General features: G+C 45.5%; 1 protein-coding gene across 1 annotated transcript; it reads left to right on the top strand.

The window, feature by feature from the left end:
- The first annotated feature begins 5,415 nt into the window (after window positions 1–5,415).
- LOC115901579 (calpain-13-like) lies at window positions 5,416–52,759 on the top strand. The gene is made up of 20 exons (XM_030944289.1): window positions 5,416–5,652; window positions 17,447–17,516; window positions 18,816–18,934; window positions 22,626–22,759; window positions 24,622–24,796; window positions 25,917–25,988; window positions 27,670–27,755; window positions 29,050–29,124; window positions 30,889–31,058; window positions 32,981–33,129; window positions 37,032–37,192; window positions 38,711–38,747; window positions 40,291–40,353; window positions 41,298–41,355; window positions 42,571–42,638; window positions 44,092–44,160; window positions 45,177–45,251; window positions 48,092–48,248; window positions 51,275–51,330; window positions 52,733–52,759. Exons 1-20 carry the CDS (start codon window positions 5,416–5,418, stop codon window positions 52,757–52,759), a joined length of 2,058 nt encoding a protein of 685 aa, XP_030800149.1.
- The last annotated feature ends 8,189 nt before the right edge of the window (window positions 52,760–60,948 follow it).

The raw sequence follows: 60,948 nt of genomic DNA, 5'->3' as shown, positions 1-60,948 counted from the left end.
AAGTTTTACTTCCTCAGGCAGTCCTGGAGGAAATGAGCTGCCCAAGTGAACTGAAGTGGAATTTAAGTAAGAGCCCAGCATAAATGCTAACAGGCATTGGCCTAAAAATATCTGCTGATCTTCCTGCTGCAGAAAGAATGACATGCACCTCTGATAACTCGTCCTGCGCTGAGTCCTGCCAGGTCCAGGCTGTGCCTGGATCCTGAATGATTACTGCATTTCCTGGTGCTTTGAGGAGGAGAAAAACAAGGTGAGAGGTGCAAATGAACCTCTTTTCCTCTGAGAATAACTGCAGCTGAAGCCCCACTCGGCCAGAGGATGCTGTCCACAAACGTAGGTCGACAGAAAATTCCTTGTGCATGGCCAACAGAAGTGTGTGTGTGCATATCTCCATATATTTGTGTGTCTTCCTGCTGTGATATCTGTATGAAACTATTACACCCAGGCCAGATTGGCTGCTGAGCTTCAGCTTGGTCACGTTTGCTCAAGGTGTGGCCAAAGCTTCCCTATAAAGGAGAGCAGGGATTGGGCCAGCCCCTGTCCCTGTGTTGGTGTTGGCTGGAGCTACGCCGGAGGCTCTGCAGGTAAGAACCATCCCTTTGCTCTTTGGTTTAGCACCAGATGAAGCAGGTGAAACACAAGTAATGGGGCTGGAAAGGCACCACAGACACATTGAGAGGGATTTGCCTTGGAGAGACAGAATAAATTAGAGTCCCTATCCTTAATGTTACCTGGAGGGAAAGGAAAGATGAATTTGCCATCCTGGAAAGAGGCTCCTTTGTAAAACGGTAAGTTGTCAGAAGTAATTGGATCAAGTGGGAGTAGAGATTCTAAGATGAGGAGGATGCTATAGTTACTGTGGGCTGATGTTAAATGAGGTAGAAAAAAGGTATCTGGAGCTGTCCTATGCTGTGTATGCAAAACGAGAAGAAAGTTGACTTAATAAATAGCCAGAAGGGAGTGCTTCACAGGCTGTTTGGAGCAGAAGGTCGTGCAAGATGCCACTGGGAAAGAAATCTCCTCGAGGGCTGCCAGAGTGCCTGGCTTTGGTTTGGATTTTCTGTGGTGCCCAAGGCTTTTGCACATGGTGTGCACAAGGAGCTGCTGTCCATCTGGGGTTTGGGACGCCCACGTTCTGCTCCCTGCACTGCGCCCTCAGCTTGCTGTCTCTGCTTCTCCCTCTGAATGCTGGGAGGGATAATAAACTCACACTTTCCTTCATTATAAGATAATTCTGGAACTGAGTCCCTGACATCTTTACAATGCTTCAAGTGTGTGAATGACAGGATCTTAGAGGAAAGAGAGCTGGCATTACTGTGGCATGTATTGAATATTATGGGGTGATGAAATGCAGCTTGATAGTTTGGAGTGTTTGAGAGGAAACAGGGGAAGAAGGGCTGCTGGCTTTTCAGCTCTTCTGGTACTCTTTGTTGTGTTTGAGAAAATTAGTTGCTCTTTCTAAAGTACAGAAATTCAGCTAAGCCAACATATAATGGAAATGTTTTGAAAAAAATCAGTGGAGAGGAGAAGGTTCAGCCATGAAGTACACATGGTTTCTAATTGCCTTTTTCTACTTTCTCCTCTGTGAAAAATACCAAAGCCATTGAAGGAAATGATGTCTGTACTGTGACATAAATCTTTATGCAAAGACTAATTAGCTGTCAGTAGCTTTTGCTGCCATTGAGTACCTGATTATGGTTGTGGCTTGACATCTTTGCTGAATGAGAGATGGAGGGAGACAGGACACACCTTCCCTGCTGCCTTTTAGGCTGTTCAGTGCAGAGAATGGTGGCTGCTTGGGCTTTCCCCATGGATTTCTGCAGGAGTCACCAACCTTTTTGCCCTGCTACGTTCAGACACTCCTCTTTCCTTCCCATCCCTTCCAGCTGCATCACTTGATCTCTTTATATCCTTCTCTCTGTAGATTGTCCTCTGCTTACTTCCTCTCCCTGTTTCTTTGCTGTTTGTCCCTTTCTCAAGGACAGACAACACGGATGTCCCTGTGCTGAGAAGGAAGAGAAACCAAAGTTGGGTGTGATTCCCTTCTCCATTTCAGATAAGTAAGCGTGTTGAAGGAGATCCCAGGACTATGCAAATGTTTGTTTAGTCCCTCCTGAATGTTTAGCCCCTTCTGAATAATAATTTCTTCCCTTAGTCGAGTGGCAGTCTCTTGGTTTTCTTTGGAGTTTGACAGTATGTCTGAAGCAGATTTTGTGAGTGTTTGAAATCCCTCCCTCTCTCCTTGCAACCTCTCCAATACCCATTCCATTATAACTCTGCCCCGTTAAAGCCCTTCTGCCTCTCAAGGTCAGTAACAGTAAGAAGCTCCCCAGCCAAGCAGGAAACATTCAGCTTCAGCAACTTTTGTGACCTTTGCTGTTGCTGATGGACCTGTGAGAGCCACGTGGGAGAGCTGTGGCCAGGATTCAGGGTGCTGCTCCAAAAGTGACCCATCAGAGCGTGTTGGAGCAGCCAGGGCACTGCTAGCCAGGTCCTGACCCCATGGGCTGCCTGCAGAGGGGCATGGGTGTGTGAAAAACGCCAGCCACTTGTTTTTAAAATTTTAAAAGTTTAATAGTAATAGAATGGTTATAAAAATAGTAATACAATTAGAGTAATAATAATTTGGACAAATTGAATTAGGACCATATGAGACAATAGAAACAAAGAGTTAAGGACAGTCCAGGTACCTTTTTCTGGGCAGCACAAGCCTGAAAAAGAACCCATGTTAGCAGAGGATTAACCCTTAAAAGCAACAGCCTGTTGCATATTCATACATTTCATACATAATGATAAATTCCATTCAAACACAGGATTCTGTCTGGTCATCGTCAGCTTCTTCCTCTGAATCCTGACAGCACCTTCAAGGCAGGAAGAAGTTGGTTTCTTCTAATAATGGAGCAATAAATTCTTTTTCTCTGAAAGATTTAGGTGTCCTGTGGCTGCTATCTCACTGCGAATCCTCTCTTTAAAAAAAGTATCCTACATAGCATAGTTTCTATTTTAACAATTTTTATAACCTAAAACTATATTTAACACACTACTTAAGAGAATTAACACAGCATTACTTTCTAACACAACACATGTAATATTCATTTTAATATTTGCGAAAAGCCAATCATAAAATACATGCATTTTTCACAGGTGGGTGTAGAACTCCTGTGTCTGTGCTGATGAAGATATTCCTGCAAGGGAGTAGTAGTTAAGTGTGTTATTTTCCTCAGTCTGGTTGCTAATTTAATCCCAATATGTTAAACAACGTAATTAAACACACACACACACATGCTAAAAACTCTTGTTCTCTGTCAGAAGAGAGGGAACGTGTGTCAGACCCAGCCTTCAAGCTCTGTTAATTTTAATTTGAGCTTTGGAATTAGTAATCAGTTTTGCTGGAACACTGTTTCAAGAAATAGATCTTAGCATGCACGGAGCCTGGGCACAGTTTCAAATGAGTATTTGTTAAGAAGCCATTCCCTTGTCGTGTTATGGTACATTACAGAAGATTTATTTCCATTGTATTAAAAAATGCAAACCCCAGGGGAATGCTCTCTCCTCTTGTTGGCCGAGGGTGGTTTTGGATTTTTTTTGGGGGGGGGAAGGGGCTTTTAATTAAAACGATGAGATGCAAAACCACTTATTTGTTTAGGCTGTTGTTACCATGCCAGGAGGCTAAGTGACTTGAAGCACTGAGAAAGGTGATGAGACAAAGTAAAAAGGGTGTAGGGAGGGGAGTGGGGGGCTCTGTCACACCTTCATTGCAGCTGAGCTGTGTTTCTGACATGTGGGAAGAATTCACAATACAAACCTGAGGCTTTGCTCTTACAGGAGCCATCTGCTCTATTTGTGCAGCACCAGGGACATCTCAGATCTACAGATAAGTTTGTTTGGTAGAAAAGAGCCCTTTCATCTACCAAAAAAAAAAATTAACAACAAAAAAAAATCAAACAAGCAAACAAAACCAACCAACCAAAAGAGCTATGGCATCCCATTGCTGGAAAGTGAGACTAGGTGACTTCAGGCTAGAAATTAGCACAGCAAAGTTAATTAACTGGACGTGAGGCTTGCCCCGGGCATGTGGTGGATTTTCCAGTGCTAATTTATGGAAGCCAGGAGCAGAAATCCCTGGATCGAGTGTGGTGGCATCCATAAAGCAAGATGCCAGAGGAGGATCACTGGGATCCTGCCTTTGAAATCTGCTGATAAGGGGCTTCTCTTCATAGGGAAAGAGGCAAAAGGGGAAATATAGCTCAGGATAGTTAATATTTGGGTTTTGTGAGGGCAAATGGGAATGAAAGATGAAAACTGGGGTGGACCCTGAGTCCTATGTTTATCCAGCAACATGTAATTCTGTTTTACCAGAGGAGCTGAAGGAACCAGGAGGCAAGGCAGGCTGCATGACCTTCCTGCTGCTTCTCTGAGCCCTGAAACCGCAGCAGAACCTTTCAGAAGGGACATCCCCAGGAGCTGGTACCCAGCTGTGTGTCTGTGCATCCATGGGGCTCTGGGGAGCACACCTCCAAACCTGTGCTCTGCTTGATAGAATAAATTGCTTTCTTTAAGCCCCAGTGCCAGTGGCCCCTCCAAATGAGTGGTTTTTCCTCTTTCCTGTGTCCTTCTCCCGCTCCTGTACTAAAATCTCTCCCATCCCACAGTGTCTCTGTGGAAGATGAGCTACCTCCCCTTGGAACAAAAGTAGATCTTTGCTGGCAGGACTCCTGCTGTGCCTTTTGATGCCTGTAAAGGGACAAAGCCCTCAGCAGGAGATTTTGGCTCCTGCATCCATCCCTAGCTGTGCCAGCAGGTGTATTAGCAGGTCTGTTCGGTCCAGGGTTTCACTGTGTGTATGTAATGTTCAATTTCCTAATTAAAGTGCCCCTTTCTGTTAGAAAGAAAGGGAGAGGGGTTCCACCCTGCTTCAGACTGGAATACCTGGTGATGCCATGCAGGGACTGCTCAGTTTAAACAACAGTTTTTGCTCTGGGCACAGCTGTGATTCCTGACCCAAAGAGTCCTGGGTACCTGTGGGCATCATCCCTGCTCACAATGACATTCCTCTGAGTGTGCAGCTCCTGTTCCATCCCCTGTGCTGGCTTATATTGCAGCTGTACCTCAGTGCTCACACAGCAGCTCACTAACAGCTTTGCTCTCTGTCCTCGGGGAAGACTCCAAATTGAATTTGTAGCACTGACAGCCCTGGTTTAAGATAAACCAGTGGGGATTTGACGACTGCTCTTTGCCCATGCATTTCCAGCTAATAAGGGTTTTGTCACTGTGGCTGCCCTCAGCTTTGCAAGCTGCAGCTCCACAGTTCTCCTGGTGGGAGGGGGAGGTGTTATCCCACACGCTCCTGATGCACCACTTGGAATTGGGAAACTAATGGCAGTCCCTGTATTCCCCGCACAGGAAAAGGGCAGGATGCTGGCCCCCAGCTCCTCTGTGACCCCAGAGCGGGGCTGGCAAACCTCAGGAGCCACAGGAAGCCCCCAGAACCTGAGGAAATTCAACGGCCAGGACTTCAGAGAGCTGAGAGCCTCGTGCCTGAGCCAAGGGCTGCTCTTTGAGGATACCACCTTCCCTGCCCACGTCAGCTCCATCGGTGCCAGCCTGCTCCCGGAGGAGAAGCTCTGGCAGATCCAATGGAAGAGGCCCACGGTGAGTTCCAGAGCTGGGGAGCTTGGTGGCACTGCTGCTCCATGGGACCACTGGTGGCCAGTGGATAAAGGCCGGCACGCTGGGGTGAACAATTTTAAAATTTTAAAAGTTTAATAGTAACAAAATGGCTATAAAAATAGTAATACAAATTAGAGCGATAAGAATTTGGACAATCAGAGTTAGGACAATAAAAAAGGAAAGAATTACAAACGTTTGGATGCTTTCCTCTTGAAAGCATGGGTCACTAACAAAGGATTAACCCTTAAAAGCAATAGCCTGTTGCATATTCAAATATCTCATATATGATTCAAAAGTTCTTTCAAACAAAGGGTGTTTTCTGGTTATTGTCAGCTTGCCCCCCTCATCTTGTAAATCAGTCATCTCAGTCCCCACCACGTTTGGTTCTTGCTGATAAGGAGGCAATAATTCTTCTCTTGAAAATTTTGTATCTTGTTGCTGTTATCTCTGTACAAAGAATTTCTTGAACTAGTTAGAAAAAGTATCTTACATAGCACAGTTTCTATTTTAATATTATGTTATAGCCTAAAACTATATTTAACACCCTACAGAAAAGGATTAATACATTATAACTTTCTAACATAACACATATAATATTCATTTCAATATTTGTGAAAAGCCAATCACATAATAGGCATTTTTCACACTGGGGTGGGAGGTCTGTGTTGAGCAGGAAAGTAAACCTCAAGGAGAACACTGGAAGCAGAGTTGTAAGGAGGGATCCTTGCTGTGGGATGTGTGGAGGAAAGATAACCTGTGAGAAACGATTGCTCACTTTAGAAAGTTTTAAAAGTTTCTTGAACGTTAACAAAAATTACAACAAAAGGAATAAATAAGGAAAGAGTACAGCGCTGGGAGCCCCCATGACTATCAGCCACAAAATGGATGCTTTGCCTTTTATATCTTTAGCCCCTCCCAAATTTTTGTCAATTCCTTCTCTGCTGTCCATTGGTGGAGATTACTTTCTTATATCTTGGTTGGAGGTCAGATTTTGGTAATAAGCTGGTCCTCTCTACTGAGGCTATTAAAAGGGGGAGGGGAAAGAGCACTATGGAGGGACATATCGCAGTAGCATCACTCTGCATTTTAACATCTGCATAATATCCATCTCCTGACTGAGAGCCAACTGTTGCATTACTCACCTATAACACAGCCTCTGCAACATTAGTGATTCCATTAGGTACATTCTTGTAGGAAGGTTGCTTCCACCTGTGAGCCTGACCAGAACTGCTGTTCCCACTTTGATCTGCTTCTAGAGGACTTTGTGCAAGCCTGAAAAGTTGTTAAATTCTGTTGAAGATCTCTGATCTCTGTAATCCAGGCGGCTGACTCAGCAATGCCTATTTTAAAGTAACTGGGGCAAGGCAGGAGATGAAGTTTGTGTGCTGATTCCCAGTTGCCATTTAGTAGGCAGTTATCATCTGGCATATGGAAGTTTAGAACGGGAGGTAGGAATCACATGCTCAGCTCTTTTATCCTAGGACCTAATTTAGGAGATCTTCCCGTGGTCCAACTGCTCTGTAGAGCACTGACTGCTGTGTGCCATTTGCTGCTGGTGCAGCTCCTGGATGAGCCACGTGCTGCCCCTTTTTCTGGGTTTTGCCAATAGTATCTGAGGCCTTTGGCTTCCCTGGGCTGGGACAATGCCTCAGGGTATAGGGACAGTGACTGAGACTGTAAAGAGGCAGCATGGAACAACAGGAAAATATTTATTTGCATGGCAGATGGGTTAGGGCAGTGAGGGTGTGCTGCTGGAGCTTGGCAGCGCGGTGGCCTTGGCACAGCAGCAGCAGAGGATGCAGCCAGCGTGGATGTTGGAACTCATGCATCCCAGAAGGGAAGCAGAGCAGCCAGGACAGCCTGCAGAGCTGCTAAATGTGGATGCCCACATGGAAAGGCGGGAAACACAGCCCATGGTAGGTGTGGAGGTGCTGGGTGCAGATATTTGGATATTTGGGTGTCTTCTGTGGAGGTGCCATGAAGAGATTATTGTCTTCTGCAGAAGCTGCTCCCACCACAGGCTGAATTTCTGGGCTTCTCCTTGGGCAGTTTTCCTTCAAAGTCTGTGTCTGGTGAGAGTGCAGCTGGTGCTGAGTTTTTTACACCAGCACTCTGCCTATGGGCTCACAGCAGGTGGGAATGTTGGTTGTATTAGGAAAGTAACTAAAAATGCAAAGGAGAAGAGTTAGTTGCCTCTGTTTCCAGTCTGAGAGAGAAAAACCAGGATAACTAAGCATTAGACTCACAAAAGACAAACACAGATATTAGAAAGGTCTCTCCAGGGGCATTTTAAAGATGAATAAACTGGAATAAAATGTTATGATACAGTTCTCTTAAGTCTAACACCCCGGTGCTTTTGCAGCAGAGAAGTGTAGGACTACAAAAGCATACAAAGTGACTTAGAAACCCAAATACCACTGATTTTGAGGCACTGTGCTGTGGGATGAACATCTATCCCACTCTAATATCCTGAGAGTTATTTCATGTGCAAAGGGACTGACGTTCCTTGCCAAAAGCAGAATCTGCTGCTGCTAGTGCTTGAAGTTTGTCAGGTGAGGCAGGTATTGGAGAATTCCCTTCTATTTTGCTGAATCCATGAATACTAAGGTTGTGAATAAAAGTTTTTGTGCAATTGGTTTCAAAAATTTACATATGTCCTCTCCATCCCCGCACTTCCCTTCTGAAGAATTTTTTTACAGCAGCCAACAATTTTCCAGGGTGTTTTTTTTTCAGGAAGGAGCAGGATCAAAATCCTTGGCTTTGCCAGAGCTCTCCTTCAAAAAATTAAACCATATGGCCCAGGGTTTGTGACATGGACATTGAAAAGCCTTTTGTTCTTTTATAGAGGCTAAAGCAGCATCACCAGCTGCCCTTCTATGCCAAGGGACAAAAATTGAGACTGCCGACTCAATTGGGTCATCTGGAACAGACAGTCAGGATTCCAGGGCTGAAGAAGACCCCCCTTTTTTTTTTCCCCTCAAAAATTTTGGCCAAAATTTTCACCTGCAGATGTCTCCCAACCATGCAGGCTTCACCTTGCCAGACAAGATGCAAGATAAAGGGCTGAGGAGAGCAACCAGAAATTCTCAAATGTCACCACAGCAGCCATGCTGTGTCATGGTGACATCAGAGTGTGGCCTCCCTTTCCTGACAGAATGAAGCAGGGGTAGAAGATGTTGCTGGATTGCAGTGTTTCCTTTCCATTTGTAGAGCTGCAGATGTTTTGAGTGAGGGGTCAGGAGGCAAATGAAGCTGTGCTTGCATTTCATAAGTCCTGAAATGTTACCAGCTGGGGGCTGTGTACAAATCATGGATGGGACAGGACTGCTGGGAACGTGCTTTGAGCTGTTTTGTTTTCCAGCATCAGTCTCATTACATGGTTATGACAATGGGAAGATGCCAGCAGCCCACATCCCAGGCAGCAGACACAGAACTTAATGTTCCAACTTACTTTATAAGTTTTTTGACCAATCACACAAAGCAAAAGCAAATTGACAGTAGTTCTATCTAATCCCTATAAGCACATGTACCTTTGGTTAAAACATTGCTTGCTTATTTTGAATACAATACCTGCTTGTAAGCCTTAAAATACAATGCACAGAGCTCCATTATTAAGCTTCAAACTTCCTAATATGTTGCTAGATAAACTTTTCTGTAGCTTAGAGAGTTATTCTAGACAAGCGTTAATACACAGATCATTGTTCTATTTGTCCTTACTTTTCTGTAGTTTAAATAATTTTTCTGCTGACCTATCTCATGGCTGCTGCTTAGCTCTAATCACAGTTCTCCTGCCTCTAGAGCCTGCCTTTAGCAGCTTTCCCAAAAACCTCTAATTTTGTAGATTCCCACACTGAAAGGCCGATGCTGTGTCCAGCTGGCTCTGGGAGTTGGTCCCCCAGGAGGAGTAGGGAGGTATCAGGAAATATCAGGTTGGGCACCTTTCACCCATGCAGAAATGTTTGTACAATCTTTGTTCCTAGGCCATTGCAGTGCCAACTCTAAGGATATGTGATCCCAGGTGTTTAAGCTACCTAAACAACTCAGCCAAGAGATACCTGTAATTTCCCCAAGAGAGACTGTTTCCCACCTGAATACATCTCCCAGAGACTCAGTGCAGTTGTATCCTGCTGACAAATCATGGCCAATTTAACCTAAATCTGTATTTTTCTCAGCCTCCACCATTAGCTCCCTCTGACATTAAAATAAATTTGTCTGGAATTTTACCTGTGACTGGCATCTCGGTCCTAATAATCTCTTAGCCTCCATTTACTGTCGTGCAGTATCTGGTTATTTAAGTGGTAGATAGCAATTATAACTGCTGTCTTTGTTCCAGATCCAACTGAGCAGTTGAGCAACATGCTGCTTCTATTTTACCTTGTACATTGTCAAGAGAATTGCCAATTATGCTCAGAGTTTGGAGTCTTCATATCTGGGGGTAATGTATAAAGTGGAGAGAAAACAGCTTGGTTTCAGATAGTGACAGTCAGAAACAACTTTTTGACTTGTAAACTCCTCTTGTTTAATATGTGCCTGAAAAGGGAGGGAAGGTGGATCAGGAGCACCAAGATGACCTTTGAAATGTCACTTTTCCCAGCTCTGCAATAGTTACAGTTTCCCATCAGATGGGGACTGCTTCAGGCTGTGTTTGCATCCCCAGGCCCACAACCTATGCCCATTGAAATGTGAAATCTGTAAAAGAGGCTTTGCATGTGGTATTTCAAGCATTACTGGAGGTCAGGCTGAAGGGAGCAAATACAGCAGGACCTCACAATTAACTATTCCTTTGGCTCACCAACAGTTTTGAGAAATGGAAAAGAAGTTCTGTTTTGGACTGAATATAGTATTTTCTACAGCTAGGCTTTTCTAAAGATCAATCAAAGGGAAATTTTCCGTGAAGAATTATGTCAGATTTTAAAAACTGACATGCTCCTTTTAAAATGTTCAGAACAATTCTTTTTCATTGTTTGCTGCTTTTCCTTCACACAAGCTATTGATTGGAACCGAGGAAGCCATGGAATGATTAACTGTTGCAGAATATGCATTTTTATTCAATTAATGTTCAGGCTAAAGACTTCTCTCTGTCCTGATCATAGTGCATCATACTGAGCAGATGCAAAAAGATGGAGGATGGTCCAGATGATGTGAATTGTGGTGGTGCTAAATGTGGAATGCTTTGCTTCTGCTGACATTGGTTATATTTTCAGGTATGATACGTGTGAGGGGAGAGAGATAACCACCTGTGCAGCAGTGCCTTGGCCCTGCACCAGGGCTCAGTATGGTGCCCATTGCAAAATGTGAAGGATAGTCCATGATCTCAGTGCTTATTTGCTTTAAAAGAAGGCTGAAATGGGCACAGGGTGAAGTGGCTGAAGGCTTTTCTGAAGGGTCTTCAAGGTTGCAGACTACTGCTCCTGCCCTGCTCGCCCTTGGTCTCTTGGGGACCCTGTAGCTCCCTCGTGGAATGAGGGGATGCTGGGCAGGAGCTGGCATGAGAAGATCTGTCCTCTGATTAGCACAGACTGTTGTGTGTGGGGGCAGCTGGGAGAAAAGCTGCAAGGTGGCCAGTGGGAGTTTGAGGATCAGCATGGGAGGAATCCCTGAGTGCCTCTGGTGTGACTTGTGGGGATGTGCCTGGTGAAAGGACTGTCTGAAAGAGCATCAGGGCATGGACTCCTTGGGTGCTGGTCTCAGGTATCTGGGGTCAGGTTGATGCCTCAGGTCTAGCTTTTATATTTTTCAGGTTCTTTACTGCTTCAGTGTGTAATTCTGAACTCCATATTAGGGGATGGTGAAGCTCTCTTCACAGAGTAGGGAGGCAAAACAATTCCTTCTCTAGCTGGGGACCAGGGACAAATGATCCAGATCTCAGGCCCAAGAGCAGAAACAATGGCAGGATGAAGAGAGAAAAACAAGAAGGATGGGATTTCATAAGTTAAAGCTATAATTGGACAATTAACTTGAATGTGCAAATGGACCAGAACTTATAAAAGTGTGAGACCTCGTGACCGTCGTCCATTTTGTGCCATTTTGGGTTCGTCTTGGCTGGGCTCTTGTGCTGCCCAAGGTGGATCCATTGAGGCCTTTCAAGAAATCCCTGCTTTATTCTTTAACTCTGTCTAGCCTTTGTTCTGGGTCAGCTTTCACAAGGCATCAAGGTGATGAGAAAGGCAGTGTCCAAAAGATTCCTTGGATGGAAGGTGCAGAAAGAGGCAGTGTGAACTCAGGCTAGGGATTCACCTTGTTCTCATAGCAGAGCCCTGTGCTACTGCACTCAGCACCTAAAAAACATTGGAGAAAATTATACTCATTGAGCCAATGCTTGTTAGCTGGGAAAATGATCCATGGTTTGAATCAACCCCTTTGTAAAAGGGCTTGCTCATGTTTTTAATTCCCTTCCTCTGTCCCTTCCCAAAGAAAACATAACCAACTTTCAGGAGCAGACTATCTATTGTTATCCTGCATAGCTTTTGGTGATTATTTGTTCCCTGGCCTGTTCTTTATTTCCCAGAAATTTCCAAGAATTAGCATCAGCACTAAGGAATTTTGAATCCAGTAAGTGACTTTTAAAAATGGAGCCTTTAAAAATTTTTTTTGAAGTTAGCATCTTTCTGGATGGATAAACTGAGCTGGATTTCCTACTGGATCAGTCTGTAGCTGGAGGGGACTAAAAAACAGATTTTCATTCAGGCAAGAATTTAGACAACAATTTGAAGTTAACCCAAAAACTAGTCTCTAATAGAAGAGGGGGGAAATGAAGAAAAACTTGCCAAAAACAAAAAGAAGAGGAAAAAGAAATGAAAGTTGTTACACGAGAGGATTTAATGAGGGAAGTCAGGAATGCGTGGCAGCGAGGGACAGTGGTGTCCTGCAGGTCTGTCCCTTTGGGGCCAGCAGTCCCTGGCAGGAGCCAAAGCTGCTCACCAGCTGTTTGTGCTGGAGCTCACAGCTCCAGCCCTTCCCAGGGGCCTGGAGGCTCTTGGATGCTGTTCAGTGTTTCTCCGTGATGGAAATCAAAATCAATCCGCCCTGTTCCTCTGAGTGTGCGTGTGCAATCAGGGTGATTGCACAGGAGCAGCATCCCCAGGCTGCCGCTGCCTCAGCCCCTGCCTACTCAGCTGATTGCACCTGACCTCCACTTGGAGTTCACCCCCGAGGGCTGGGGAAGTTGCAGGGCATCACCAGCCGTGACATCTGTCCTTCTGCAAGGTGGGAAATGTTTATTTGCGTAGTATATCCCAACTCCACTGATCTTTGGGGAGAGCTGGTTGTGATGGGGAGTTTGTGCATCCTGGGTGGGTTGGAAAGCAGCGCTGCTGTGATGGTTGCTCACTGCCCTGCCTCCCTTCCCAGGCTGGGGAGTCTCAGGCAGGACCGTGTGCCTGTGTTGGCTGGAGGGTAGTTGGTAACACCTTTTACTGTACGATCCCAGGGGGAGGTTCCAAGACCTCCAAGGAAACTCAAAGGCTCCAGGCACACAGGACTACTTCCCTTGTTCGCCTCCTTTGTCTTTGCCTCCTTTGTTCCAGCAGCGAGCCACACAAAGCAAACAGGTTTCAGGGTAAAACCCGAGCTGGTTTCTCTTTTTGTCTGGGTGTTGACACCAGTCCATCCTCCAGCAGGACTTAGCTGTGACGTTTTTGGGCTCCATGCCTGTGTGGAGTGTGGTGAGCTCATTCTTCCGATGCAAAAGAGAACTGGAGCAGAGCACGGCTGCTTTTATAAGCAACAAATGCATTTGTATTGAAATCAGGCAATTAAGAATTGAGCTATTCTGCTGTAAAGCAGGGAATTGAGTTCTGTCAGTGCAAGCAGACCCCTTGAGAGCAGTCTGGTTTTTCCTATTAATTTTGGCTTGCTCAGTTATCCTCTCCCTCTCCGATCTGCCGGAGACAAGTCATTGCATGTCAGATCTCTGGTGTGGCCCAGCACAGCTTCTATTGTGTGGGTTGGAAAAGGCCTTTAAATCATGGAGTTCAACCATTATCCAGCACTGCCAAGCCATCACGTCCCCCAGTACCACATCTACACGTCTTTTAAATACCTCCAGGGAGGTGGGTGTACCACCTCTGTGAGCAGCCTGTTCCAATGCCTGGCCACCCTTTGAGTAAATGAATTTTTCCTAATATCCAACAGAAACCTGCCCTAGCTATCTCCTCTTGTTCTGTCACTTGTCACCTGGGAGAAGAGACTCTGTAGCCTGGCCACCCCCTCCTTTCAGGCAGATGTGGAGCCTCCTTTTCTTCAGGCTAAAAAAACCCAGCTCCCTCATCTGCTTCCCATAAGCCTTGTGCTCCAGACCCTCCACTAACTTTGTCCTTTGTTCTGCCCTCCCTCCTTTTCCCCAGTGTCTTATTTCTGTGGAGGTTTCCTGTGGTTATGGGATGTATGGCAGTGGTGTGACTGACCCCTCCTCAGCCCAGGGAACTGTGGTGCACTGTTTATTTCTTAATCCACAGCAGCACTATTACAGGCACAGCAGTGCTGCTGAATTAACATTTGTGCAGCTGAGAACAGTTTGGCTTTCAATAAATAGCAGCCTTTTTATTTGTCATAATTTGTGTGTGTTGAACGGGGAGCACCATTACTCAGGATGGCAGGGATGTGCAAGGATGGTGGAGCTGCAGCAGGGGGGAGCAACACGAGTGTGGCTGAAGGGAAAGATCTGTGGCAGGAGCAGAAACAGGGCTGGGATTTTATTTTAGGGTTAAGGTGAACTGACCAGGATGTGGCTCTGCAAACAGCTCCAGCCTCTTAACCCTCAGTGGCCTCGTGCCTGCACTCAGGATCATGCTGGGCCAGTGGAGAAATGTGGGGGAAAGCGGCCAGCACCCAGCCAGAGCAGCCTGCAGCCAGGCTGGCTTGCACTGCCCAGGAAATCCCACCTCAGGCTTCCAGTTATTCACAGAGCTGTTTGACCATGTCCTTTGCATGTCTGCGTGTGGTCTACATCTACACTACTCACCTCCAGCTCCTTCTGGGGACTTGTTCTTCCTGAAAATTTTCAAGCAATTATAAAAAGAGATTTAGAACTAAATGCATGTACAGGACACTTTCTTCCCACCTCTCAGATTAATTCTCTATCTTGCCCTTTAGATGAACAGTACTTCTGTGGTAAGACCATGCTCTAGAGGATGAACTGGCTTGAACTTGAATTTCTCTTTCTTTTTGAATACATAATGAAGTCTTCAGTGGTCCAGGGAAAGGCAGTGATGAGAGCTTTGTCCTGGGGGGATGAGTTCAGGCAGAGTGCTTGACTTGCAGCCCATATGGTTGCCTTCACTGCTGGGCTCATGGATACTCTGAGAAGAGACCACGTGCCTCCCTGAGCTCCCTCTTCTTCCCCCTTCCAGCCAAAACCGAAAAGTCTCGGTGAAAATGCCACAAAGCCTCATCACTTCTCGGTGAAACAGGGCACTGCTTCAAGACAGACATATAGTTAAAGCTGTGGTTCCTCTCTTTGTCATGCAATTTGAGCAGTAGGAAATAGTGAGGCTTGCACATTTGGTGTAGTGGTAACTATGTGTTTAGCTGTGTTTTGCAATAATGGACGATGTGGTGTTTTATGACTGCTGTGTGCTTGCCTTTGAAGGAGGAGGAGCTAATTGGAGACTTCCTTTCCTCCCAGTTGAAAAGGTGCAGATTTCCAGAGCGCTTCCATCACCATTATGTCCTCTCTGTGCTCTGTCAGGAGCCCTCCGTGGGTCCAGAGAGCTGCTGAGCAGCCCCTTCCCCTGGCTGGTGGAAACAGCACACTCTGTGTGGTGCCTCAGTGATTGCCCTGGAGCCTGTGGGGAATGAAAACTCCTGGAAGCAGAGCTCCATGTGCTGTGGGAAACACAGCAATGGAGAGTTCCCTCTGCCAGCCACAGAGATGTCTGTGTGCACAGTCTGACTTCAGATCATGTCTTTTCTGGTTTTAGACTAAATTGCCAGTTTCTCTCAGCAAGGAAGCTGCTTAATGACTCAGCTCATCCCCGTTTGCTCACAGGGGAGTCCAACACCTTGGTGGGCAATAGAATATTTGGTGAGGCATTTAATGGGCTGCCTTTTGAGCCAGTCCCCACAGCAGGCTAGCAGGATCCACAGAGCACTTCTGAGCTTTAGCATCCTGGCATGGAGCACAGCATCAGCCCTTTCCTTGGGGGTCCCATAAAGACACAGCTCCCTTCCCATCAGTTTCAAGCTCATGCTCCTGGATGGTGCTTACCCCTGTGGCAGCTATGCACTGGAACCCAGCCACCCTACTTCTGGCAAGTCAGACTTCAAAGCCCTCAGAAATGATGGGGGAAACAAAAAATAGCCATTCTTTTATGCTGCTGGCTTTCTGGGATGACTACTAGCAAGTCAGCCACGCGCAAAAGCAAGTTCAAAGCCTTGCCATGCAGTTTAAACTTTCCTGCTTGTGGAAAGTTTTGAGTTCACCCAGGTGGGAAATGGGGTAGGGAGAAGATAAGGCTGGGATGGATGTAGAGCAGGATGGAGAAGGGCTCAGTGCTGCTTCTTCCTTGAACAATGAGCAACCACTGCTGCTGGTGGCCACATGTCTTAGGCCTGCTCCCATGCCACGGGTAAATCTCTTGCTGCAAATCCCCAAAGTCCTGGGATGGCTGGGGATGGCTGTAGGAAAGCGTCTCTCCAGGAATTTGCCTGCTGAGGCTGCTTTCCCCCATGTCAGCAGTGCTCTGGGAGCTTGGTGTGCCCACCAGCCTGGAGCAGTGACGTTGCATTGCATCTTTTCCTGACAGGGAAACGTTTTAGAGGGGTTTGATCACTGTGGAGCCATTTCAGAAAGCTGACAGATTTGCTAATGCTGAGCTCACACAACTGTGTAAGTCATGAGTCACATTGTGAGCTGGTCTTATTTTTGTGCAGCATGTCAGAGCAGCTGGGGAGAAGGAATGCCAGGGCCTGTTCAGGGAAGGGCTGCTGTATTTTTATATTTATTTTCTTTTCACCGGGACTTTTTTTCCTTCCTTTTATCTCTTTGTTTTCTTACACGTGTGATGACTTGCCTATTTCAGGCTGATTGCTCTTTCAAAGCAGAGCCTTACCACGGTGGAGAGTGCCAAGGGTTCTTCACGGGGGATGGTGAGGCTGCTCCTTCCTGAGCACTCAGATATCCCAGGACAACAGCAGACACAGCTGGGAGAATGGTTCACATTTCTGTGTGCAAAGCCAAGCTCTGAAGTGCTTCCCCCTTCACTGCCCAAGCAAGACTCTCAAGGAAAATTCTCCCCGAATCAAAAATGTCAGCCAGGCCTGTGGGATTTTGCAGACAGAGATTAAGCTCTCTTTCTATATCTCCCTCACCAGAGTGAAGAAAAGCAGCCCAGGCTGACCTGTATTAGACCTGAATGGAAACACAAAAGGCTTAGAGTGTAAAATGCTCCCAGACCCACTGCTGAGCTGAAGTATAGACCCTGTTCCTCTTTGCTTGGAGACCTGTGTGTCTCTGCCCTGCTGTGCCCCAGGAAGCTGCCTGATTTCACTGCCAAGCTCAGAGCTCTCTCTGAAAGGTGTCAGCAGCATTAGAGAAACCCAAATGAAAACTCAGAGAGCACCCACCCCCAAGTCCCCATCCCTAGGAGTATCTGAGCAGGTTAAAGAAGAGATGACTATCTCCTCTGGTTTTGTTGGGGGCAGGCAGCAAAACATCAGGGCTCAAGAAAAGCAGTTTTCAGACCTGGAAAAGGTAGGCAAGGTCTTCAAAGGGCAGGAACACACTGCTGGCAAAGGCTGGGTACTCACACTGTTCTTTGCATTTTCTTTCCTCCAGGAACTTCAGAGAAATCCTCATTTGATCACGGATGGAGTTAGCAGATTTGACATCATGCAAGGAGAAATAGGTAAGGTGATATTCTTGATTTGGAGGAGATCTGCACAAAGCAATAACCTGTGACTGCTTTGCCATGTTCCAAGTGCTCAGTGGGAAGATGTGGACCATGGTAGCTGCAATAAACAATCAGTGCAGGTCAATCTAGACTGGCACAAGTCCACACACCACTGATTGCAGATATTTAACAGGATTCCCAAATGCAGCAGCTCAAATCTTTGTCACTTTTGTCTGGCATCTGCCTTCTGTCAGTCTAAGGCCAAGCTTAGAAGTGGAGATCCAGCTGAGATCAGGCAGATGCTTCAGGAAGAAGGGTCAAACACAGTTGAGTGTGAGTAGATAACCAGGCACAGCTCTGACTTCTGTAGGGCTGAATTCTCTTTCCTTCCTAATGTCTTCATTTGACTGCCAGTGCTTTCTTCCTGTGGATATTGCTGTTCAACTCCTGCCATAATTACCCAGTATCATAGTAGGTATCTGCACCCTGTGTCAGTTCCATCTTGTGCTCCTTGACCACGTTTGTCTTTGGGAGCAGCTCTGCTCCCATGTAGTAAAAAAAGCTTTCCCATTTCTCACTCCACTGAGAAGTTTGAAGGTTTCCTAAAGAGTGTTCTGTGTGGCATTCACATTCTCTGAAAAAATCCCTTTGCCCAGGGTTTTTCTCCTGGGAAGCTGAGAGGCCTCAGAAAAAAGGAAAACAATTCTTATCTCATTTGCTTCTCCTGTGTTGTGCTCACATGTGGAATGTGTTTGGAGATTGTTTACCCACAGGTGATTGTTTCATTGGATTCTGCTGGGAGTTGTTTTCACTCTTTGGCCAACTGGGGCCAAGCTGTGTTGGGACTCTGGAAAGAGTCACGAGTTTTCATTATTATCTTTTTAGCATTTAGTAAGTGTCTTTTCTGTATTCTTTAGTTTAGTATAGTATTCTTTAATAGAATATAGTATTATAAAGTAATAAATTAGCCTTCTGAGAACATGGAGTCAGATGCATCATTCCTGCCTTTGTTGGGGCATTTCCCAACAAATACAATAGTTCTGGACTGGAAGTCTCAACATGACTGCAAAAGACAGGAGCAGCCTGAAAGTAGAAAAGGGTGGCTGGTGACAGCAGGGTTCCCAGTGGACATTGCTGGTGAATCCTGGACTGTGCTTCAGCATTTTGGAGGGGGGAAAAGGAGACAGAAGGATGTTGGTTTCTTTTAGCAAAGTGGTTCTTAGATGTTGCAGGCCATTCCCTTTCTAAAGAGTCAGCTGTGATCCAGAACAGCAAGTGACTGACTGAATGCACTGGATTCTTCCCTCCCCTGAGGTGACTGCTGGATGCTGGCTGCCCTGGGCTCCCTGACACTGAGAAAACAATTTTTGGAAAATGTTTTGCCCAAGGACCAAGGATTCCAGGACGATTATGCTGGGATTTTCCATTTCCGGGTATGTATTCCCTGTGGTATTGGCTGGTTGGATTGCAAAGGGCTCCAAGCTGCCGCCCCACATCCCAACACCCTTGAATGCTTTGGTTCTTCAATGCTGACTCCCAGTTCGGAACTTTGCAGAAAATCCTGAATTTTTTTAATGATTCCTTGTGCTCCAGGTGGTGCAATTGCACTTCAGGGAATTTGATGCCCTTTTCTGAAAGTTATGACTGCAAAGGCAGCGGTACCAGCTGTTCAGGTAGATTTGTGTACATATGTGTTTTAGATGGTATTCTTGTGGCTGCTTTGATTTGGGCAGTCTGTTATGGCTGTCATCTCACCTGCACTACCTATCTGGGCTCATTTTCTGTTTCCCCACTTCACCTTGCCCTTTTAGCTTGTTGAAATGGCTGGAAATTACAAATCCGTGGAGACAGATCAGAGGAACAGGCTTTTGATATTTTGAAAAAGAGATTTGTTTCGGAGAGAGGAACAAGGCTTTTTAGCAAATCCCACTTTCTACCAACTCCTAAAATTGTCTGAATCTCCCAGGAGGGTGACTTGGGTAGCAACTGGCAGGCTCTGCTTGCTTGTGTCTGAGTCAAACAAATATCTGGTGGGATTAGAAGAGCTTGCAGCACCATTAAACTCCAGAAGCTAAACTGGATGTGGAGAAAATCTGGATAAACTCAGCCATTCCTCATCCCCCTTACTTCAGAAATCTCTTTTGTTTTATGCAGTTCAGCTCCAAACAGAGAGCTCTGGCAGGGGGATTTGTTTGACCTCCTAGGCTCTTGTGGAGCAGCACCAGGAGGATTATCTTGTGGACAGTCTAAATTTTGCTTTGCTCCTTAGAATACCAGATGTTTCTATCTTGGCCCATTTCCAGCATACACACTGCCACACTGTGTGAGATAAACCAGCTGAAGGGACACCAGTCTGCTTAAAACACATTAAAAGGATGCAAGCTAGATTGTCTTTCATGGGAGCTTTGAAAAGATTAGTTAGGCGCAATCCTTAAATCTTAAGCAGTATAAATACCTTACAGTATTTGAAAATGTTTTCCCTGTCATCTCATCTGCAAATCAATGCAACTGTTTCTGGCTTTCCTTGAGCAATAAACCCCTGAGAAAGCTCCTCTGAATGGAAATGCTTCTCTGCAATGCCTTTCAATTATTCCATCAAAGATATTTTACTGCCATCCACAGGCTAAGCAACCAGTCCTCAGTTCAGTGAGGAATCACAAACAAGGCATATCATATGCTAATAGAATAATTTCAGCTTATAACTTTTTTCCCCACCATTTTGGAAGTGGAGCATGTTGCCTCTCAGGAGTACAAGGGGCTGCTCCAGTGTTCAGCTGCAAGAGTCAAGGGTGTTCAGCACTTCATCAGCTGTAGTTAAGATGGGCAATGTTTTTATCTAGGGAATAATTCCAGCGATGTTATTTCCCCAGGGATTAATTTAGTCCCATGTTTGTACAGGAATCCCTTTCTCTGCCACAGAAGCTGTGGTGCCAGTGAGGCAGAGTGTGTCACTCTTTGTGACAATGAGGACAGCACCTCAGCTTGGGAAAAAGCCACAAGTGTTCTGCAGGGGACTACAGGGGGTTGTTGCACAGCACATCAGCTCACAGCTGGAGGGATCTGCCCTGGGTGTTAATGTCCCTGCTCGCAGGAAGAAACTGATGAAATCTTTAAAGACCAAAAATGGTCAAGACTTCATTTTCAGGAAACAGCCAAAAAGTGCTTTTTAACACCATACAAAAGGTTGATGTTAGTTGATAGTTGATAGACATGTGATTTTCTCCTTACTCGATTTCAGAACTGGATTTTTCTAAGATCCCTGTCCAGAAAGGAAAAAAGGAGGCAAAATAACCACACAGCATTCCCCCTTTGACCATCAGGACCCTAGATGTGTTATTGTCATCTTGCGACTGTCCATTTCTTTTTCCTTCTCTTAAGGAAAATAAAGTCCTGATTTAAAAGGCTTATTCTAAATGTGGAGGCGAAGAACTTCCCTCTTTGCATCCTGCCTAAATAGCAACTCTTGGTTTTATTTACTACCACATTCACAGCTGCAGTACTTAAATCCCATAAAGGGATATAAAGAAATTTCATTAAGCCAGACTCAAGCCACATCCTCTGAAAACAGGAGAATGGCTTCTCCTGCACCACTCTTGTACTTCCAGAGCACTCTAGGATTTCCCATGAGATTTCTTCTTCCCTCTGTGGCTTTTCCTGTCCTTGTGAGCTCAGATGAGACCACCACTTGAAGGTCTGTTGTGGCAGTCAGGACAAAGGAGCTGAAGGAAAACACAATGCTGCATTCAGACAGCCTCCAAGCTTGACCTCCCTACCAAACATGGCCAAGGAGCTTGACTTTTGGAAAAACATCCCTCAGTGGGTTTGGACTGCGTTAATTCCCACAGCAAGTCCTGCGTGTTCTCCTTGTTTACCTGTTGTGATTGCACATGGGGAGGCGTGGCTGGATGTCACACCTCTTCTCCACACAGACCTGCTCCTAGGTGTTGGCACACGGGCTCCTTGGGTGACTGAAAGGACATTTCCTTTTGGACATTCCTTTTGCCTGTCTCTCCTTCAGGCAGAGGACAGCCAGTGGAAGGCTTTTCCTCAAGCCAAAATCAAGCAGAAGCCCCAAATCTCTCCTGGAGCTCAAGGTAGAGGTTCCAACCCAATTTAGGGGTTCCAACTCAATTTAGGGGTTCCAAACCTCCTGCCACCACTAGTGCAGGAAGGGAGAGGCCTGGGTGAGGCAGAAATGTGAGTAGGATCAGACCTGCTTTCAGCTGAGCAGTCTGTAAGCTGCTTTGCTGCTGGGCAGATCTGGTCTGGTGCTTTTCTAGCAGAACAGCTCATTTTGGGGTTTTTCATTGACCAGAGCTGTTGAAATAAAATCATGCTAGACTAAATCTATTGCTGGCATACTTCCACTAGAGTCCTTAGCATTACTGCAAATAAGAGCTTGGCCTCTTATGATTTCGAATCATGCTAAGCTACATTAATCTGCTAATGACTCTGGAAATGGCTCCTTTAGTTCATCCCCGCAGATCTTTATTCCTGTCTTTTCCCTTGAAAAGTTTCATCAGCTGGAGAAACACCTGCTCTGTCCACATGCTGGAGAGACTGCCTGTGTCCTTCTCATCCATCAAGGAGATGGATAGCACCTCAAAACAGTCTTTAGTCACTACACTGTCTCCATCCATGACAGCATGTCAGAGTCTTAATTGAAACACAGAGGAAAGGAAATTTAGAGGCTGGATCTTGACAAAGCCTCTCTGGCCAAGAGCTGCACTGTGGGGAAAAATCCAAGTGTGGCTGAGGAGTGAGGCTCATGGAATCCACCAGCTGATCATTCTTTATCTTCCTGAAATCTTGCTATTGCCCAAGAATATTAGCATACTCCCCGTGTTGAATCTCTCCTCCCACTCACTGCAGGACCAGCTACACTCCCCAAGGACTTTCCCTGCCACTGGGAAATCCAGCCAGCTGGTGGCTTGTTTAACAATGGGGACCATTATCCCGAGGAGTTCAGGAGAGAACTTGCACATCTCCACGTTGCTTTAGATTAATTCCTGTGCTAGTTCAGGAGGATTTTTCTTTCCATGGGCATTAGTGCTTAAAGGAGACTCGTTGTTTTATTTTCTCCCTCTCTTTTTAAAATGTATTTTTTATTTTATTTATTTCCAGTTCTGGCAGTATGGAGAATGGGTGGATGTAGTGATAGATGACCGGCTGCCATTCCTAAATGGAAGATACCTGTCTGTCCACCCCCGAACTTCAAATGAATTCTGGCCATCCTTGCTGGAAAAAGCATATGCCAAGTAAATACACCCGGTCTGTTCTTCCACCCAGTGCTGAATGCTTTCTGGGGGTGGTTTCACCCTCTGCCTTGTGCAAAGCACACAGGAAGGAGTTCAGGCTGACAGATGCCTCTGTGGTGCTGTGCTTATGTTGCCTGCAGCAAACATGGGGCCAACATAAACTGGAGATGTTGGCCTTGGGTTAGACCTAACTCTACCCAGCCCTAAAGGCAGCCAGCCCTAAATCTACCCAGTTCAGCTCTGGGATGTTAATGCCTGAGAAGCAAAATGAGCAGGGCAATGGTGACACAAAAGGGCCTGGAGTGTCCTCCTGCTTTCAGGGAAACTCCTTTGTCTCTGTTTTCCTTTCTGTGTTGTCCTCAGTTTAGGACTGCAGAGTCCCAGCATGGATTACCTGTGTTTACAGACACTAATCAGAGATCATGTGGGTATTTGGAGCAGGCAATGAGAGGAAGCACGACTGAGGAACAAGCCCAGGCACAACACACACACACTCCTGGGACTCTGCTCAGCTCTCACTTCACAGAGAGCTCTGACTCTAAGCTGAGGTCCCCAGAGTACGCAGGGTAAATAATGCCTAATAAAGAGATAACAATTTTTAAAAATCCTCTGGAGAGAGAAGGGATCAGATTGTGGTCCCTTAGCATTTGCCCATTTCTCATTATTAAATATGCTGAAGAAAAAGTCCTGTGTTAGGGGTGGTATGAGGGGTTGGAACTTGGTACCTGAGGCTGGTGTAGCATTTGCACTGCAGTGAAGAGGAGATGAGGAAAAGAGATAATAATTTTGGCAGATTTGGTCAGGAATAAGCAAACGTTAAAGCAGCATGAGAGCGACTCAGGAAGGGGATACATTTTGCCCTGAGATATCTCAGAAAAGTTGACTCAGGATTCAGTATCAATTTGCTGCATAAGATTTTAATTACAATGCATACCAAACCTCTATTAAATTAAAGTTGCAAGCAATGCTGTTTATGAGATTCCCATTGGAGAAGTTATTCCCCAACGCCCAAGACAAATTCTTTTCATCAGCGCAGGACAAGGACAACTCTTCAAAATACAATTAGCTGCAGACTTCATTTGATTACATTCATTAAATACAGTGTGTATGGAGGGGTTTAACAGCATGCTCTACCTGCTCTAAGTACAGCATGTTCCAGCTTATTTGCTGTCTCAATAAAAACCACACGATAAAAACAACAAGGACTGTGCTGGCAATATTAAATTATTATCCTATTATTGTGCTCTAGCAGAGTGAACTGGGAACAGTGCTGAGAGCTCATTTCTGCCTTGCACTGCAAGCATGGGTAAATACCTTCACCTCTTTTCTCCTTTTTCTCATTTGCAAAAGGAATACTGGCCATTTTTGTGAAGAGTCCTGTATAAGTAGGATGTAGAAACTAACAGTTCAGCTCCATTTGACCTGAAACATCCATTTGAACTAGTCATCCTTGGCTCCCTTCCTGTTCAGAGAAAAGAAACTGCATGCTTCAAGATGAGATGCAGCTCATCTCCCAAAAATGCCTGTGCTGGCCTGAGATGCACCTTATTATTATAATTTCCACTGTCTGTGAATGGCTGTGGACAGCTGCCTCAGATGGGGATGAAGGCACAGAAAAAGCTCCCCCTTTGTCTCCTTCCCTCCACAGGACGTGTGTTGTGCCTGGCCAAGTATTTCAGTCACGTTTCCTTTCATTACCTGGCCACAGTGTCTGCACACCCTGGGCTCCCCTGTGCTCACCACCTTCATTTTTAAAGCAAGCACTGTGTATTGTTTATGAAATCAATGTAAGGACTAATTAACTTCTGTCTCTTTTTCCCTTTTTTTTTTTTTTTAATCTATTTTCAATTTTTTTTCTATAGGCTGCAGGGCTCCTACCAGAACCTGAATGGAGGCTACCTATCAGATGCTTTAGTAGACCTCACAGGTGGAGTCCAGGTGCAGTTTTCATTGAAGGACCCACCTCCTGATCTGGAGGAGATCCTGAGAGCAGCTGACACGTCTCGGTGCCTCATGGGCTGCGGCACCTCGGGCCAGGTGAGCCACAGGGCTGGTCACACTCACTCCCTTGGTTCACTGGCTTTGCACAAAGGCTGCTCTTGGCAGGGGAAAAGGAAACCCATCACCACTCTGTAAAATAGTTACAGTTTATGGATGCCCCAAGGGATCTTGGCAGCAGAAAGCAGGTAAGATTATTTGGTAGGGACTCTAAAGGCATTTGGGCAGATGTGGATGGATTGCTCTGTCCCAGAGGGGGCTGTACCTTCTCACCTGGCTAATTCCACTGCAGAACAGTGGTGTCCTCTTCCAGCAGGCCTGATTTTGGCCTCCAGACTTGGTGATCAGCTCTGGCAAGGCCAAGACACACCTCCCTCTCTTCTGTGAAAGGATGCAATGTGACCGTGTTCACAGGGGTCTTAGGATGAGGGAATAGACAAGGATCTGACTCCATGTTTCAGAAGGCTTGATTTATTATTTTATGATATATATTACATTAAAGCTATACTAAAAGAATAGAAGAAAGGATTTCATCAGAAGGCCGGCTAAGAATAGAAAAAAAAAAAATAATAACAAAGGCTTGTGTCTCGGACAGAGAGTCTGAGCCAGCTGGACTGTGATTGGCCATTAATTAGAAACAACCACATGAGACCAATCAAAGATCCACCTGTTGCATTCCACAGCAGCAGATAACCAATGTTTACATTTTGTTCCTGAGGCCTCTCAGCTTCTCAGGAGGAAAAATCCTAAGGAAAGGATTTTTCATAAAAGATGCCTGTGACAGATGCAATTCTCTCATTGTGGCTTGCAGGCTCACTGGTATTAATGCAAAGGGCTTTGTGATATTCAGCAAGAACCTTTGATAAAACATCTCCCAGGCTTCCCCTACAGTGTGTGGCGTGTGGCAGTGAGGTGTGTGACACTGCTCCTGGGGTGCCTGCCTCCTCAGCACAGGAAGCTTGGCTGCTGCAAGCAAGCCAAGGACTGTGTTCTCAGCTCAGGAGGAGTGGGAACAGCCACATTCCTGCAGGAACATCTCTGAGGAGCTGCTGTGGTCAGACCCCAGGCTTTGTTTAGTGCAAATGGCACTCCTGGGAGCTGGTGGCTGTGTCTGTGTGGCGTGGCAGGAGCTAAAAGCTGTGCTTTCTCCCTTCTGCAGTCGACAAGGAACATAGAGCTGAGGAATGGGATTGTGCAGGGCCATGCCTACACCGTCACAGGAGCTGCGAAGGTAAGGTCAGGGACTTGTTCCTGCCTGCAGATCTTGTACTGATGACCCACCACAGGGCAGTGGTGCTGCTGGTCCAGTCAGAGTGATGTGAATTAGCTCCACACTCAGGGGGCATTGCTGAAAGCACATAGTTCAAATTCCAAGAGATGGAAGGACTCTGGCACCACAAAAAGAGGGATGATATCCGAATCCATGTTGTTTTCTAATGGAAAATGCAACAGAAATTTACTTTTCTTGTGGGACACTTCAGCAGTGTGTCCCAAATACAATACAATACCAGTGTGTCAAATCCAACATTTCTGGAGATTTTTGTTCCATGCTGACTCTTCAAAAATGTCTTTTTGTGTTTCAAATGCAAGTAGAAGCACTGGCTGAAATTGTGGGATTTGTCCTATGATGCAAATCTACATTTGTTCAGCTCAATCACAAGCTGCCAAAAATCACTGTGTGAGAAGTAAATCGCTGGTTCAAGAACAGCGTTTCTCCATCTTTTAAAGCTGTTATACTCATGCAGAACTGCTCCTGGCTGAATGTTAATATTGATGATCTGAGAACCAATTTATCACACGGATCAAAAGAAATTAAGGATTTTTTACAGCCAGAAGTCAGAACATGGCTTAGCCCAGTAAGCTGTAGTACACACAGGGAGAGTTAACAGTGAAGAGAGAAACCAAACAATAGCTATGCTGTCAAGCAAGATATCTACAAAACCTTTGAATCTTGGAACCTAAAGTAGCTTGGAAAGGGGATGCTGCTTTCCCTAAGCTGCTTTCTCCCTTATCCCCCCTCTCTCTGTTGGTTTTCTCATGGTGCTGTCATCACAGCCAGCATGCTGGTTTTTGGAGGCAAGGGGCTACAAAATGGAAAGATGGGGGTTGCCAAGCTCCAGAGAAGGCCCCAGCTGTCTCTTTGCAGGGTGGGGGCAGAAGGGTGCCCAATTCTGCTGGAAGGGAAGCAGGCTGTTCCTGGTGTGTGAGAGAGGAGAAACAGTCTTTGCCCCACTTAATGAAGTGCCAAGACATCCAAGGGGTTGTCCTGAGGGGGAATGATTAGAGCCTTTGCCTTTGCCTGGGAAGAGACTGCCATGGTGTTGTTTCCAATGCTGCCTGTGTGGATAAGGGGAGCCAGAAAACAAAGGTTTGCTTCTCCTTTCCACTTCCACCATTTTGGCTTCACTCACTTGCAAAAGTTAATTGCTTCTGACTTAAATCAGTGGCAGCAAAAGGAGGAAAGCACCAGAACCCCCAGCTGCCGCAAACCACAGCCCCACAGATTGTGTTTATATTCCATTCTCTGTGCTGACTGTTGGCTTTCACTCCAGGCAGCCTGGTGACCTCATTCCTCAAAGCCTCTGCCTTTGCTGACTCACAGCATCAGATGTGCAGAATTAGGCACTGGAATTTCCCAAGGCTGTTGAATTCATGCAGTGTGACAGGAATGCTGCTGCTTCTCCCTGTGTCAGCTATTCACTGTCCTCAGGAAAGCAAAAATGGGCGAGGTTTTCTCTCACACATCCTTCCTTTGCCGTGTAGCAGAAGGCGCTGGTTTTTCGCTGCTGGGAAAATGAGATCAGAGGTTAAACCTGGTCTCTAAGGTGTAGAGGAAGTTCCATTTTATTACCCTTCTCTTCACTGAACTGTGAAAAGCTGTGGCTGAGTTTGTTTTTCTTTCCTCTTTACAGATCCCCTACGAGAATGGCTGGAAACATATCATCAGGATCTGGAATCCGTGGGGCCACGGGGAGTGGAAGGGGCCCTGGAGTGATAAGTAGGGTCTTAAAGCTTTAATATAATAGTGAATCAATCTTTTATAAGAACCTCTGCCCTGCACCCATTTTAACAAAACAGATATTTCCAAATCAGTTAATTATGAGCATTATTTCCATCTGCATAGCAACTGCCTGCAGAAATCCAATCCAGGGAAAACTAATGCAGCCTTGCTAGGCTCAGGTGTCCCTTCTTGTCTGTGTGTATGCATTTTACCCAGTGCATGATTCTACACAAGTCATGGATGGAAGAGCCCTTATTTCCTGGAGTAAGCTCTGACCATGTCCTTGGATGCTGCCTGGCTGCTTCTATTGAATCCTCCTGCAGAAATCACACATCCACCTTCCTCCTCTTTCTTCTGCTCCCATGAGGCTGACTCTGGGAGGAGGATGGTCAGATGAGTCCATGGAGCAGGGCAGCACTGAGCACAGAGGGACAGAAAGGGTGCTTGGTTATTCCAGAGGCAAAGTGCCAGGGAATGGCTTGAATTAATCTTTTGGATCCTTCATGCAGCTTTGGGGATGCAAGGACCACTTTGCTGCCTGTGTGGATAATCCAACATCTCTTTCCTAAAGAAAGGAATGATATAGACTGCAAATGTTTTGTACACAAATAGATCTTAGTTTTCCTTTTGGAATTGCATCAGTGTTTCCATGATTAGAGAGATGTTCTTGTGCCACTCTTAGGTTATTTAATAGCATCCCACCCCTCCCTGTTGCTAGGACCACACACAAGCACTCTGCTGAGAAAAGTCAGGCTGGAGTGTTGCATCTGGAAGGGTTGGTGGGTTGTGTGGATGTGTCTGAGGCTGGGATAACATCCCTGTGCTCAGGCAGCATCCTCCCATCCTTTTGGAAGGGTGGACTACAATCCTAAGTGTAATTGAAATGTCAGCAGCACGTTCACAGGTAAGCTGCACAGATCAATAAATTATTGATTCACGTGCTGTTTATTTATCCTAAACTCTGCAGAAAGTACAATTATCACTTAATTGCAAACATGCTGCTTGGAAACAACACATCTGACTGGGTAACGTGCTTCCTGCATGTCAGTGTGGAATATCAGTGCTTCAGAGTGCTGTGGCTTGGTGCCTCTCCAGCCTGGGGACAGGTGACCAGGACAGAGGGGAGGATTCCTCACCCCAGGCTGGGCAGCTCAGGCACAGCAGAGGCACAGAGTTCCATTTGCTGGTCCTGTTTCCAATGCACAGTTTGTTCATCCCTCCTGATCTTAGAGGAATAGGCCAAAGATGAGGAGCTGTGCCTCACATCTTGTCGATTTGTTCTTTTTTGCAGCTCTCCTCAATGGGACCGTGTTGAGCCTAAATACAGAGAAGCCCTCCTCAGAAATAAGGATGATGGAGAATTCTGGTATTTCCTTATTGATCCTTTATCCTACAGGGTTTTCTATTTGCCTTCATGATGGAAAAAGTAATTTTGGCAGTTCTCTGTGCTTGGTGGTGGCTCAAGGCACCCTGTGTTAGCTGTGTGCAAGCAGCAAATTGGAGATTGTCCTGACCCTGTGGTGTCAGAGGAAACCTGAAAAAATGGAGTTGGCCAAGATTAAGTGATGGGAAAAAAAAAAAAAAAAAAAAAGAGAGAAGTAAAAATCCAGCCCTCTGAGACCTGGTCATTTTGTCACACCGCCTCTCCTCATAAAGTGTGTGGTTTGAACCTTGGACTGACAGATGCTTGAAGGGGACAGCTGGCTAAGCAGGTCACTGAGCTTGTGCACTCAACTGCTCTGCAGGTGCTTGTGGTTTTTCACTGCCTCTGATTGCTCCCAGATACAGCTCAGCCACGCATGGGCTGTCCCTTAGAAAAACTGGTTATTCAGAAGGTGCACACGTGCCCTGGGGGGCTCTGAGGACAGCAGGGCTACAGCAGGTGGGTCTGAAACACACAGGTGAGGCTTGAGTGAAGCATGAGCATGGGACAGAGCTCTGTGGAGCTACAAGGGACAGTGGCAGAGGTGTGCTGGAGATGGCAGGGCTGCAGCAAGATACCCCTGAACGTGCCCTGTGGTTTACCCTAGGGCATTTGGGGCAATCAGGGCAGCCCAAGATGCACTGAGAGCTGAACCCTCCTACAAGGTAGCAGCCAGCAGAGCTGCAGGTGCCTGCAGAGCTCTCAGCAATCTCCCTTCTTACAGACATGGGGTGGATGTGGATACCTGACTGGTGTCTTCACAGAACCACAGGGCGGGTCAGGCACCACAGAGGGTGGGAGCAGGGTCACCCCAGAGCACGTGGCACAGGACTGAGATAAGATGGTTGTGGAATTCTCCAGTGAGGGAGACTCCACGCCCTCTCTGGGCAACATGTTCTGTCGCAGACATCTTTTATGAAAAATCCTTTCCTTAGGATTTTTCCTCCTGAGAAGCTGAGAGGCCAAAATGTAAACACTGATTATCTGCTGCTGTGGAATGCAACAGGTGCATCTGTGATTGGCCCATGTTGGATGTTTCCAATTAATGGCCAATCACAGTCAGCTGGCTCGGACAGAGAGTCCAAGCCACAAGCCTTTGTTATCATTCTTTCCTTTTCTATTCTTAGCTGGCCTTCTGATTAAATCCTTTCTTCTATTCTTTTAGTATAGTTCTAATGTAATATATGTCATAAAATAATAAATCAGCCTTCTGAAACATGGACTCAGATCCTCATCTCTTCCCTCATCCTAAGGCCCCTGTGAACATGGTCACAATGTTCCAGTGTGTGGTCATTTGCACAGTAAAGAAATTTGTCCTCATATTCAGGTGGAACTCCCTGTACCTCAGTTTCTGCCCATTCCCTCTTGTCCTATTGCTTGGCATCACTGAGCAGAGCCTGGTCCAACCTCTGGCACTCTCCCTTCAGATACTGACATTGATGAGGTTCCCTCTCAAGGCAGAACAGCTCCCTCAGCCTTTCCACAGAAGGAAGATCCTCCAGTCCCTTGATCACCTTTGTAGCCTCCACGGGACCTGCTCCAGCAGCTCCACGTCTCTCTTGTCCTGAGGAGCCCAGAACTGGGCACAGCACTCCAGATGTGCCTCACCAGGGCTGAGCAGAGGGCCAGGATCATGGACCTCCCTGACCTGCTGCCAATGTTCTTCTGTCTTGCACTGAACGATGACATTTCCCTCCTTCTCTGCAGGATGTCCTGTAAGGACTTCCAGGAGCAGTTTTCATGGCTGTATATATGTAACAGCACCCCAACATTCCTGGACTTTGGAGATGAGCACGGCACAGCAGCGTGGTCTCTGAACAGCTACACCAACCTGTGGAGCCCGGGCCTTCCCTCCAGGAGGAGCCGCTATTCCCGGGGTAAGGGATGCTCACTGCTCTCACTGCTTGTCTCCTCCTCCCCACTGGTGTGAAACATTCACTCCGAGCGCCGAATCGCACAAGTATCGATTGCCAGGTGTTAATGCCTGCCTTTCCCCATTGCGGCACTTATCAGCTAAACAGGCAGAAACAAAGCAACAGCGCTGGCTGCCGAGTTAAAACGGGAGAGTTGTGATTTAGGAACCCCGGGCTCCTTAAGTCAGAATGAGCTTGTATATCTTCTTCCAGCCAGCTGAAATAGGTGTTACTGGGGACCTCGTCAGAAAGTCTGGTCTGGCGAATATGCTGTTGATTTTACAGAGCAAAAAGTGCTCTGAAATGGAATGGATATGGAATGTCACAGACACATTCTATGAAAAATCCTTTCCTTAGGATTTTTTCTCCTGAGAAGCTGAGAGGCCTCAAAAACAAAATGTAAACAATAATTATCTGCTGCTGTGGAATGCAACAGGTGCATCTGTGATTGGTCTCATGTGGTTGTTTCTAATTAAAGGCCAATCACAGTCCAGCTGGCTCGGACTCTGGTCAGTCACAAGATTTTATCATTCCTTTCTATTCCTTTCAAGCCTTCGGATGAAGTCCTTTCTTCTATTCTTTTAGTATAGTTTTAATATAATAGATATCATAAAAATAGTAAATCAGCCTTCTGAAACATGGACTCAGATTCTCGTCTCTTCCCTCATCCTGGGACCCCTGTGCAAACCACCACAATGGAATGAAAAAAATGTGCTACAAAGCTCTATTTTTTAATGTAAAAAGGTCTTTTGGGGCTGATAAGACCAGTGGTTTTACTGCCTGTGCAAGAACTCTTCTGGCATTGTAAGCTCCAATCAATAGCAGTATATTTTTACATTTTTATCTTATCTCATCTCATTTTTTTTTTTTTACAGCTGCATCAGTGTTTGGGCTTTGTGTTTTTAATCTAGGATGGTAGTATCTGATCAGTGAAGAGGCTTCTTTTTTTCTCAAATGATAACCCTTGACTTAGCAGCAACCAGGTTTTGGGTTACAGATTTCAGGCTCCTGCTCCTAACCTGATCCCCAGGTCTCAAGGTGTGATAACAAACAAAGCAATGCCGGTGCTGCTGCACACCACACTCACTGGGACTGAGCAAGGAGCTGCAGGGGCTTCTTGTAGGCAAAGGGCTACAAAATGATGGAAAGATGGGGGTTGCCAAGCTCCAGAGAAGGCCCTGAACTGAGAGTGTGCAGGCAGAGCCATTTTCCTTGGAGCTGTGTTTCCCAACAGTAAAGTCCCTGTCCAAGTACAATCATTCAAATTTGCAACTTTCAAGGCCACCCAACACAGGGATCTGGCTTAAATTCTACTCTGCTGCCATCTCAGTCCTTTTTTCCCCGCTTAGGGCAGTTCATTGCCTTTTTTTTTAACCAGGAATGCTTCCTGTTAACCAAAGCCTTGGCCAAGAAGCAGCTGTTTCCCTCTGGGGCTCGATATTCTGTCTGTCCATCACAAACATTGGCAGCAGGAAAGAAGAGGGTAGCTTTGCACCATTTTGTCCTTTTCTATGTGTTTATCACCTCAAAGCCACAGTCCTGTTCAGCTCAGCCTCTGGGTCAGGTGCCTGATGAAGAGGCACTGCTTTTCTGCTCCTGGGAAAGCGTGCCATGCTGCCATGGAGGTGGAGCAGATGTAGGGGGGTTGAGAAATCCGCACGACTTCCGTGACTTTGCCAGAGGTTTCTAAAATGATGAATGTGCAATTAGTTTACCTCCAGATGCCTCAGCTTCTAGTGCTAGTGTGGAGACTGTAGGGCTCTGTTGTAATGAAAGGATCTTGGAGCAGTGACTGCTCCTCTGGGTCGACACAAGCAGGATCTTACACAACAGGCTCCTGCTGGAACATCCCTGAGCCTACTGCTAACCTATTAACACTTTCTCAGCAGGTGCAGCTTCAACAAACCCTCAGTATTTCTTCAGAGTGCTAGATCACAACCCAAAAACCTGTAATGTAGCAATTTCCCTCATGCAAAAACACGCTGAGCACGTGCAGGATGAAAAAAACCTGAGGATTGGCTTTTTCATCACCACGGTAAGCACAGTCAGATATCATGTGGGCACTGTTGTTCTCTGTGTGGTTTATTTTACCTGTGTGTGGGAATGCAAGACTGAATTGCCTTTTGGCCTGTTACAAAGTCAGTATGTGGTGTAAATTTCTGGGTGCCTTCTATTGTAGAAGACTCAGAGTAAAAATAGAGTCAAGCAGGCTTTCTTTTATACATGTCTTAAGGAAAAGGTGGCACTTTTAGTTCTGTAGCATCCCAGAATAGCCCTGGGAAGCTGAGGGAGCGCCTGGGTTAGGAGATGTGCCAGGGCAATATCCTCTGTACCAGCAGCACTGGTGGCATGCCGTGCTGGCTGGGCACAGGGCATGACAGCCAGCACTGGCCACAGCCTCGAGCAGCACTGCAGGCACAGCAGGGAAGCAGATTGTCTCTTGCTCCCCAAAGTGGGCCCTTCTCACTCACCCTGCTGTTTTCTATCTGAAAAGCTGTGTAGAAACATTTACAAAACACATGAGAGCCTTTGCTCGAGACCAGTGTAGAGGAAATCCACTCAGACCCCTGGGACATCCACTACAATTTCTCTGGGCTTTTTTCTTGGTGACTGTCCAGAGAGGTGCCTTTTCAAGCTCCTTTCAAGCCTTTTCAATGTTCTCAGAGCATTACCAGCCTTACTGAAAGCACAGTTGCTAGTGTGGATGGATGCTAACCCTTCCCAAAGTATTTTTCTTGTTGGCTGATGACTGTAGGAGGCTATTGTTCCAAACCCAAAGCCTAAAAAGGAAGCAGGGATTGCTACAACCCTAATTTCTCCTCATTCTCCTCATTACTGGAGAGGTTTGCCCTAGTCCCAGACTTTAAATAATTGGTGCCATAAGTTTAACAGCTCCTCATAAAGGGAGAGCATGGCTTTGTAGCTCATAAAAGAAAGTGTGTCTGAGAAATAAAAGATGTCATTAAAAGGGCATCCCTCCAGCAAGTGGAGCTCACTCTCCCTGTGGGAGGATATCCTCTGTCCTGTGCAGGTATCAAGCCTTGCAGCACTCCATTGGGCCAGCTGTGCCACTCAGAAAGAGCTGCTGCTCCTGGTGAAAGGGGAATTGCTCCTTCCAGCATGCCCAAAAGTCACCAGCCATGGAGGTCTCTGCTCTTGCCCGATGCACGTCCACCTTGGTTAGTTACCCATTTTAACAGGCGTGACCTTCACTGGGAGGTGATGATATAGGTCTTGGTTCCCTCAAAAAAAGGGATTGTTTAATCGGGAGGCAGACTAGGAGATGGATTTTCTCTATTCTTGCTTTACATATAAAATTTTTCTTCCCCTCCAGCTGATGCTCAGGTGTGTTTTTTCTCTCTTGGTATGAGGTGGATCAAGGGTGGATGAACCTCCATGAGTTTGTCAAGTGTAGATGACATGGCCTCTGTGGGCTGCCAGCCCGTGGCTCACCTCAGGCTGCCTTTGGGCTCAGGTCACTTGGGGTTCTGGCCTTATGAGTGACCTCCTGCACAGGAGCTGCAGGGCAGAGCAGAGCATTTCTGGGGGCACCAGGATTACTGTGGAGCACTGGGCAGCGAGGGCAAGGGAGCAGTTAGGCTGCTCTGCCACACCATTGTCACCATCATATTTTCTGAAAAATCCCCTTGCCCAGGATTCTTCTCCTGGGAAGCTGAGAAGCCTCAGGGGAAAAGGAAAACAATATTATCTCATTTGCTTCTCCTGTGTTTTGCTGCTTTGGAATGTGGTTTGAGATTGTTTACCCGCAGGTGATTGTTTCATGTGCATTGTTTTTACTTAATGACCAATCACCGTCAGGCTGTGTCAGGACTCTGGAAGGAGTCATGGGTTTTCATTATTATCTTTTAGCCTTCTGTCTGTATCCTTTCTCTATTATTTAGTATAGTTTTAGTATAGCATTCTCTAATATAATATAGATCATAAAATAATAAATTAGCCTTCTAAGAACATGGAGTCAGATTCATCATTCCTCCCTTTGTCAGGGGTCCCCAAAAATACAACACATCATGGCTTTTGTCAATCTAATGATATTGGTGCACATTTGTACAGAGGATTATACAGAAAACATTCCCTCATGGACACACACGAAGTGTTTTAATATGGGAGCTGCCCTACCAGCTCCTCACAGCCAGCCTGGTGTCCTGTCCTGGTAGCAGCAAAAGCCAAGCCCAGGAGCTAAAACCAGACTGGGTGTGAGTGCCATTCCCTCAGTTTATTTCCCAGTGTTCAGCCTCCGTGCCTGAGAGCAATCAGAACACCCTGGGGTGAAAATTTACAAGGGGTTTCTTTGCACAAGGGGAGTGCAATTGGCAAGATTCACGTGGCTTGACTCTTCCTCCCAGATCTGCTTTCTTTGCTGTGATTCATTAGCAGCATCATCCATATTGTATTTGCAGGGAATGCCCCGACAAAGGCAGGAATGGTGCACCTGACTCCATGTTCTCAGAAGGCTAATTTATTATTTTATGATACTATATTATATTAAGAAATACTATACTATAATAAAGAATACAGAAAAGATACTGAATGCTAAAGAGATAATAATGAAAACTTGTGACTCTTTCCAGAGTCCCAACACAGCTTGGCCTTAATTGGCCAATGAGTGAAAACAACTCACACCAGATCCAATGAAACAATCACCTGTGGGTAAACAATCTCCAAACACATTCCAAAGGAACAAAACACAGGAGAAGCAAATGAGATAAAATTTGCTTTCCTTTTCTCTGAGGCCTCTCAGCTTCCTAGGAGAAAAGTCCTGGGCAAAGGGATTTTTTCAGAGAATGTGAATGCCACACATCCGCTGTTCGGTACCTTTTGCAATGCATCAAATTGTTGCTGTGAAGTAAAAGGAGCATTATCCCCTGGCAGGATGAGAGGAGAATGCAGTGCAGGCAAGGATGCAAAGCAGAATGGACGTATCTGATAGCTCTAGGAAGCCTTTGATTAAATATAGACGTGGAACACTAATACATGGCTGTGAGGGAAGTTTAATGTGGTGTGATAGAGCTGAGAAATGTATAGAGGCTGATTCTTATCTCACACCAGTTTTGATTCCACTGAGATATTAATCTGCTTCTGCTTTTTACCAGAAGGAATGTGGAATAAGGCTCAAAAGTGGGGAGGAAAAAGTATTACACCATTTATTTCTTTGCAGCACTGCCCATTTCTATCTGCTCCAAATCTGACCCATAATACTTGGCAGTCTGTGTACCTCCCAGCCCTCTGTAACACTAGTCATCCTCTTTTTTTTTTTTTCCCTTCCAAAATAGCAGTTTTATGTTATTGTCTCCCAAAGGCATGGCTCATAAATAACTCTGCCACGCTGTATAACCATTCTAAATGGAATTTATACACGCTGATATATTTTGGGGAATATGTTAAGGAAGGGTTTTTTATTATGCTATCTTTACATGTCATCATAGTAATAGCTGTTGCATTATATTTGTTTCATCTCAGCAAAAAAAAATACTGGAATAACAGATGAAAGATCAGAATACTCAGTTTTCTTGTGACACTTGCTCGTTTGGATTGGGATTCTTGAAGCATTGTCATCTGGGTGACATGCTTAGAGGGCTCTCTGACCTCTTTGAGTCAAAGAAGATCTCAGGGAATTTTTTAGTAATAGCACTCATCCTTGATTCCTTCATGAGCTCTGCTTAATGTTAATTGAAGTCCTCTTCAAATCTCCTTAAGCTCATTTTGGCTTCTGTTTCTTTCACTTTCTCCACCTTTGACCAACTCTGATATGTCCTTGAGAAAACCTGTCCCCTGGTTGGGTTTACAGGCCACGGGGGAGGTCGAGGCGTGGTGGATGCAGATTCAGAGAGGTGTGGGGATGGCAGGCTGTGTGAGTGTGCTGCCTGATTTACTCTGGTTCCCAACAGGAAGGTAGCCAGCTGTATTTTTTTCTTTCAGGAGAACTCCAGAGTTCTGAAGCAAACCTTTCTCAAGGCTCGAGATGTGACCAGCTACCTGATCCTGAGCCCAGGAACCTACGCCGTGGTTCCTGCTGCAGCAGAGGACCAGGAATTCCAATTTCTCCTACGGATTTTCATAAAGAACCAGGACTACCATGAGTAAGATGATACACACTCCTTAAAGGCCCCAGAGCCAGAGTGTGCCAGGAATTAACTCTTTGCTGTCAAGATACCTGATGTGGCAATTTGCTTTTGGTGTGTCCTTGGAGGGTGGGGAAGGCACAGAGGAGGGTGAAGCCCCTGGTGAGTGGGATCAGGCGTGCACTCAGCTGCACAAGGGTGCCCACTGCAGGGCAGGGCAGGAGCTCATCTGCAGCCACCCTGCAAAGGGTCCCAGCTTTGCTACAAAGAGAGCAATAATTGTGAGATGTGTCCTCTACCCCTGATTGTGGGGACATTTCTCTTTGCTGAAAAGAGGATGGGGAGCTTGTTTTCCCTAATTCTTAGCAGCTGTTTGGTATTTTCTTGCATTCTGCTGGCTGGATGCCAGATGGATCAGGTCCCTTTCTGCTCAGAGTGGGACCTGGAGAAGCCAAGAGCAGTGAAAGGCCTTGATCCCTTCACTCAGCCACCTCACAGACAGGCAGAGCTCCCTGGGGGCATGAGAGCAGCCTTGAAGATAAGTTTAGTGGAAAAATGGTGTCTGAGTTGATGCAAAGGCAGCTATTACCACACACACGCTCACATTGCCACCTGAATGTGGTATTGTGTTATATTTGGGTGTGGTTTACTCCAGGTGAGCAAGCTCTGAGTCTCAGCACTCAGCCTCACCAAACGACCTGCAAGCATCACTGTGCAGTGCCTTCCCCTCAGCAAGCTTCAGAGTGGATGTGATTGCAGCTCTGACCTCACTGGCCCATATCTTAATAATGAGATTGCTTTCCAGGCTTTGGTCCCTGGCAGAAACAGCCCAGAACCAGCTGAGGCAGCTCCTGAGTTATGGGAGCAAACACAAGGAGTGTGTGCTCTGGGCTGGACTGCCTTCAGCAGAGTGAGTCATGTGTGAGACAGCTCAGCCCTGGAAGTGAGCTTTGCAGGAGAGCCTGTGACCCTCACAGACCTTCCTGAGCTCAGCCAGGTGTGGAGATGACCTTCCAGTGGCTCTTTGCAGCACGCGCCTCTACAGATATTATAAAAATAGAACCTGGCTTGTCTAATTTCTCTACCGAAAAGCAAAACTCAGGTACTGAATCTGATGTCTTAGCAAGGGTGACCCTGGCCCAGTTTCAGGCAGGCTGCAGACATTTAGATGTTGCCTTTTAATAGCCCAGATGCTGTTTTTATTCCTGACTGTCCAGCTGAGCAAAGAGAGAGGAGGTGAAAGATTTCAGTGGCTCAGGGCAGGGCAGCCCTGTGTTCTGTGTGCTGAGGTCAGCCCTGGCATGCTCAGGGTGAGACAAACTGCCTTTCTGTGCTGGACACTCAGCCCTGTGTGCACAGAGAGACCCAGGAGCAGTGCAGCAGCCTTGTCTGAGCTGGGCCATGGGTGCTGAGCATCCTGTGGGGCTGTGGGCTGGGTGAGGGCTGCTGGTGGTGCCTGCCTTCCTCCACAGCTGCAAATCAGCGCTCTGGAAAGGGCTCTTTTCTCCCAGTTTGATTCTTGGAACTCTTTTCTAGGAACTCGAGCTCCCTGACCAGCCCAGGGCTGCCCATGGTAAGAGTCTGGAAACTGGTGCAGGTCCTGGTGGTGATCATTTGGTCACTTCTACTGACTCCTCTTCATCTGCTCTTTTCTCCCTCTACCACCCACCACTGTCCCATTGTTTGGCACCCTGCAGCCTTGCTGGGAGGGCAGGACACCTCTCTGGAGAGATGGGAGGGACAGCAAAGCCCTTCCTCTTCTCATGTGTCTGTTTCAGAGCCTGATTTTTGAGGAAACAGGTCTTATACAGTCCCTTTGTCAGTCTGTCCAGCTGTCCTTTTCACCTCACCATCTCTGACAAACCAAATATAGAGCAGGGGAGAGAATGCTTAAAAGATTCTCATTTCTTCCAATGTCTGTAAAATGGGTATATATCTATGGGGGGGAGAGAGGGAAATATAATTCCTAAGAGTGGGATTGGACATGCCTTCCCCATGGGAATGATTCCCTTTAAGTGCTTGTGCCCTATAAAGCACAGGAGTCCATAGAGATGAGACTCAAATCAGATTTCTGCTGCTTTTCATCAGGATATCTTCAGAGACAGAGACATAAAGCAAACCACACTTTGAAACTGGCTGCATCTCTAGTCCAACCCCCATCTTGTCCTCTCCAGCCCAGCCCCCGTGGGTTTTTTGGCTTCTTGCTGTGAGCTGTGCACATTGCCAGGGCTGGTCCCACCAGCAAAGCCCTGCCACCGAGAGGCTGCTGTTTACAACCTGCAGAGACACAGATCTTTGAAGCCAGAGGTGTGAAGGAGAGCAGAAAGCAGAGTCCCTTCCTTGTGATTCATTTTCCAGCACACAATTAGGCCCCATTAGAGGGGTGGTGTAAATGGTGACTTTTTATCTCTTCCCACTGAGGAGCTGTCAGTTTACCTGGCTGTTGTCCTTAGCCAGAGTTCTGACTTTGAGGGATTGTGGTACCCACAGTTTCTGCTCCTGTTCAGGTGTTTGGGCTTCTTTGGTGTGAAGTATCTCACACAGAGACGAAGGCATTGGATCTTGGGCTTAGATTTTTTTCTGAAGACTTCATAACGTTAAGGATAATTCCCCTTAGTGCCTGGTGGATTTTTCACTGGAAGGTTGGCCAAAAAAAAAACACTTAACCATTGAATTGCGATTGCTCAGGTATAGTCCAAGCTTGTCTTGGGACTGAGAAGGTACAAGAGAAAGGAAAAGCCAGCTTTTCTGCTCTGTTTTCTTGTTCACATGAATCTTCCCATGCCCTGAGCAGTGATCCCAACCAAGGTCCACCAATAAGGATCAGGCTCATGTATTGACCCTCTAAATTCCATCCTAGATGTGTTCTGTCTTCTTCCTTAATCCCTGAACTGTTCCTCCCTGGTTGTACTAGCTGCTAACACCCAAAATGCGCTTCTTCCTTCATTGCAGTAGCAGTTGCTCACTCTTAGTTCACTTAATTTTGGGGGATATGAAAACTGCAGCCTGTGCTGCACATTCCCTGCCCCTCTAAAGTGCTGTTCGGATCTGCAGACTTTTGCCTCCAGTTGTTTTGTAGCTGAATTATTTATGTCTGCTCTTTGTTTTCGATGCAGGATGTACCAAGACAGAACCAGGGCAGCTCCTATAAGGCTCTTTTCCTAAGGCACGCTAAGCAGGTACCCTCTCTAAAACATATTGTTGGAAAAAAAAAGACAAAAAAAAAACCCATCTGGACTTGCAGAAAAACTGATCTATGATGTTGATACAAATCCATTTAGAATTTTTTTTTTTGAAATGTAGCTCCATCCTCAAGTGGATACCCTGAAAATGGTATTGATTGACCTGCCAAAACCCCCAGAAAAATGGGACATTGAGCTGGGATAGATTGTCTAGTGCCATATATCAGTGGAATATTGGAGATTTGTAGTTGAGCTGGTGATGGGCTTGCATGTGTACTTTTTTTTTTTTTTTTTTTTTTTTTTTTGTTTGTTTGTTTATTTGCTGAAAGCAATTAGAAAGCCTTGGGTAGTCCCCCCCCCTCTCATCAGCATCATTTTCCATTTGCCTTCTCAGCACTTGGAAACCAGACATCAGTCAGCGTTTGAGTAATTGATTCCTGCTCTTTCAGAGCCAAGCTCTGTGTTCACAGGAGATGCTTTTAATGGTTTAATAAACTGTTATAAAGAACTCCTTGACTTAGTCAAGAGGAAAAAAAAATCGCTGTCAAAAGTCTCTGCACGATGAACCTCTGGCAGTTAATGGTTACATCAATGCGTGAAGGTGAAAACGAGCAGGGCTGCCCTGGGGGTGGCTGGGGTGGCTGATGGGCAGCACTGCCTGTGCTGCCAGCCCACCCACACAGTGCCTGCTGTGCTGCCCATCCACAGCTCCCCATCCCTGCAGAGCAAACCCCGCGGGGATGGAAGTGCAGCTGGAGTGCCCCGGCAGCACGGAGAGCCTGGTCGTGCCCCAGAGAGGATGCTGCTGCTCCTTTGATAGATATAAACAGAGGTTCTTGGTTGCCACAGTGCCTGAGAAAAAAAAAAAAGGTTTGGGCAAAAGTGACACAGGAGAAAACTTTATGCTCACAGACCTCTCTTTGTGCTTTATTTTGCATCAGGGCTCGACTATCGATGCCTCGCAGCTGCAACAACTCCTTAATGAAGTGATCTCCCAAGGTAAAGCTTTTGCAGCCCAACTAATGCTTTTGGTGCTTCCCTATCCTTGGACAAGAGTCAATTAGTCACAGGATTTAATGGTGTCCCGATGGTCCTTAAACAATCCTCTTTGTGGCTTCCTGCACTGTGGGATGAGAGCATGAGAGGGGCACAGCTGGGGGGCTGCACCCAGCTCAGCCATGTGCTCAGCCAGGCTCAAAGTGCTCTTAGGACACTAAATCAGCACCAGTGGCCTTTCTTGTCACTGCCATTTCCCTTGTCTTGGTTTGGAAAGACAGGAGTCTGCTAAGGAAGGCAGGAGCCTCCCCTGAAATGGAGAATGTAAACCCTCCCCACCCCTCTGAACTGCTATAAATTTTAAATTAAGGGGCTCTCAGGCAAAAACATGGGAGCAGGAAATAACAGTTCTTTAATAGGGAAAGGAAAAAAACCAAAAGGATAAAATAAACGATGCAGTACAGTAGAACAGCACTGACAGAGTCAGAACCCAACCTGACACCCTGTGGGTCAGGGTGTTGGTAGCAGTCCCATTGGAAATGTGGCTGCAGCCCTCCTGAAGTGTCAGGTGTGGTTCTGCTGGAGCAAGGGGGATCTGTAGAGAAGGATGTATTCTTCCTCTGAAGATCCAGTGGAAGAAGAGAGATCTGCTGTTCCTCTGGGGAATCCAGTGGAGAAAGCCGTGCTGGTGTCTCATAAAACCTCAGGTTATATCCGGGTAGGAATGCTTGGCTCCTCCCTCTGGGCGGAGCATCTCCCAATGGGATGTTATAGTTCTTATCAGCCATGCACTGATATTCAATAGTCTGTTATCAGTAATGTCCCCTCCCGAAGGAGGTGTGAATGTGGTCACTCAGAGAGAGAGATAAGGCAAACTGCCCACTTGACAAAAGATAATCTGCCATCCAGATGGGAATGGAAAACATCTTGCATGCAATCTTCAACATCCCTTATGTCAGGAGGGAAGTGTTTCCATCTGTGGGCAGGGCGAGCCCACACAGGGCACCTGTCCCTGGGGAAGGTAGAGGTGTCTGAGATGTGCAGGTTCCCTCAGCCTGGCACAGAGCCCCTGCTGCTGTGTGAGACCCTGAACCAGAGCTGGGGCTTTGCAGCTGTGTGAGCCTTCAGCCTGGTGTCCTCCTTGCCTCAGAACGGTGTCCTGATGCCTGTCACAGCCCTTGCTCTTGCTAATTCCTTCTGTTTTGTCAATCCTTGCAGATGAAATGACCAGCCTGGGAGGGAGATTCAGCTTTGATTCATGCAGAGGCATTTTAGCTCTGATGGATGTATCCTTTCAGCAGAAGCAATAAACTTCCCTGGTGCTGCCCATCCTTGCCTTGAGTTATGGCTGGGCTGAGCATCCCAGTGTGAGAACCTGCAAGTAAATATTAGCCCAAATCCCCAATAAATAACTGTCCCAGAGTGCATGCAGGACTTTGCTGTGCATGCCCTGGCTCTGCTGTGTCTGCTGCAAGGTGAGGATCAGCCTTCTGCTGCCAGCCAACTCTCTGCTCTCATTTTGCCCTCTCTGGGGCTCGGCTAAGCTTCACCCTTGGGTGGGGGTCTCAGGCAGAGCTGAGACAAGGAGGCAGGGCAGAGTTTAGGCATAGCTCAGCTGTTCTGTGGTGCTTGCACTGCCTGGGGTGGCACTTCAGCAGGCTGCCAGCAGGGCTGGTGTCAGGGGCAGAGACACTGTCAGTGCTGAACCCCAGGCACCGGCCTCACAGGCCATCCCAGAGTGGATTTCCAGTGTATCTTTCCTATTTAGCTGAGTGACTCAGTCCTTTTACTGCTAACAAGACAACACAAGAAACACATTTCTGGCCATTGTAGAACAAGAGGGCTCCTTGATGGAGACATACATCTCCCTCCTGTGTTTCTTCTCCTTTGCTTGCTCATTGTCTCTTTTCCTCCATGACTCGAAAAAGCTTTGAGACATTTTCAGACCTTTAAAAACTGCCAGAGAATGAATTAAAATGACCAGAAGTCCCTCTCTCTTTCCAGCTTTCAGCATCGAGCCAGTGAAGGAGACTTTTCCTCCTCTGCAAAGCCTGTCCTGGGATAAGTGGGCACTGTGAATGCATGGCACGTGCAAAGAGCTGACAAAGCCTCTGCTCTGCTGTAATTCAGGATGGATTTTTAATTCTCTGGCCTGCAGATAACCCATGTACAGTGTGACCTATCCTGGCCTGCAAAGCCAGGATCAGCTTTTTTCACTCAGGTTCCACGACAGCAGCATTTGTCTGCTTGCATTTCACTGGTGACGAGTTTTGCTTTCGGGGAGGTTTCACCATCCCACACAGGGGCGGGTGCTGTGTGTCTGCCCAGGACTCCTGGGTGGGGAATGGAGGTTTGGGATCATCTCCTCATGCTCTTGGCTCCTCAGGGCCTGTTCTCCTGGAGGATGCAGGCAGAGCAGATCCTGTGCAGAGGCAGGGCCATGGGGCCACGTTCATTCACAGGGGTGTCCGTGCTCCGGGGCTAAATGTCACCCTATGGTTAAAGGCACCTTATAAATAGAAACCTTTTGTGGTTTGTGAGCACAGGCATGAGCAGCTGTGCAGTGTGACAAAGAAGCTGGATTTAAACACCACTGAGAGCAGGAAAACCCTGGCTTTTCTCAGCACGACGTGACCCACAGAAGAGGCTGCATCTTATGCGATCAGCTCCGTGCAGGCAGCAACCAAGCCAGCCGGGTTCAGCTCTCATTAAGCGCTCGACCCTTAACTAAATGCACAGCTCAACTCCAACGGGAGACTCACCCTGCAGGAGTTCGGGAGCCTCTGGCGAAGTCTCACTAAGTACAGGGTACAGGGGAGGGGGTGGCTCTCTCCTGGGATGCTGTGGATGCTGTGGCTGCTGTGGATTCCGTACCCGGGGGCTCTCCAGCAGCGGGGAGCAGATGCTCGGTGCTCTCGGAGCGCTGTGGGGAGAAGCTTTGCAAGGGTTGTTTGCTAAGGGGAGAAGCCTTGCAAGGGTTGTTTGCTAAGGGGAGAAGCCTTGCAGGGGTTGTTTGCTAAGGGGAGAAGCCTTGCAGAGGCTGCTTGCTTTGCTTAGCGGGTCAGAGTTCCCTCCTCTCACGCCAGGGAGGCAGTGGTGTGTGTCAAGTGCTCCAAATGAGCAACCCAGGCTTTTCCAGCACAGAGGGAAAAAGGTAGCAAGGCCAATTAGGCTCAGAATCTGATGGAAATCTCCATGTCTGTGCCACCACTGGCAATTTTTTTTTTCTTTTGAAATGACTTCTTGAACGGAGTCATCTGAGAAAATGTCATTTCCTCATTTCTGCAGTTTCTAGTGGAAATGTGTAGGATCTGATAAAGGCTTGTCTGGGAGAAATGTTTCTGCTCCAGGACAGGCACTGGAAGCAGTGACATGGTATTTAGGGTCCCACCTAAATTCTTGAGGGCGTGCATGGCAGCCTCTCTGTGTCAGGTGCTTCTCCCTCAGCCTTGGTGCAGGACAGGAGGGATTCCTCAAGAATCGGGTTTGGGTGGGCTCCAGTTTGTTCCCTTCCTCTTGAGATGCTCTGAGACCACCTAGCTGCCCATCTAGATAGGGGTGCTCTTCCCACTGACCGCGCCTCAAATGTGCTGGGGTGTGTTGGGAAAGCAAAAAGGCTTCTGCCCACCTCAAACTGTGGGATTTCTTACACAGTAACATTCTGTCAGAGCCTTCTGAAAATGGGTCTCCCATGTCACAGCCCGCCCCATCTCACCTGCTGGACTTCTTTGCAGCGTATTTATTAAGGGAGGAGAACTGGTTCTGGTGGTAAATGTGGGGAACGGTGGTAAGAGCTTGAAATCTGCATTTGCACTGTGCTTTAGGAGATCTTCTTCAAGGAAGACAGGAACCGTTCTGGATTTCTTGATGTTGCTGAACTGGAGAATGCCATCCAGGCAGCAGGTACACCCAGAGGGGCTGAGAGCTCCCCTTGCTTTCCCTGGGGTGCTGAAGGAAAGGATGAGGAAGGAAAGGACGAGGAAGGAAGGGATGAGGAAGGAAAGGATAAGGAAGATAGATAGATAGATAGATAGATAGATAGATAGATAGATAGATAGATAGATAGATAGATAGATAGATTGATTGATTGATTGATTGATTGATTGATTGATTTTGGGGAGAAAGTGGCCTGGATTTCCCAGAGATGCCAGTCAGATCACAGCTCTGCTGAGAGGTCTGTGCTGGGGAACCAGCAGAAAGGTGCAGAGAAGTGCAGCACTGGCCAGAGCTGCTTCCAGGTCATGGATGGAACATCCAGCAGGGAGGAAAGGAGAAAGGAAGAGTGGATTCCAGCACTTGCCTCAGTTCCTGCAGTTCCTCTCCAGGGCAGTGACTGTCTAGAAGGGAAAGCCACAGCGACAGGCATTTGTTTAGTTTGCACTGACCTCTGTTGGCTACTGAGTGCTGCAACTCTCGGTGAGTGCACACGAGTGAAGCATTTCAGCTGAGTGGTCTCAAAGGAGACTTTGTGCATGAAGCACATCTCTGACACAACCATCCCCTTTCAATTATGCACTAGAGAAGCTCCCATTTGGCTTCTGGAGCTCAGAGAGGTGCTGTCCCAGGAGGAAACTGGTGCAGGATTGCTATCCCTGGAAGCCATCAGCTGAGGGGATGCATATATATATATTTTTTTTTTTTTCCCTGCTGAGAGCTGGGCAAAGCTCTGTCTGAGCTGCACCTGCACCTTTCAGACAGGTGATCAGCACTGATCACAGTCTCACTGATCACTGATGCGCCAAATGTCAAAGGAGAAGTTGCCATTCTGTGAGAAAGATGCTAAAGTGTAAAACTGGGAGGAAAATTGTGCATGGAGAAGTCCTGCCAGCCAAAACAATGCAGCTGTTTGAAGGCATAAAAAACACTTGTTAAGTGGCAAATTCAATACGTGTTTGACTACAAGTAGTTCTGAGTGGGGAAGAAAATTACAAGCTCATTCTTGCTGCCCTCTGAGCCAGACATCTGGATTTGAATCTGGCTTGGCAATGGGATGCTCCCTGTCCTGGCTTTTGAGCAGGAACCCCAGAAGGGGTTTGGGAGCTTGGTGCTACCTCTGGGAATGGTATTAATGTCTCTAAATCCACCTCCTAGCCAGCTGTTCCCTGAAGTGTTCAGTGCTTTCCCCAACAAAACACTGCAGTGTGTGCTTAATTTTCACTCTTTTCCTAATGCTTCCAATAATAATAATGGATCAGAGTAAAGCAGGCCAGCTGCATTAACAGCAGTGCTGCCCTGAAATGCAGCAGCGTTGGCCTGATGTACTTACAAACTCCTCTTTGGCAACAGCAAATGATTCAAGATAATTTTCATAAATAGGGAAACATCAAGTCAGTAATTAATATCTTGGCCAAAAACCAGAGGGAGGAATCCAGCAGATAAAAGGTTTGGGAAGTAGTCTTACAAATCAGCTGAAAAGTCTTGGGAACAGAGAGGACTGACCCTTCAGTTTTGTTGATGAGGTTGATTGAGATGTTGCCAAGTGAGCAGATTTCAGAGCAAGTGTATCCCAGACTGACCAGGCCAAATTCTTGGTGTTTTCCTAGTGTATACTTGACTGTAGCATCCCATAAGTAATATTTACTGGAACCTGCTCTCTGGAGAGAGCTTGATTGAATTCCTACTGTCTTCAAAAGCTTAAAAATAGAATTCATTGCTCACTGCTACAGTGGTTTAAAACCAGACTCAAAGAAGACAATTAATTAGATTAATTTTTAATTACTATCTTTATCTCATTTGAGAAGAATATAAAATCATGTTTACCTTAATTTGAAATGTATCTTAAGCCCAAATGTATTTCCATTCTTTAATTATTCAGCATAATGTACCTTCTTCCTGCTGGAGACCTCCAGCTAGGCTCATGCAACCAGAGTTTGTCAATGGTGGTACTAAACCACTTCCATCTCTCTCCCTACACAGGTATGGAGAAGCCATTTCTTTTATTTCTGCTTTTTCAACTAATTTAGCTCCATGATGAGTTCATTTAAAACTGAAAAGTTCAGAGCTGGTTGAAAAAGCAGGGAAGTTACTTCACATCCAGCTGAGCTACTAAAACCTGGAGTGAGCAAATGAGACTTTTCTGAAGTCTCAGAGAAGGCATTAAACCAAAGCTATCAGTCCAGCTCTCTGCAGAAAATTTCCCTTTTGTTTTGCAAATCAGCTTTTAGTGTAAAATATATTTAAATCATTCCTCTCATATAGCCAGCACATTTAGGGTAGTTTTATTTAACTACTAAAAGAATCATTCTAAAAAGCAATTTTTGTTCATTCAATTGAATACCGATTTCCATCCAAACAGACTGCGACATAAATACTGAATAATCAGCTAATAAAAAAGAAATGCACCCTTCACCATTTTCTAATAGAAGAGAAAATGTAAAAATTAAGAATCCCAGGCATGCTATGCAGCATAATAGCCTGAGCATGCAGCAATGCAGCATCTGCCTCTTTAGCAGAAAGAGCCGGTGGTATTGGAAACGCTACGCTCAGACTTTTACAGTTATGAGCCAAAGAAAATCACCCTTTCTTATAGAAAATAAAAGCTAGAAAGGCAAAGCAAGATAACACAAGGTTAGTTAGCTCAGTGTTTGCAGCTCACTGACTTAAGCCACAACGGGACTCAGTGAGTAAGGCGACTTTTGTTTGCCATTACCCTACCCCGACTCTTGGGCACGAAGTGGGGGAAAAGCTGTCCAGGGGAGGGGGCTGAGGGTGTTGTTGGCAGGGTGCAGGAGGCCAGCAGAGCTGCTCCATCCCTTCCCAGCGTGTCTTTGCCCCGGCAGGTCTGTCCACGGACGCGCAGCTGCTGCGGCTGCTGATGCTGCGCTACGGCGACGGAGCCGGCAGGGTTGGCTTCCGCGACTTCGTGTGCTGCATGCTGCGCCTGGACACCATGAGCCGTGAGTGCCAGCCCTGCCAGGGCCCCTGGCAGCAGGGCAGCCTGCACAGCCAGCCTCAGAGAGGGACAAGGGACACGACACAAGGCGTGGGAATACTGGTCCAACAGCGTAGCTTCAAGCGACACAGCTGCCCCGAGCCCAGGCATGGCCCAGGCAGCTCTGTGGGCAGCCTGCTTGCCAGGAGCTGGATTTATCTCCTGTGCACTGGTACAGAAAACTAGGTGACCCCAACTCTGGGAATGATTAGCATCTGACTCCATTGATTCAGAGTGCTGAACAATTGCTTTATTAAAACTGTATTATGTTACAGAATCACAGAATGATGAGGTTGGAAGAGACCTCAGATCATCGCGTCCAACTATGCCCCAACACCTCAACTAGACTATAGCACCAGTCTTTTTTTAAACAAATCCAGAGATGGTGATTCTACCACTTCCCTGGGAGGAGCATTCCAGTACTTTGTTATTCTTTCAGTGAAAAATTTCTTCCTAATATCCAACCTATCCCTTCCGTGATGTGGCTTGAGACTGTGTCCTCTGGTTCTGTCAGTTGCTCCCCGGTTACATTACAACTCTATTAAAGAGACACTATACTATACTACAAAGAATACTAAAGAATACAACTTGTGACTGTCTCCAGACAGCCAGGACACAGCTTTAAGCCAATTGGCCGAGGAAACAACACAATCCTCAGCAGAATCCAATTGACAAATCACTTCAGGTAAACAATCTTCCTAACACATTCCACGTGTGCAAAAACAACAGGAGCAGCAAGCAGAGATAAGAACTGTTTTTCTCTTCTTCTCTCTGTGCTTCTCCAGGAAAAAACCCTGAGAGAGAAAATTATGTCTCTCTCTGTTCAGAGAATGTGAATGCCACACACTGAAGCAACCAGCAGCTAGGGAGTAGCTCAGTGTTCAGTAAAGTTCTCTCAGTTTTTTGGTAAGGAGAAAGTCCAGTATCCTCTGTGGGTAAACAAACCCATTCCCCATGTAGCATCCAGCTATTGCCTGGCACTTGCAAGGAGGGAGTGCCTGTAAATGAGCTTTTGCCTGAATGGAAATGAAATTGTGTTTTACAGAATCGTAATTTTTGCTACTCTAATAATAAGCATTTTGACTGGAAATATTGGTAGTTAAAGCCAGCAACTGTGACCCCTGTGCTAGAACATTGCTACAGCACTTTATTCCATCTTTGGAATGAGCTGGGTTTCAGCGGTGCATGGAAAGGAGCATTCATTTCCTCCCATGTGTTTGTAGCACTGATGTTTAATGGGCCAACAGTGGTCAGCAGATCTGCTTGGATGACACTGCTGAAAATCCCATTTCGAGGGAGTACAGCACAAGCAGTTCTGAGAGCGTTGTAAAATCAGAGCGTGTCCTGATTTTAATGCTTTCATTAAAAAAAAAAAAAAAGAAGCTTGTAAACACCCATTTTTTGTGATTATACATGTCACTTGCTGTAGATGAAAGTTTTTATGCCTAAATTAGTGCCACAGTACTTTTTATTTCTGTTTTAAAAAGATCCTTTTATGTTTTAAGAGCCAATGTAAAGACAAATCCTTTGCATCCATGTGGAAAGGAGTGTCTAAAAGTTTCATTGCTGTCTGTAATGAGAATCTTAAAATGCTTTCCACTCTTTCAGTTACCACTTTACAGAGGGTTTAATGTGGAATACATCTCTCAAACTTTTTAGATCATGGTGAATAAGTTTGTTACAGGAGAGGATAAGGGTGCCAAGTGGGAATAAAAGGCAGTCAACCTTTATGATGATGTGAATGCAGCAGGGGAAGATAAAATCTGTCCCATTAAATCATTATTCATCCTTTCAAGATAGCCAGAGATGAGACCCAAACCAAAAGCAGCATCTTCTTTGCAAATTCTATTTAACTGGAGTTAATGAAGCAGCAAAGAAGCACTTACCTCTGCCCAGAGGAGGTAATTTCAGCGCTGCCACTTTTTCCTAAAAAGACTGCTGGGTGCAAGCCCAGCCCTGCATTTGCAGCCTTGTGAAAGCACTGGGCACAACACAGGGATTTCCTTGTTCTGTGCCTTTCTTCAGAGCAGTGCAGGCTGGATGTGCCACCTTTCCTCCCTGCTTTGGGCCACAGAGGTAGCTCTGGTGGCCTCCTAAGGGGCAGATGAGCAATGAGCCCTTGTGCCCTGTTCCTACCCTCTCCCAGCAGCCTTTTTGCTAAGGCTGGCCACGTTTCAGAACACCTGTAATCTTACAAAGTCTTTTCCATGCAGGGTGGGAAACTCCAGGCTCCCAGAGAAATGTGTCATTCAAGGATAGGCAGACTTAAATTTGTTTCAACTTTTTATTACTGTTATAAGAGCATATTTCTAGGAGAAAAGTAATTTCAAAATAAATAAAAAACCCTCAAAATACTGTGTTTTGAGTTTATCCACATACTTGGGTTTGAAGGCTTCTCCTAGACATACTGCAATATAAATATGCACATAGAATAACAATATTTGAATGGATTTAAATTTCCTGATGGCAAAGTGTTCTGTCAAAAAAACTTTCAGCAATGTTAATTTCAAACTGTAGCTGAATAACAGCAGCATCTGCATTTATATTCCCTGCAAAAAGCTTGCAATGATGACTTCAAGAGAATCACTTTCTTTAGGGCACGCTGTGATCACTCACTGCCAGGGAGGATGGAAAAGGACCAACAGAAAGTTTCCCTGTGGGAAGATGTGTTTCATTAGTTCACCATCCTCCTGTCACTCTTCGGGCAGGAAAACAATTGAAACAAATTATGAGAGGAGATGAAGGCAGCCACATTGAGCGCTGCCTGTCCCTACACGTCTGCCAAATTCTGGCCCCAAAATTGGGATCCTTTCCCAGGCTGTGATCCGAGGGCCAGGGCAGGAGGGGTACCCAGCACAGAAATGAGATGTGGCCAGGCAGAGCATCCCAGCACAGGGACTGCAGCTCTGCTCCTCACCTGCCACAGCTTTATGTCTGCGTTGCATTCTTGCTTCTTTCTCATGAAATAAGGTTTTTTTGTTCTGCCCCTAGATGCATTCCAAAACTTAGCAGAGGGCGGATCACAAATTTCGATGACAGCAATGGAGGTAAGAATGCTCCTTCTTCTCTTCTCTTCTCTTCTCTTCTCTTCTCTTCTCTTCTCTTCTCTTCTCTTCTCTTCTCTTCTCTTCTCTTCTCTTCTCTTCTCTTCTCTTCTCTTCTCTTCTCTTCTCTTCTCTTCTCTTCTCTTCTCTTCTCTTCTCTTCTCTTCTCTTCTCTTCTCTTCTCTTCTCTTCTCTTCTCTTCTCTTCCCTTCCCTTCCCTTCCCTTCCCTTCCCTTCCCTTCCCTTCCCTTCCCTTCCCTTCCCTTCCCTTCCCTTCCTTCCCTTCCTTCCTTCCCTTCCTTCCTCCCTCCCTCCCTCCCCTCCCTCCCTCCCTCCCCTCCCCTCCCCTCCCTTCCCTTCCCTTCCCTTCCCTTCCCTTCCCTTCCCTCCAGCTCCAAAGTGGGAGCTCATTTTAGCAGAAGGGTGAAGTTGAAGATGATGTGTGATGTGTGTTGCTAGGTTTTTGTCCCAGCAAATAGTGGTGGAGGTTTTGCCTGGCTGGAAGTACCTCCTGTGTGGGAGGTGTTTCCCTAGGGTTCCCTGGCCCCACTGGAGCACAGCTCCATCCATCCCTGGCCAAGGCATGGAGTCTTCTCTTACTGACACCAGCCTGTCATTGCTGGAAACATTGCTCAAAGTGACTTTGAGGAAGTAACCAAAAAAAAAAAATCCGTGCCCTCATTTCTTACTGCCCCATCTGTTAATCCTGAATTGCAAAGCATCTTGGTTTTAAGACAGAAACAGCAGACAAATGCTTGCTGCTGCTGTTTGTCTTAAAAGCACAGTCTGAAGGATAGCTCAGTGAATGGGGATACATCAGGCTTTTTATCAGCTAGTCTGAAGCAAAAATCCTGCTGTGCTCCACAGTGATATGCCTGAGTACTGCATTTTATCAGTCTGGGGACTGTTATTTGACAACCCGGTGTTTAAAAAGATTTTTTAAAAGAGCCTTTTACAATCTCACCAGCTCCTGTTTACACTCTGTGGCTAGTGCAGAGCCTCACTGTTTTAATTCTTTTCTTTTTTTTTTTTTTTTTTGCACCAAGGGCAGAGCACAGTTTGCAAGCAGAGGACCTGGACCTATTTTATGGGGTAGTCTGTAGGACAGCCAGGTTCCCAGAAGCTGCTATCCCTTCCACCTGCAATCAGGCAGGTGCCACACTTTCCCAGCAACTGCTCCTGCTGCAGCTGCTGCAATAATTTATCATGGAAAACAACATATGGAAAGAGTTTCTGGGTCTGAATTGTAATAAGGGAGAGAGGCAGTTCCAAAATCCCTCAACTATCCTGTGCAGTACAAAAGGACTACAGTCACTGGGTCACCCCTGAAGGTCCTGAGACAAGTCTGAAGGCTTGATGTATACCATTTCTGTCTAATTGCACCTTTTCTTCTCCCTTTTTCCAGTGGCTGACCCTTGTCATGTACACCTAGAGAGATGCCAGAGGTCATGGTAAGAAATCTCCTCAGTGCTGACAAGAGAGGGTGGGGCCCTTGCAGGAAGCTCAGCCTGCAGTTATGGGGGGTTTTGAGAGAACCAGCTGTGAGAGGAAGAGGGAAGGAGGTGAGACCTGCAGCATGAGAAGGGCTGTAAGGGGAATTGGACTTTGGGCTATTTTTTTTCCTGAGGAATTGCTGATGACCTTACCAGTCAAGCAGACCACCAATGGGCTCAGCTAGAAATTGCCCCCACCTAAGATAATAGATGAGAGAGCATAACTTATATTTTTGAGTTCTGAGGGGTGCAATTACCTCTTCATATTTTACACAGCAGCAAATGTATAGTCAAATGGAGGGTGGGTATACAAATTAATTTAGATTTCTTGGTCAGTCTGATTTCACATTTTTAACAGAATTACGTGGTTTGCTTTACATTTGAACTCCCTTGTGCTTCTTTTGATGTTTGTTGCCTTCATGTCAGGCCTAGAGAGGAACTTTTTTCCTCTGGATCTCCCAATTTTGCTGCTTGTTTCTCCTGAAAGACTTTGCCTTTTCCTGCAGAACTTGTGCTGTTTATAGATCCGAGAGCCATCTCGGCCATGGTGCTCCTGCCAGCCCTCTGTGATGCAACTGTCCCAGCTGCAGTGTTGAAGTGTTAGTGCTGGTCCCAAACATCTGTCACTGAGGAGAAAGCAGGGAGGAAACCCTCAGTAAAATGTGCAGTGGAGGGGCAGCTAACTCCAGGAGCATCCTTGGGCAAATCAGACACTTTCCTTATCAGCCCGGACCAAAAATGGAGTAAAAACCTCAAAGCCATGACATTCTTTGAAATCCATTAACTACATCCAGCTAACCCTTCCTATAGACAGGAATTACAATAGTAAATAATCCAGCAACAGCATCTCTGGTGTCTCACACCCTGTTTCTGAGGGCAGTTTGCATTGGATGCCAGCTTTGCTGAGAAGTTGGAAAGGGAAATGCACAACTGTAAATTACACTCCCCCAGGGAGAAAGCATGGTAGGTTCAGAGCCAAGGCAGGGATGGCTCCATGCCTTTCACCTCGACTCCAGGACAACATTTGTGCCCTGCTGCTCTTCCCTCTTGGCTCCTGGTTCCATCCAGTGTGTCCAGCTGTGGCAGGAGTTGGGCTTCAGCACTCAGCACTGGGATATCGGAACAGGACAGCCCCTGAGGCATGGAGAAATGATGAGGAGGACTCCATCTTATCAGAAAGCTAATGAATTATTTTATTATACTATATTATTATACTATTATACTATTATTCTATTATTCTATACTACTACTATATTACTACTAATATATACTGTATTATCCTATTATTATACTACATTATCATTAATTACTTTATGATACTATATTATTCTATACCATATTACATTATATTACATCTAAACTGAATCTGCCAAGCACCCAACTGCACTCCCCTGCTCAGCATCTCGTGACTGTCAGTGACAGTCCCAACGCACACCTGGATTCAATTGGTCAGTGAATCAAAACACTCACACCAGAATCCAACTACCAATTCCCTTCAGGTAAACAATCTTCCACCATGCATTCCACTTGTGAGCAACACAGGAGCAGTAAATGAGATAAGAATTGTGATTTTTTTTCTCTGAGGTTCAGAGAATGTGAAACCCAGAAATACTCTTGGGAAGAATTGTGCCTTGCTTTTCTCTGTGAAGAGAAATGTGGCGACACTGTGGTGCCTTCACCCCTGAGCTCTGCCTGCAAACTGTTGTTTGTTTGAAAGCCTGCCCTTTGCATTCAGAGCTGTGGACAGTGCAAACCTGCATTTTGATGTGTTGCTGTGTGGAAACAGAATATTCACAACACTGCACCCAGCACTTGCACTGCAGACTGTCATTAGGTAAATATAAGAAGGACCTCACCTTTGGAGATTAAGTTGCTTAAATTATTGCTTGCAAATTATATTCATAGTCTATTTAGTAATCTTTATTTTTTCATGAATTATTCATAAACTGATCATAACTTCTGGGAATATATAATTAATCATAATTTTCACCTACTGGTTTGGAATGAAATCCTGCCTGCAGGGTGTTTGTAAGCAGCTCACTTGAGCAATTTAGCAGACACTTGGAGCTGGAGCCTGGGCAGTCGTGGCACAGGACCCTCAGAGGATCAGAACTGTTAAAACTGGAGCTTAACAAACTGTGATTGATGTGGGAAAACACACTTGGCATTCTCTGAAAAAAAATCTCTTGGCAAAAATATTCCCATTAGAGATTCCCAAAGGCTGACCTGAAGCTGGCTGTGTTCTGAGTGAGTCTCTTTACCTCTGTTTCAGGTGACTTTTCTTCCTCCTCAGCAGAGCAGTGTCCAAGGCCATCCCCAGTGTCCCAAAAGCCATCCATGGAGATCTTGAAAAACCACAGTGAAGGAGTGAAGCCAGGTGTCCTCATGCTTGGGGGTACTCCAGGCAAACTGGAGGTGCTTGGAGAGGGAAGAATTGCTAATGAAAGTACTCCATGGGCAAGCTGGAAGTGTTGACTGTGATCTCCTCTCATCTTCCTATAAATAGCACAGAAGTCAGGAACAGCTCCATTAACTCCACTGTGAAAAAGAACAGAGCCATGCCTTTCATGTGAAAGGAGTGTGTAAGATGTAGGTTACAAAAACAATTAAGAGACAGTTTTATTTTAATTATTTCTTTATTTTCTTCTGTGCCATTTATAAGTGCCAGAAAATGATTGAAGAAATTAGTCCTAATTCATAAATAACACCAGAATCTTTTTTGTTTTCTTTGTACTTTTATTAAAAAATTAGGAAAAAAAAAGTCTTATGCATTTTTGAGTTCATCAACTATAGGGACTCCATTTTATTTGCTACAGAAATGGAGTGGCATATTAGAGATCTAGAACAAACTGTTCAGTGCTTTTTTCTGACTTCCAGAATCTATATTGGGACTGTTTGGGAGTAGAAAAGTTTATCTGAACTGCATTCTCTTCCTCTGTCCTGATGTCTTTAAAAATTTAGGGCTTCTTCAGACATAATTCCTGCTCAAAAATTTAACTTAAACCTGCAAAATAACTGTAACCTTTCTGTACCCACACATGAACTTCACTTTCATACTTTTTTATCATGGCATTAGCAGGGAATTTAGTGATCTATTCCACTCAGATATTAAAAAAAAAAAAAAAATTATGAAGCCTCTATTTGTGAAAATGCCAAAAAAGAAGGATGTCAATGGATGAAAGAAATCCCAGGTTGCCATGGCAATATAATTCACACCATGCCTCGCTCAGACCCTCTGCACAGGTTTCCACTGAGGCGTCCACACATTAGCAGCGGATTTTTACCCATTTGCCAGGGAGATGTTGCACACTGGAGCAACAACTACATCACCAGGTAAAGATGAAACCCAGATTTTTGTTACCATGAGGACAGTCTGCGTTGTGTCACCGCCTGGTTCACCAGCTTGGAGAGCATTACTCATGTAGCTACATCCTGGGCAAGAGGGGCCACTGAACCCACTCTTCCACTGAAAATTAGAGCAAGGAGAAATCAGTAAAATTAGACTATTTTAATTTTTTTTTTCAGTAATTTTTGAACAAGCTGATTCCTTCTCCAAAGCGAGACTTACGCATCCCACCTGAAATCGCTAATCACTAATTAAGCCCTCTGCAAATGTTGGCAAAGAGAGGAGATAAAAAGGGGGCCATGGGAAAATAAATATGCTTTGCTAAAAAGGTTTATTAGTAGAACCATTTCAGGGAAAGGTTTGTGCAGCTTAGTCTGGGATAATCAAAAAACTTCAAGTACTTCTGGATGACTTCCACCACACAGTTCAGTGGTGCTCAAGATGGCTCAGACCTGCTGGGAACAAGCTCTTTGTAGCTACAGAGAAGTCATCTCCGTTCAAGTTGCAAAATTCAGTTCAAGTCAACTGCTTTAAATGCTTAAATTCTTCTTGTGTGAAAGTCTCATCTATAAAAATACCAAGCCATTATGATTAATCTTAAAAATCTTAATTTGCAGCCCGTGTATTACTTCTCCTTTTGTTGAGATGCGTAATTGCCTTTCTGTGGAAGCCAATTCTGCCTGTCAGGAGACAAAGATCCTTGTCTCATAACTCAGCCTGGCCACAGACTGAAATGTCTCCTCTCCACTGAAGAGCAGGCACAGCCACCAGGCACCCCTGGTGAGAAACATCACCTCTCCATGAGCTGTCTCCCTGTGAGGAGCTGCTGGGGCTGATGCTCTGGGGGCTGTCCCCAGGCACAGAGGGCACCTTCAGCTCCATCCCTTTACCAGCCCTGCACCCAGCTGTGTGTGGCTCTGCACTCCCAGGGACCAAGCCATGGCCCCTCTGGCTTTGCAGGCAGGATCTGCAGGCTGATCCTGCACTGGGGCAGATTAATAACTCACTGCTGTCAAACCGAGCATGGCTGCCTGTCTGTGGCACTGGAAGAATTGGTATTCCACTTGATTTATACCTCCAACCAAGCTAATTAAGCAACAATTCAGGAGGAATCCATCATTGTGACAGACTTGTTGATTAACCATCCCACAAACAAAGTCAAGGGTGTTTGGTAGCCTGAAGAAAAAGAGGGTCAATAAGGGAGAAAAGCAATGATTTGGCCATAATACAGTGGTGACTGTTATTTCCAAAAGCAACAAGAAGTTTAATACATTTCACAAATACTGGGGCCAACACTGAAAACAAAGGCAGCTCAGATCAGTGTTAGATAAAGAGGGAAAACTTCTACATTTCATCTTTGTGTGATTAAGCTGTGAAGGCCAACTTTATGGGGATGGTGCCCCCTATTAAAATCTTCAGGCCCCTTCATCTGTGTTTGCCAGCTCTGAAATGTGAGAGCAGTCCCCATGAGGTTTCTGGCACTTGTGAAGGCTCTGAGATTCATCCAATTATGATAATATCCTCTCTAATTTTTTTATTAAAATCAGTTCCTAGTCCTCAGGGACACAAGTCTGAAAAGCCCTAAGAGAATCTGCTGTTAGAAATGGAAGAGAAGGACCTCGAACAAATGCTCTATTTTTAAATCTTCATGAGGCCAGTGCCCTCAAGAGGGTAAGAAGCAGGCTGAAGCAGATGAGATTAGTGATGCTGAGCTCCCTAGCACGGGAGATGGGATATAGAGCTGATGAAATTAGGTAGGATCCAAGCCAACCATCAGCTTTAGAAGCACTCTGGTGCAGAGTGGTGACAGCTGACCCAGCAAGAATAATCTCTGCATCTCTGGATCTTGGAGCCCTCCTGTTTACTGCCCTTCTCCTGGGACCCGAGGGCCCCATGTCTTACACCTGCCTGCCAGAGGCTGTGCCCAAATCATGCCAAGATGGACAGAGGAGGAAGTTCTAAGTTCTCACAGGTCTTTCCCGAGTCAGGGCTTTCCCAAGCACCTTGGAGGCTGTGGTTTGATGCCCACACCTCAGTGAACACATCCTGCTGTTGTGCCACGGGACACTGGGGGTGTCCATGGCCACGTTTGGAGCAATTGAACCCCCCTCTCTGCATTGGGCTGTGCCTCAGGTCTCTCACAGAGAAACTGTTGCTGCAATTTAGAGAGGAAAAACTATAAACATTTTCAAGGGAAGAAAAAAGACTCATTATTCCATAACCACATGCAAGGCAGGAGAAGGGAAAGCTGGGTGAGACCCTGTGGTATTTTCAGGGTCCCCTGTGGCAGGAAGGAAATGATGAATCTGACTCCATGTTCTTAGAAGGCTTATATATAATAATATCATATCATATCATATCATATACAGTATATTATATATTTTATATTATTTTATATAATATATTATATATTATATATTATATAATATAGAATATAGAATATAGAATATAATTGATTATATAATAATTTCTTATATATAATATATACAATTATATTATATTTGTTTAAATGTAATATAAATATAATTGCTTATATATAATATATAATATAATATATTGAATTATAATTATATTACAATTGATTATATGACAATATAATATAATATAATATAATATAATATAATATAATATAATATAATATAATATAATATAATATAATATAATATACAGTATTATTATTTTAATATTACATATTATATACTATATAGAAACTAAACTAAATATAATATATATTATATATTATATATTATATATTATATAATTGATTATATCATAATTTATTATATATAATATATACTATACTATACTATACTATACTATTATATTATATTATATTATATTATATTATATTATATTATATTATATTATATTATATTATATTATATTATATTATATTATATTATATTACATTATATTACATTATATTACATTATATTATATTAATTATATTATATTATATTATATTATTATAGAGAAGCCTTCTAAGAACATGGAGTCAGATCCATCTTCATAGGATGCTGGGGACTTCACCTGCAACTTAAGGATAGCAAATTGGACAGAAGACAAAAAGTTCAGCCTAAGCAATTTACTAGAAAAAGAAGAGAACAAAGGAACCAATTGCTTTTGTGAGGTGTTTTACCAGCAGCAAGAGCCTGTTGCCCCTGGCTCGTTTTTTCTCTGTATAGAGCTTTGCTATTTTGCCTTTTACTAAAACTTCTCTGTTTCCAACACTACCACCGAAGCCATCCTACTAATTTTATGCCATCTGAGGTAGCTGAGCTATCTTGGGTGTGATATAGATCCTCAAGAGCTTATAAAACCTGGCTCGAATAGATCATTATATCAGACCCTTTCTCAAAAAAGGTTTTTGTCCTTCTCTGAGTAGGAAGCAGATGGAAGACAGACACCCCTCCCCATGTTCAGGTGCCTCAGCAGGGGCACAGACAAATATTGGGATAATTTCTCATTGGGTGGGGGGCTGCCAGCTCTATTTGGCACTATGGAGCTTTGCCTTAGCTCCTGTCTTTAGGATTTCTTTGCTGCAGGGCTGCAGCTGAAACATTTCCCTCTTACCTGGTGTGAAAAATTCCAATCACTTGTTTTTAAATTTTTAAAAGTTTAATAGTAATTAAATGGTTATAAAAATAGTAATATAATTAGAGTAATTAAAATTTGGACAATTAGGATTAGGACAATATGAGACAATAAAAACAGTTACAGACGTCCGGGTACCTTTTTCTGGGCAAAATAAGCCCAAAAAAGAACACACGTTAACAGAGGATTAACCCTTAAAAACAATAGCATGTTGCATATTCATACATCTCATACATGATGCATAAATTCCATTCAAACACAGGATTCTGTCTGGTCAGAGTCAGCTCCTTCCTCTGAATCCTGACGGTGTCTTCAGAACTGAGCGAGGCGGGAAGAAGTTCATTTCTTCTGCTAATGGAGCAATAAATTCCCTTTCTCTGAAAGATTTAGATGTCCTCTGGCTGCTACCTCACCGTGACTCCTCTCTTTAAAAAAAGTATCTTACATAGCACAGTTTCTATTTTAACATTTTGTTATAACCCTAAAACTATATTTAACACACTACTTAATAGAATTAATACAGCGTAACTTTCCAACATAACACATATAATATTCGTTTCAATATTTGCGAAAAGCCAATCATAAAATACATGCATTTTTCACACGTGGCAATTCCTCACATGAAATACCTTAAGCAGCAATTTCTGGCTGGACTCCTCACACCTGGTCCCACCCTGAATTAGCTGCACATTTTCAGCCCTGGGGAGGGCAGTCCCAAAGCACAGCAGCCTCTTCACAGCAGGTTTCCCAATGCCCCCACCAGGCTGCCCATTGCCACCCTGTGTCCCTGCTGCCAGCTGTGCCACCAGGATGTCCCCAGCCCGCTGTGGCTCTGGGGTCCCTTTCTGCTGTCTGGCAGTGACATCTAGAGGCTCCCTGGCCTCAGCTCCTGCCTCACTGCTCGCAGCTCTTGGCGCGCAGAAACCTGTTCCTCACAAAGCCCTGGAAGGGCTGGAGTGCTCCAAGGAAGGAGGTGCAAGGCTTAAATCCAAGTCCTTCCCGTGCCCCTCCTTCCCTAAGCCGCGGTGGGAAGGATCTTTGTTGTAGCACCCCAAGAAAATCTGATATTTTTTCTGGGATACCAAAGGTCTGGGAGACCCAGCCCATATCTCTTCCCTGAGAGAAGAACTGGTCCACCCAAGGCTGGTGCTGGTTAAATGTGAAAAATGCCTATTTTATGATTGGCTT

Source organism: Camarhynchus parvulus, chromosome 3, assembly GCF_901933205.1.
Source record: "Camarhynchus parvulus chromosome 3, STF_HiC, whole genome shotgun sequence".
Lineage (NCBI taxonomy): Eukaryota > Metazoa > Chordata > Aves > Passeriformes > Thraupidae > Camarhynchus > Camarhynchus parvulus.
The sequence above is the reverse complement of the archived record's forward strand: the minus strand, read 5'-3'. Positions and strand labels throughout refer to the sequence as shown.

What these genes read in the sequence shown, in the direction of transcription:
- LOC115901579 (XM_030944289.1), top strand. Translation starts at nt 5,416, where the DNA reads ATGCTGGCCCCCAGCTCCTCTGTGACCCCAGAGCGGGGCTGGCAAACC. An exon ending in TTGGCTTTTTCATCACCACG is followed by an intron (nt 33,130 to 37,031) that starts GTAAGCACAGTC and finishes TTTTTCTTTCAG; the next exon opens with GAGAACTCCAGAGTTCTGAA. An exon ending in GCATTTTAGCTCTGATGGAT is followed by an intron (nt 42,639 to 44,091) that starts GTATCCTTTCAG and finishes CTAAATGCACAG; the next exon opens with CTCAACTCCAACGGGAGACT.